The sequence below is a fragment of the Sminthopsis crassicaudata genome, chromosome 3 (assembly GCF_048593235.1).
Source record: "Sminthopsis crassicaudata isolate SCR6 chromosome 3, ASM4859323v1, whole genome shotgun sequence".
Classification (NCBI taxonomy): domain Eukaryota; kingdom Metazoa; phylum Chordata; class Mammalia; order Dasyuromorphia; family Dasyuridae; genus Sminthopsis; species Sminthopsis crassicaudata.
Window position 1 is genome coordinate 14,019,515 of NC_133619.1, and position 72,089 is coordinate 14,091,603.

A 72,089-nucleotide genomic window follows, 5' to 3' on the forward strand; every position below is an offset into this window, starting at 1 on the left:
CATGAAAGAATAGTTAAATGAGTGTGAATGTAAACATACAGCAGCATTTTAGTATTGTCACAAGGGTTGATATTCAGTCTCTGGTAAAATGTAGCCCCCTCCCCACAATAATTACAACAGCTATTGTCATGGCACTTTAAGGTTTTCAAAGCTCTGTCCTCCCTGGGCAGTGGAAAGACTCTCTTAGGAGAGTAGAGTTCAAATTTTGCCTCTTAATTGTGCATCCTTAAATTCATGATTTAACTTTTCAGGGCTCCTGTTTGTTCTTCTGTAAAATTAGGGAACTGGACTAGGTGACCTCTAAGTTCCCATTTTACTGATGAAAAAATCTGGTTAAGCCAATCAAAATAATACATGTAATGAGGTGACGATGGAGGTATTATGACAACATCTTTTACAAAATAATAATAATGACTATTTAAACTTAGTGCAGATTTTCCTGATAGAATCAGAGTTTCATAAAATGCATAGAACCTCAGATTTTTCTCCTTCCTTCCTGTCCCCTAGACAGCAAGTAATGGAAGGGGAGGAGGTATGACTCAAGTCCGACCAAGGGCATTCACCTAGTTAAATGAGAAGCTAAGAGTCCTTCGTGCATCATTGACCTCTTCATATCTTCTGGAGGTGCAGGGGAAAGTGTAGAGGCTGCTTCCCAAACTTAGAGGGAGAGGCCCTCGCCCTGGGATGGTCCGGTCAATTTTAAATTTTCAGCCATTGAAATCACAGTTGAAGGTGGCCCCCCATACAGTGGGGGGAAGCAGTGGGAAGCAGGTGCCTCAATGTTGGGCGATCTAGTCCTGTGCAGGATACAGGACGTGTCCCTTTTCTTTTTTTTTTTTTCTGAGGCTGGGGTTAAGTGACTTGCCCAGGGTCACACAGCCAGAAAGTGCTAAGTGTCTGAGACCAGATTTGAACTCGGGTCCTCCTGATTTCAGGGCTGTGCTCTATCCACTGTGCCACCTGGCTGCCCCCTTAACATCTTTAATATGTGATTTTAAGCTTTGAGTTGGTTTAATTCATAACATGCTTTTGAATAAGCTGCTGAAGAAGGCACAGTATAAATTGCATTAATGGCTTATCAAGTGTGAACCAATCCCTTGTTGGCCCTTCTCAGCCACAGAACTTTGCTCAAATGAATCAAATAGGTATTATAGCGCCTTTTATTCTTTATGCTTTCTTATTAGGCTCTGTTAGTTTCATTTTAATGCTCTTGCAGATCATTAATATCTCTTGATTTATGAGATGCTTCAACGTTTGGCTGTTCCAGTGTTTCTATAATTACAGGGTGTCTGCTTATAACCTCAGCCCAACATTCCAACAGTCTGAATAAAGGATGGCAATCCCTCCCATGGCCATGAAGAAAATCACACAACGAAGAGGATAAAAAAGAGCCAGAGGGAGCAATGTAGTGTTGCAGCAGAAGACAAATGAGGATTTCTAAGATAATTAGGCCAGGTCTATCAACCCCGGGGGCTTAACAGTGTCTTGCATATTTAATAAGAAGGTGCTTAATAAATGTTTATTGAATCATAAGCTCGTATTTTTTGAAATGGTCCTCTAGGCAATTAAGTTCAACTCCCTCATTTTCGAAACGAGGAAACTGAGGTACACAGAAGTTTAAGAGTTGCTCAGGGCAATATAGTATTTGAGAGAGGATTTGGTTTCTTCTGAACTAAGTCTAGTGCCCTATCCATTTGAACTCTATTCTCTAATTATATTGTTATATTTGTTTGGGCCGAAGTTTAGAATTTCACATTGGTTCTTATTCAATTACATCTTGGATTCAATTCATATTTTTCTATTCTGTAGAATTTTTGGGGGGATCATTTATCATCTAATGAGGGACAATTATGAGCTTTGTGTAAGGGGGAGAGTTTTGTACATGTGTATGTGCACATGAGTGTGTGAAGCAAGCTCCTGGACCATTTCACTAAGACTTTTTCCAGCTCCTCATCATGGCTGGAAAGGATTCAAGAACTGACCCAGTGATGGATTGTGTCTGTTGTTTGGGTTGGGAAAGACTCACTGATCAAAAGGTTGGCTGACTTTTAAAAAATATATACTTTTTGTCTTTGATCCACCATCTAGGAAAGTCCAAAGGGCTGTGGTCAGCATCGTGAGGGTGAAATTAAGAATCTTTGAAGTATTGAAGACAAACCTTTTGAATGGTAATCCTGATTTCTTACATAATGTTGTCAGTCTGGGTCCTGTCTTGCTGTGAGTCCAGGGAATCTACCCTTGGTTTAAGGCATGTTTTGGGTCAGTGTGTATTCAAAACCATATATCTCTGGAGCCCCCAGTGGATGGTCCTATTGTTATTATTATTATTATTATTATTATTTTTTGCTGAGGCAATTGGGGTGAAGTGACTTGCCCAGGGTCACACAGCTAGAAGTGTTAAGTGTCTGAGGCCAGATTTGGACTCCTGATTTCAGGGCTGGTGCTCTCTCCATTGTACCACTTAGCTGACTCACATTCCCCTTATTTTTAACCAGAACAAACTGGAAAACATATTAACTCAAACAGAATGGCAAAATAAAATTTCTCTCCCCCCAAATATGCTACCAATGGGAGGGGAAATATGAGGGACCAGGAATCTATCCAAGGAATATAGGCCCTGAGAGCCCTCTCTCTTCAAATGTATTATTTCAGGCTCCCCCACAATGATGCTGATTTTCTCCAGTTGCCGGCTCTCCACTATTGCCATCTGCTGGTTTCTTCACCGAACTGAAGGAGCTCTTCTCTTATGAAGGTTATGATGAATTTCTTCTTCCTTCCCCATTGCCATTTTGTGGTTCCTTCAAGGTTGTTGTTAGCCAATAACACTTAATTTCACTCACATAAAAATGGTGATAATAGTATTGTGTATTTATTGCTTTATATCTGTGGAGGGACAATGAGCTCTCCATGCTTGAAAATCCAGACTGATTGACAAGCATTTAAGTGCCCAGCACTCTGCTAAGCAGTGGAGATGAAAAGAAAAGCAAAAGATGGCCCCCTGTCCTTGAGGAGCTCCCACCCTCTGAAGGAGACAATGTGAAAGAGGGTACTCAGCTCCCATTGATTAAAAATTAGGTGGCTCTGGTTCTATGACCTGTCTTTAAGGAGTTCTATTCCTCTAAAAAAGGGATTCTTAACTTGAGGACTATGAACTTTAAAAAATTCTTATTTGATTCCAATATAATTCATTTCCTTCTAAATTCTATGTATTTTATATGTTCAAAAGCATTGTTCGGAAAAGGGTGTCCATAGGTTTTCTCAGACTGCCAAAGAGGTCCATGATACTCAAAGGTGTAAGAATTCTGTTAAGGGGAAAAGTGGAAGTATAGCCCAGCCAATTGTTTGTAGAATTCAGAGCCTAGAAAGGACTTGCAAGTCTCCCCTAAGTCCAAACTCTGAATTTTATTAATGAGAAACCTGAGACTCAGGACAACTCATATATCTGAAGGGTGAAAGAGGTTCTTTTTTTTTTTTTTTTTGGTTCTGTTCATTTCCCATTGTTTTGGTGTATGAAAACCTTCCCATGTTTTTCTAAATTCCTTATAGTTGTACTTGTTTTTTCTTTTTAAATAGCTTTTTATTTTTTAAAATACATGCGAAGATAGTTTTCAATATTCACCCTTGCCACATCTTGTGTTCCAAATTTTTCTCCCTCCTTCCTGTCCCCTAGAGAGCAAGTAATCTAACAATGTGTGCAGTTTTTCTAAATATGTTTCCATATTTATTATGCTGCACAAGAAAAATCCGATCAAAAAAGGGAAAAATGGGAGAGAGCAAAAAACAAGCAAACAGCAACAAAGATGAAAATGCTCTGTTGCGGTCCACACTCAGTCCCCATATTGCTCTCTCTGGGTGCAGATGGCTCTCTCCATCCCAAGCCTACTGGAACAGGCCTGAATCACCTCAGCATTGAAAAGAAACACTTTATCTCAGTTGATCATTACATAATCTTGTTGTTGCTGTGGACAATGTTCTCCTGCTCATCTCACTAAGCATCAGTTCATGTAAATTTCTCCAAGCCTTTTTGAATCACCCTCCTTATTGTCTCTTACATATCCCATTCACCAACTGTAACTAATTTAGCCATTCCACAACTGATGGGCATCCATATATCTCTAATCTTTTTGCTGAAAATACTGTCCAAGATTCAAATCCTGGGCCACATTGTCTCTTTCCCCAAATTTGCTTGCCACACGTTCTGATGGTTAAACTCTGAACAATAAATATTTGCCCCCAAATAGTGGTTTAGTCTATTTACTGCCATTCCGACAAATAAATTAATTCATCCATGAAGGGTACAAATATCAATGCTTCATGCAGGTTGGCTCTCAGGCCAGATTCTGGCTGTGCAAATGGGAGATGGAGCCAAATGCTTGTTAATTCACTTGGAAGATGTTAGACTGAAAGCCCTGTTAAACTCCATTTAAAACAGAAAAGCAAAGGAGCTGGAAACATCTCTGGACTACAAAAGTGGAATTTAACTTAATATAAATCAAAGGGGGAAATGGTATAGACGTTATTATCAATCTCTCCTGTTTTCTTTGCTTGCAAGAAAGTAGCCAGGCATAAACAAGTAATAATGCTTTATCAGTAGTAGGGATGAAAAAAAAATCATGAACAAAACCCATGTATTTTGCTTAAGAAGAGGCCACAAAATAGCAACAGGAGGGTGGTAGCAGCTTTTTCCTTATTTATTTTTATATTTTATTTTTAATTTTATGAAATAAAATAAGCATTTTTATAACATAGTAGAATAATAAAATGATTGCACATGAAACTATAAATCGATTATGTACAACTTGCTTTTTCTTTTAAATATATAATAGTTATGTAAATTAATTTTTTTCTCCCTTTCACTCCCCTAGAGATGACTCCTATTAGACACAAATGTGTATATATTTATATACATATACACACATTTATGTAAAATACTTCTATACATCCTTCTATTTATTAGCTCTTTCTTTGAATATAGACGGTGTCTTCCTTCACATGACCTGTGTCGTTAATTCTTCTCCATTATTCTATGACTATCTAGTCATCCTGGCTTATAATTTTATTGTTATTTCTATGAGGCAGCCAAATGGCCCAGTCAATAATAAGCTGGAGCGAGAGTCAGAAAAACTTGAATTTAAATCCAATTCCAATATTTACTAGCTGTGTGATGAGGGGCAAGTCATTTAACTTCTCCTTGCCTCAGTTTTCTCATCTATAAAATGGGGAAAACACTAGCATCTACCTTCCAGATTATAAGAATGAAATAAGATATTTTTACAGTTCTCCACAAATACCAATAAGTGCTTGTTATTATTGGAGTTGTTATGGTGGTAACAATGATTGTCCTTGATTCTTCCCTCATACCCTCCTCATATCCAATCCGTTGTTAATTCTTCATAACATCTCTCTCCATACATCCCCCTTCCTTTCCACTCATCCATCTGTAGCCACACTGCTACCTTCCCACTCCCCTCCCTATCCAATGAACTCATCGCCTCCTTCCTGGAGTATTGCAGTCACCCGCTGGGGGTCTGCCTGCCAAATCTCTCCCTGCTCCAGTCTATCCTTCGCTCAGGTGTCAAAGTGACCTTCCTAATTCACACTTCTGATCGTGTTATCATCCCCCTTTCCAGCATACTTTAATGGCTCTCCAGGACCTCCAGAATAAAATACAAAATCCTTTAGCTTTCAAGCCCTTCACAGCACAGCTCTTCCTACTTTGCCAATCTTACATTTTGTACCTGCTTTCCATATCTGAAATGTTTTTCATCCTTCCCCATGTCTCTTGGTTTCAAGTCCCAGCTCCAAATCCACCTTTTGTAAGAAACCTTTCCCGATGGCAGCCTCTGCCCATTCCTAGGGGCTTTCCTCTGAGATGATTTCCCATTTATTCATAAATAGTAGTCTGCATGTTGTCTCCCCCATTAGATTACAGACTCTTTCAGGACATGGGCTGTTTTCTTTCTTTGTCTCCCCAGTGCTTAGCATTTTAATAAATGCTAGTTGACTTACTATTACACTGCGCTGCCTCTTATTAAGAATTTAACCCTTTTTCATCACAAAGAAGGCTAGGGACCATGTCTGATGGTATACATATTTACCGTATGGTTCTTTCCTTTGCCAAGAAGGAAATGTGCTTCATTACTTCTGGGACAAAACCTGATCACCAGAACACCTCAGAGTTCAGTCATGTAGTCATCATGGAGATTTTTGTCCTGGTTTTGCTCAGCCTTTACACTGCATCCGTTTATAGTGATCTTCCCAGGATTCTCTGAATCCTCATATTTGTATCTCTTTTTTTCATTTTGACGCCACCATTTTTTCAGACAGTCTCTAATTTGATGGACCCTCGCTTTGTTCTGAATTTTTGGAAAACTAGACAGAATAGAAAAAATGTTGATCTGAGAATCTGAGTGTAAATTGGACTTTTTCTCCTCAAATCTTTCCAAGGGGTTTACTCCTGGTCCAGTTCATCCCAGGTCTTTGTTTGTTTAATATTGATTATCTCGTGTACAAACCTCATTGGGTTTCCTCCCCACATCTTGCCCCAGCCCTCCTAAAAATGGCTTCAAATAATCAGAGTTCGGAATATATTTGAGAGAAAAGCTCTAAGTAAGGGTGACCTAATGCAACAGTGCCACCCTGTGTTAGTGAAGACCCTTAACAATCCCTACCAGCTGAGCAAAATGAAATAGGGATCTGGAAACCGAGAGGGAGCCACGTCTTGAGAAGTAGGAGAATTATCTTAGAAAAATGAAGATTCAGAAACATACACCGGTAGACCATGGTGACATAGAGCTTTGCTTCTTAGGTAGAATTAAGGCAGTGAATAACAACAATCTAGTGGTAAAAGAAACCACAGACGGATGAAGATTATAATGTATAGAGAATCAGATCACTAGAGTTTTTCAAATAACTAAGGGTTTTTTTTAAGGATATCTGCAAAGAAATCATAAATCTAGAGTTATAAGGGACCTCAAAGACGATTTAACATGTCTCTGTATCTCTCTGTCTCTTTTTTCCTTCTTCCCTTCTTTCCTTTCCTCTCTCTCTCATTGATGAGGAAAATGAACAAGCCCTAAGATCCTGACTTGCCCAAGACTGGAACTTGCCCAAGATCACCCATTTGGTAAATAGTACACCTGGAATTTGTCCTCAGGTTTTCTGATTCCAAATTCAATATCATCCTTGATTTTTCTCCTTTCTTTTTCTTTTTCTTTTTCTTTTTTTTTTTTTTTTTGAGGGTTAGGATTAGAGTCGGATCACCCTTTTATCTTTGTCATTGAAATGTGATCCTTAGTTGTTTTGACTTGAAATTGCTGCCTTTAATATGAACACTGAATCAAATGAGATCATTTAGTAAAGAATCATCATATTAAAATTTAGTAAAAGATCATCTTATTTAAAAAAAAACTTCTCCAAAGAGAATAGTTTCTGAGAGAGAAAACTGGAGCAGAAGGAAAACTACCTGGCACTGAGGGCGTGCTTTTTCTGTTCCATCCCCGTTCCTGAGAAAAATGGGTTCAAACTTCAAGTGGTCACTATAAAGCATTTGCCCACCGAGGGCACTTCCAAATTCATCACAGGCAATGGATGCAGTTACTCCCTTGCTTGCATAAATCACTGCAGGCCTGGGTCAGGCAGGTAACTTGGTGCTTTGTAGCTGCCTGAAAATCAGTGTCGGCTCCAGTTCTTGATCCATCTTAGTCTTGATTTTTCAAAGATCACAAAGTCACAGCCTTTCATCTCCAAAGCTACTTTACTAAAGGGAGGAAAGACTAGATACCATAGAAATATAAGAAATAACAGAAGTAAAAGCCCATGGCCTTGGCCTTGGTGAGAAAGGGCTAGGCCCTCACTCAAGCTGGAAGCCCTTAGTTATCCAAACTTATTTGAATAGTTAGTAAAGACTCTTAACAATCCCTACCAGCTGGGCAAAATGAAATAGGGATCCGAGAGCTACCCAAGTCTTGAGAAGTCTATGTTTTTTCTTCCTCTTCTCTATTAAGTTAGTGCTACATTTTCCCTGCCCAGTTATATTCAATTAATTCTGGAAAATGACCATAAGCTGACATGGGATGTACGATCTCACTTTTTGATAAGATAAAAGATGGCCAGTGTAATGGGGGAGATGGGACATTATCAGGGAGACGGCACTGCCTGATAGAGGGCCGCACTTGGAATCAGTTGCCCTCTCTTGTCTCTCAGTTTCTTCATAGTTAAAACAAAGGGACTTCTCTCTAAAGTTACTTTTCCTTCCAGCTCAAAATCTATGATCCTATGATGCTAAAAAAAACATGTTTAGTTATGAAAATCAAGGAAGAAAAGCCACATGCTACAGGAGAAAGAACAAGGGATTGAGAGTTAGGGGACCAGAATTCCAATCCGTGACCTTGGGCGGGCCATCAAGCCTCTTCCTCATTGGACTTTAAGTTCTACTTGTTCTTGTTTTTCACTCCTCCTACCACAGAGGAGTCTAATCGAAAGGTATTGATTAAGTGCCTGGCACTTGTGGTTGCTTAATAAATGCTTGTTTCATAAGTCAATAACACATGAAATGATGGTTTGGGAATTTTGGTATCAAATGTCCTTTACATACAGGCCTCTATGGATATTTTAATATTTGTTTTTTCGCATAGCAAAGGAAAATCCAAGTGACCTGTAGTTTGGAATACGTCTCATGTCTAGGAAGAGAGCGATTCCTGGTTGGATGCTGGCTTTCAGAGCATGGCAAATATCTGTTAAGAGAAAAGAAATGGTGCCATGGCAGGAGCAGGGACCTGAGGTGCAGCCGTTTCTGTGGAGTGATGAAAGTCTCAATTTGGTTAGGACCATTTTAGTATTTGATGACCTGAAATAAGTGGATATATGTGTAAGGAAAGGGGGGTCTGTAGTGTATGGCAGGAGAAATCTGTGGTTGCATTATTCTGATATTTGAGGTGGTTTTGGGGGATACTATCACAATTTCTTATTTGTGTGGTTGTTCCTTGGTTGAGAAGATAAGGAAAGTTAAGTAACTAAAAAAATCTTGTAGGTATATGAATAGAACAGCTTAAAAACTCACAATGTTATCAGAAAGCTTCCTGAATGGCTGGAAATTAGCCTAGGGTTCTAGAATAAATCAATGAATTCAGTTCTAGAACATTCAGATTGGGGGACTTTAAAATAAATGGGGTTGTTCTGAGATAGAAAGATACTAAGCAAGAGTTAAGAAGTTGTTAAGCTCTTTAGCTTAAAGGACATTGGAATGACCTAGGCTAGACCTGATGAATATTATTTAAGAAGTAGTTTAAGACAGCATTTTAAAAATATTTGCTTCTAATTATCCTATTGTTATTTATGAATTTACATATTTTATATGTCTTTATAAATACCGTAACTCATATCTAAGGCTTTTTCCTGACACAAAGGACCATTTTATGATCATTGACTCTTTTTTTTTTTAATTTTATAATTATAATTTTTTTTGACAGTACATATGCATGGGTAATTTTTTTTGCTACATTATCCCTTGTATTCATTTTTCCAAATTTTCCCTTCCCTTCCTCTCCTCTCTCCCCTAGATGACAGGCAATCCCATACCTATTTAATGTGTTACAGTGTAACCCAGATACAATATATGTGTGTAAATCCAATTTTCTTGTTGCACGATAAGAATTGGATTCCGAGGGTATAAGTAACTTGGGTAGAAAGACAATAGTGCAAACAGTTTACACTCAATTCCCAGTGTTCCGTCTCTGGATGTAGCTGATTCTGTCCATCATTGATCAACTGGAAGTGAGTTGGATCTTCTTTATGTTGAAGATTTCTACTTCCATCAGAATACATCCTCATACAATATTGTTGTTGAAGTGTATAATGTTCTCCTGGTTCAGCTCGTTTCACTCAGCATCAGTTGATGTAAGTCTCTCCAGGCCTCTCTGTATTCCTCCTGTTGGTCATTTCTAACAGAGCAATAATATTCCATAACCTTCATATACCATAATTTACCCAACCATTCTCCAATTGATGGGCATCCATTCATTTTTCACTTTCTAGCCATTACAAAAAGAGCTGCCACAAACATTTTGGCACCTACAGGTCCCTTTCCCTCCTTTAGTATTTCTTTGGGATATAAGCCCAGTAGTAGCACTGCTATGACCATTGACTCTTTATCCCACACTAAATAGAACTTGCAAATACCAGTAGTCAAATGTTCCCAAGGAGTTACCAGCTCTCCTTACAAGCACTGAGTCTCACAAAGCACAAAATACAAGTTCCATTTACAAATGAATGCAGAATGGACTTGCATCTAAGCCCCCAGAACTAATAAGACTTCCAGTGGCTACATTCATCTTCCCCCCACCAAGGACCTGTGTATTTTATGCAAGTCAGTGGGACTCCAGGAAAAGGGGAGAAATCAAGGTTTGCTCTTTCACAAAGGGGGCTACACTCTGAAGCTCCCTTTCTATCATGCAGTTCTTTCCTTCAATTCCTTGGAAACTTATTTTTCTTTGCTTTATGTATTTAGTAGATCAACACAGCACCAACGGCACTTGAAGTTCTATCATTACATTCTCTGGAAGCTCAGGTCTCTAACTGTTGGTTTGTTTGGTGAGATCATTCTGTAGTTTTTGCCTCATCAGATGTTTCTATGGTTCATAAACATAATTCTGGATCAGAATAGCTTTGTTTTTTTATGTATCTGATAGCCATATCTCTGCTCTTCCATTCTAAAGATCTCTCAGAACACAATAAGAATGTTCTTTGCTCTAACTGCCCAAATGTGTTTGTTGTCCTTAACTATTCATGTGATTAAATAGTCAGCTCTCTAAGGGCAAAGGATATTAAAAAAAAAACAAACCTATTGTATCTCTGGTGTCTGATGTCTTTGTCCATGGGGTTTTCTTGGCAGAGAGACTGGAATGATTTGCAATTTCCTTCTCCAATGCGTCTCCATTTTACAAATTAGGAAGTGAAGAAAATAGAAATTAAATGATGTGTCCAGGATCACACAGCTCCTAAGTGTCTAAGGCCAGATTTTAATTCAAATCTTCTTGATTCTAGGCCCAATCCTCTATCTACTGCACCAGCTGCCTGGCAGGCACATAGTAGGTTCTTAAATGCTTACTGACCCACAAATAACTTATATTTGCCTCCTTCTTAGGCTACAAATGTTTGCTTCCTTTTACATTAGTATGTACCATCTAATTGGGAGGGGGGTTGGATTCAAAGTGATACCTTGAATACTTCACGTGTTTTTCCATCTGTTGTCTTCCTCTGGGACAATTGAATTGGACTATTGAAATTTTGCTAAAGACACTACTCAATAGATTTACAAAAATGATGAGAGAGAGGGAGAGAGACAGACAGAGACAGAAATAGGAATGGTGACATGGAGAGACAGAGATAGTGACACACAGAGAGACAAAGGATCAGTGATACAGAGACAGAGAGACAGAGATAGAAAAACAGAGACAGAAAAATTCTGAGAGAGAAAGAGCCATACAAAGACAAAAGAAGGATGAAGAGAGAGAGACAGAGGAATAAAAAAACAGGGAGGAAGAAGAGGAAGAAATAAGAAAGAAAGAAGAAAGAGAAGCAGACAGAGGAGAGAAAAGGAGAGAGAGAGAGAGAAAAACAAGGGGAGAAAAAAGAGGAAAAAGAGAGACAGGAGAGAAAAAAAGTGAGGAAGGAAGAAGAAAGGAGAGAAAAGGAGATAAGAGGAGGATTTTTTTTATTCTTAGCCAAATTTAATATACTTCAAGAATCTGTCAGTGATTTCATCAGAGTGATTAATCTCTTCACTGACACAGATCATCATCCCACCGTACTAAAAAAAGGAGGATCAAAAGAGAGATTCCAGGAGTTTGAGAAAAAGGAAAGAGATGAAAAGAAGACAGAAAGCTGCTCAACTCTTATTTCATTTCTGTTTTTCTATGGTGAAGCGAATGATCTTTGCATTGGAAAGAACCGAATGAAATGACTAATGGGGAGTTGATATCCAAGATAAGTAAGGAGATAGTAAAAGAGCAACTAGATGCCCTTGATGGAATAAAGTCACTTGGTCCTGGTGAACACTAGCCCAAGGTTTAGAAAAAAGTGGTTGATGCGATTGCTGAACCTCACTGGGAGGAAGTCACACTGAGTGGGAGGGCTATTGGAGAAAGGCAAAAGATTCCTTTCTTAGTATAATAATAGCAAAAAATCCTTTTGTTATCATCAACTTTGTCTCAATTTTCAAAATAGGAAAAAGAATGGAGCCTGCCAAGTCAGTGACCTTAACTTGGAGTCCTGGAAAATTCTTGTCTGCATTAATAAAAGATGGGTGTAAACATCTAGAAAAGAAAGCAGCCTTTTGCCCCAATTTTCATTCTTTTGCTCCTCTCACAGAACCAAATCGCATTTTCAGATTGATTCCGTGACCTGTCTTTGTTTCTATACTCAGTACATGTCTTTTAAAAATCCAAGATGATTATAGAAGAATCGTTGCTGTTGTTGAGGTTCAGTTGGTTCAATAACTTCCAGGTTTTTGACCCTGTTGGGTTTTCTCAGCCAAAATACTAGATTTCCTTCTTCAGTTCATTTTATAGACGAGAAAATGAGGGAAATAGTGAAATGAGTTGCCCAGGGTCACATAGCTAGAAAGTGTCTGAGGCCAAATTTGAACTGAGGAAGATGAGTCTTTTTTTACTTCAGGCCTGGTTATCCACAATGTTTCCTAACTTCCCCAAGAGCACAACATTTCAGGACTGGAAGGACCCCCTTCTCCTCCTGCCCAATGTCATTAGTCCTACCCACACCTGAAAAATAATTCTCTCTATAACATCTCTGACAGTCTCTGATTGAAGAAATCCATTGAAGAGGAGCCCACAACCTCCTGAGGTGGCCCATTCCATTTTTGGATAGCTTTAACCATATTAATGCTAAATTTATCTCAGCGATTTCCATTACTCCTGGTTCAACCCTCAGGTGCCAAATAGAACAAATCTAATCTCTCTTCCTTTTCAACTATTTTAAGGCAGTTATCAGGCTCCTCACTGAGTCTTCCCTCCATTCCCATATGGTATGGACTTGAATAATTTAAGGTTGGGTTCTTTGCCCATATGGCAGATCTAGGGGATCCATGTTCTTCATTACCCCCCAGAGGGACCCTGTGTCTCCTCCAGTCCTCTTACCAAAGACTACCCTCCCTTGTACATTCTCCTTTTCCCCTTCCCCAGAAATGCTTCTTGTTTGACTCTTGTTGATTTGATGAGAATTTTCTGGCATGACTTCCCCTGTAGAATTTTAGGTCCACAGGACATATCATCACAAGACAATCAGCAAAATAATAAATCAACCTCTGATTTGTGGTCCATAGGATACATCATCACAAAACAATCAGTAAAGCAATAAATCAATCTCTGATTTGTGGTGTTTCTTGACATCCTCGGTGAAAACAAACTAAAAATTTCACAATTGTCTCTGGTGAGCCTGTTCAAGATGGTTAAGATACAGCCTTGATGATTTTTTCCTTAAAATTTGATATAATTTTATTATACAATTTATTTATAAATTTATCTATAGTATATATAATAATATAATTTCATTATACTATTATATATATATATTTATATTTATATATATATATTCTTAGACTCACAGGAGTCCATGAAGAGAAACAGAGGAATAATAATCCACACTCTCCTAGCTATGGCAGCTTATAAGTGGGAGATCATCTCTGCTCAGTACTTTTCTGTTATCTGTTGGCCCCTAAGTAGTAAATATTTGTAAAGGCAGTATATATACAAAACATTTAATTTTTGTAAACATCAACAAAACACCAACAATCATGTGTCTTTCCTTCCTGATCAGTTCTTGGACACTGTAGAATTGACATGGAAGTGGTCAGTTATAGCTATTTTGAGGTTGTCAGGGTCATTAAAATTGGATTCTGTCTATGCTTTCTTGAGGCAGCTAGATGGCACAGTGAATAGAGTATCAGGAAGGGTCAACTTCCAGCCTTAGACACTTACTGGTTCTGTGACTCTGAGAAGGTCACTTAACCCTGTTTGCCTCAGTTTCTTATCTATAAAATGAACTGAAATAGCAAACCACTCTAGTTATTTTCCTAAATGAGGTCATGAAGAGTTGGACAAACACTGGTAGGTAAACTTCCAATTTTCCCTTTTATGGAAAATTCCCTTCCACTCATAAAAGTATGGACCTCTTTCTCTTCTCTCCGATCCCAATAATCTTGGGCCGTGGCATTTTATCGAAGTGAGAGCTCTCTGAAGTCTGAATCCATCAATGGACATAAACCAATTTCCACTGTTTTTTAAGTTGGTTTTAAGATTTTACTTTGGAGGAGAAGGACCAACACCTGTATCTACTTTTTAAACTTTTCTAAAGCTCATTTCTACTTAATACTCTTTGCCAAAAGCAATGATCCATGAAATTAAACTCTTAAAGTCGGTAGGAGCAGTTTAATAGAAAATGTGATTTCAAAACTCAGTAATAAATTCATAAAGAGGTGAAAGAAAGCTATTTCACCATTGAGCTGGGTCACGGTTGGTGAATGGCTGGTTGAAGCATGAGTAGCTGTATATCAGAGAACGCTACCCAAAGTTTTAGAAAGCTAAATGCAATATGGCGGAAAGTACCCAACACTCAAGGTTCAGAGACCGCATTTGGAGCTCATTTCTGATGTTCAGTGGCAGACAGGGAGCAAAGTCGATAGACAACTGGGCCCGAAGGCGGGAAGAACTTGGAATAGACCTGGCTTCAGACTAGTTGTGCAACCATCATCAAATCACTAACTATCGATGTGCCTCAGTTTTCCTATCTGTAAACTGAGGATGATAATATCAACCATATCCCAGGATCTTGTGAGGAGCAAATAAGATGATGTTTATAAAGTGCTTAGCATAGCATCTGGCATAAAGTAGACATATAATAAATGGAAATCAATGAAAATAGACAAATCACATCACCACTTGAAGTCTCCTTTTCCTCATTTATCAAATCAGGAGAGTACCTACAGTACCTATCCTATCAAAGTGTTGTGAGGGTCAAATTCAACTTTACATTTAAATGCTTTGTAAACCTTAGAGAATGCTAAACTCCATTCTACTATTGTATGGAATTATTTTCTCAGTCAATGATCCATAAAATTTCTGAGTTGGAATCTCTGAGTCTCTGTTTAAAAGGGACTCCATAGAAGACTTACAGAAACTGACTCTGAGTGAAATCAGAAGAAACCAGGAGACCATTGTACACAGTGACAGCAATGGTGGACAGTGATCAACTATGATAGACTTAGCTCTGCTCAGCAATACAGTGATCCAAGACAATTCAATAGCCTTGTGATGGCAACTGCCGTCCACATCCAGAGAAAGATCTGTGGAGACTGCAGATCAAGGCAGACTAATTTCATTTTTTTGTTTGTTTTTTCTTTCTCGTGGTTTCCCCCTTGGAAACATGTTTAATATGATTGTACATGTACAACCTATATCAGATTCCTTGCTGTCTTGGGAAGGGAGAGAAGGGAGAGAGAGAGAGAAAGGAAAAAAAATATGAGATTCAAAATCTTACAAAAATGGATTTTGAAAACTATTTTTAAATGTAATTGTAAAAATATAATATTATTAACTAAATAAAAAACCCAAAATGAAAACAAAAGGGATTCCATGATTTTTTTCAACTTGTCTTAGACGCTCCCTGAATCTTAAGTGACTTGCTCACTAGAGTCCCTTCCTTGAGGTCTGTTGTTATTTTTATTCCCTCAAATACCCCCAAAACAGCTCCTTAAGATGACATGTAGTTCTAATTCTTTGACAATGAACTAAAATGATCTGGAATATAATTCTATACATAAGGATTTGCGCTAAACTGTCACTGGGCCCAATGGCAAGGCTGTCTTCGATGATGAGGGACAATTAAAATCTCATGTAATAAAAAGCTCATAATGGTCTCATGGTTTTTTTGGCTACTTTATGATCTTCTTTTCGGGACCTCTTCCCATCAGCCCTGACAAGAGAAAATACAGATACTTTGCAATCAGTTTTGTGCCTTGATGAATAGTTAACAAAGATCACTCGTGGACTCTGAGTGTGACTGACTGAAGGAATTTTGATGGGATCACAAATTCACCTTAGGGAGGCAGCTGGTATAGTGAAGAGTGTTCCCCTTGGAGTCAGAAGGAACAAAGGACACAAACATTTATTAATTACCTATGAGGTACCAGATACCATGTGAAGCACTTGACAAATATTTCCCCTTTGACCTTCACAACAACTCAGGTGGCCATGTGTTTTTGTGTGTACGTGCAGGTGTGCATGCACATGGATATGTATATTCTCAGAAAAAAATTAGAAAATTGAACTCTCATTTACATGTGATTTCCAACAAAGTCTGGGCCTGGCACCTCCTTTTGAGTAAAAGTGACCCTTTCTGAGTTTTTGAAAGCTTTACCAGAAGAGCACAAACTTGGGCAGATTTTCTCCTGCTGGAAAGAATCAGAAGACTGATAATTGGGGGAATGAATCTAGTCTGGCCCTCTTATATTTACAGAAAAGGAAACTGAAACCCAGAAAATGAATTGTGTAGAATCACACAGAAAATGTGTGATAGAGAGGTTGTACAAGGACCAGCTTGAATAGTTTTTGTTTTTTTTATTTTAATAATTTTTATTATATATATATTTTTATAATATTATCCCTTGTATTCATTTTTCCAACTTATCCCCCCCTCCCTCTATTCCCTCCCCCCGATGACAGGCAATCCCATACATTTTACATGTGTTACAATATAACCTAGATACAATACATGTGTGTAAATACCATTTTCTTGTTGCACAATAAGCATTAGATTCCGAAGGTATATTTAACCTGGGCAGACAGATATTAGTGCTAACAATTTACATTCACTTCCCGGTGTTCCTTCTCTGGGTGTATCTACCTCTGTCCATCATTGATCAACTGGAAGTGAGTTGGCTCTTCTTTGTGTTGAAGATTTCCACTTCCATCAGAATACATCCTCATACAGTATTGTTGTTGAAGTGTACAGTGATCTTCTGGTTCTGCTCGTTTCACTCAGCATCAGTTGATGTAAGTCTCTCCAGGCCTCTCTGTATTCCTCCTGCTGGTCATTTCTTACAGAACATTAATATTCCATAACTTTCATATACCATAATTTACCCAACCATTCTCCAACTGATGGACATCCATTCAACTTCCAGTTAGCTTGAATAGTTTTAATACTATTTGTTATAAGACTAATAATGAAGATTCATCATAATACTAATGGCAAGAATAAGAACTTATACAGTGCTTCAAAGATTGCAAAGTACTTTACATTTTTCCCTTCCTTTGAGCCTCTTGACAACCCTGTGAGGTAGATATTACAGATGTTGGATCCATTTTACAGTTGAGGAAACTGAGGCACCGAGGTGTTAACACAGCTAGTAAAATTCAGGTTCTTCCTGACTTCAGATCCAGGACTTGTTTGTCTCTATTATACTTCCCCTCAACAAAACCAGATCAGTACTAGAAATGTGAATGATACATAATGAAATTCATAGACTATTGAGTAGAAAGATACTTTAGAAAAATAACTTGACATACAGCATCTATTTAGTTCTCACGACAATCTATGTAACTGCTTTGTGGACAAAGAAAGGAGCCTTAGAGACGCAGTTCCTTGACTAAGGTATCACAGATGGTAAATGGTGCAGCTGGGAATAATCCCAGGCCTCCCAATGCCAAGCCCCATGAATTTCCTATTACACCATGCTGACTCTCGGAAAGCTTGACTGGCTCCCCCAACAAAACTAGAAAGCAGATTGTTTTTAGAGCACTGGCGATGTATCTCAATAATCTAAGACCGGGAAGTGCCTGGATTGCTAAAATTCAATGCATTTTCATGCCTCTTTGTTTCTCAGTGCTAAAGATAGAGGAAAAGAATAAAGCTGGAATTAGTAGAATCTTTCAAAAAGCAAATCAGAGGCAACCCAAAGAATTTCTGAGAGCCACAAGTCAGAACTGGTCTCTATTTCATAGGGCCAGAAATTCTATCAAAAACATGTCCTGTGGGGCAATTAGGTAGTACTAGAGCACTAGCCCTGAAGTCAGGAGGACCTGAGTTCAAATTTGACCTCAGACTCTTCACACTTCCTAGCTGTGTGACCCTGGGCAAGTCACTTAACTCCAAATGCTTCAGGAAAAAAAAAGCCCCCCAAAATCGTGTCCCATGGTGTGCTGTATTTACATTAAGGGTCTATTTAAAAGGATGCTTGGGAAAAAAATAAAAGGATGCTCAGTATTACTTAGAAAGCAAAGTGGATTGATAGTTTGTACAGAACATGCAAGTAAGGTGACAGCTGAGGAAATTAAAAGAGAGGCTAAGGGGGCAATGACTGCATGAACAGGGAGCCCAAAGCCGCTAAGCCAGCAGGGAGCTCTTTGGCCATCACGGCAGCCTTCTGATTTGCCAGTCCTGGGCGGCGCTGTCTGTCAGTCTGTGGCTCTTAAGGAGGGCTGGCTTTTCCCAGGAAAATGTTTAGAACCTCTCTGAAAGCATTAGCATCTGTTAGGGTAACACTCCAAGGTTGTTTTGTCCCTCATTAGGAGAAGATGCAGGTGTTCCACCTGCATGGAAGGAGAAGCAAGTCTTGACAAGTTCGTTTGATTGCCTTGCAAGGTAGCATGAGCATTGCCAGCATCCTCAGAGGGAGCCAATAGTAAAACAAAGAAACAGGGATGATTAGTGAAAAGGCAGGCAAGAAAATCCAATTTAGTGGAAGAAAATCCTCTCCCAATAGATGGCAGAATAAATAGATCAATAGCTTCTTTCTCCCTGATTTTAGCCTCCCGCCCCCAATGAGGAGCTCTTATTTTGGTTAAGAAGTAGAAACAGAATCTAGTCAGGGCAAATTCTTGCCCGAAGGAGAAAGCCCCTTTTTTGTACCCCTCCATTGGCATTTGGGGTGACCCAGCTCACAAAGGACAAAACCAGGCAGTCTGGATGGAGGATTCCCCTGTCCAGAGTGCTGGAGGCAGCTGATTCTCATAATCAAACTGCATTCTCAGAAGGAGCAAAGACAGCCTTATTAAATAATCCACCAAGCAAGGTTGATTTTCAGTTGTCAGGGACTTTCCTTTCTTTCTTTTTTTATTTAATAGTTTTTATTTACAGATATATGCATAAGTAATGTTTCAGCATTGACAATTGCCAAACCTTTTGTTCCAATTTTTCCCCTCCTTCCACCCCCCCCCATGGTAGGTTGACCAATACATGTTAACTATGTTAAAGTATAAATTAAATACAATATATGTATACATGAGGGACTTTCCTTTAAAAAAAAAAAAGTTCAAGGCTTCTAGGCTATCCATGTTTTTGTTTTGGTTGCCAAGAGAGACCACACACATTTGAACTCAGATCCACTGATCTATCCAATAAGCCATCTAAACTCCTACTTATCCCAGAGGGCAGAACCAAGGATAATGGACAGAACCTGTAAAGTGAAAAATTTAGGCTTACTGTAAGGAAAAGCTGCTAACAATTAGAGATATGCAAGGAGGAACTGGTTGCCATGAGAAGCAGTGAGTGCCTTGGGTAGAAGTACTTCTGGAAAGGCTGGAGCCTTTTTTTTTTTACTGGGTGTTGCAGCGGGAATTCTTATGTCTGAGCTGGGCTAGATGGCTTCTATGGTCCCTCTCCGCTCTGAGCTTCTGCAACCTGTTCTAACCATGCCTGTTTACATGGGAAGAAATTCCTGGCAGTGGCTGCCCATCACATCAGATTTCCAGCCAAAGGGCACCTTGTCAAGTTTTCTTGGAACAATCAAATTAACTTTTTCTTCCACAATATCTTCAAGTTAGCCCCTGAGCGAGAACAAGGCAGAGGGAAAGAGAGAACATGAGGAAATGCTATTGTAACATAAGAAATGATGAAAGGGGACTTTTCTCTGAAAAGTCCTGGCAAGACTCATCAGAACTAATTCTGAGGGAAAGGAGCAGAGCTCAGAGAACAATTTAGAAATGTGTAAATACAAGTAACTCTGAAAGGATTAAGATCAACAACTTAATCAACTACCATTCTAGAGGAGTGATGTTTTTTTTTTTCTTTTTTATTAATTTTTATAATTATAACATTTTCTTTGACAATATATATGCATAAGTAAAATTTTCTTTTTACAACATTATCCCTTGTACTCCCTTCTGCTCTGAGTTTTTCCCCCTAGAGGAGTGATGTTACAGCTTGCTTAGCCACCAATTGCCAGAGAAGCCCCTTTCATCATTTCTTGTGGTAATTATCTATTTCTGCTTCCCAAAGCTACCAGTTCCTCCTTGGATGGCTCTGATTATCAGCAGGTTTTCCTTACAGTAAGCCTATTTTTTTCACTTTACAAGTTCTGTCCTTTAAACTTAGTTCTGCCCTCTGGAGTCAAAATGAAATAAAACAATAGCAGTTTAGATGGCTTATTGTATAGGTCAGTGGGCCTGAGTTCAAATCTGTTCTCAGACATTTACTATCCACGTACGTGAACTTGGGTCAGTCATTTAATCTCTTTGTGCCTCAATTTCCTCATGAGTAAAATGGGGACGATAGCACTTTCTTCTCAGGTTGTTGTGAAGATAAACTGAGATATTTGTAAAGTGTTGTCCAAACTTTTTTATGTTTTTTAATTTTTTTTGTGCAAACTTTTAAGTGCTATATAAATGCTCACTATTAGGATTAATTTCTGACAGTCTAAATAGGAAAAATATTCTTTCCTTAATATGCAATTACATTTTACATACCCTTCTTCCAGATGAAAATCCTCCAAGGACTTGAAGAAAGTTCCATTTTTCTTTTCTTTTTTTAAAAATAATATTTTATTTTCCCCAATTTCCTGTGAAAACAATTTTAACACCGTTTTTTTTAAGTTCGATTTCTAAATTCTGTCCTTCTCCCCTCCCCCTGCAGTTCTTAATTTTTAAAAATAAATTATGTATGCATATTTTGGATTTAACATATATTTCTTTTTCCTTAGACAATTGGGGTTAAGTGACTTGCCTAGAGTCACACAGCTAGGACCAGATTGGAAGAGCAGGGACTGAATCTATTTAACTCACTTATTTATTTTTTTAATTAAAAACATTTTTATAATTGTTCTTTATTGTCAAAATACATGCAAAGATGATTTTCAACATTTACCCTTGCAAAATCTTGTGTTCCAAATTTCCCTTCCCTTTTAAAAAAAGTATTTGACTTTGTATCCCAGAGAAGAGATCTCAGGTTACCAGTGAAACATGCTTGATCCTAGCAAGTTGGGAAGGAGACAAACACTGCTACTTGTTTAGGGGAGCAGCTGGTTCTGTATCCTTTGGGAATTGAACTTTTCAAAATATGTATGTAATTCATTGTCAACATCCATCTTCACAGTGACATGTGCATGACCGGTGGGGAGAAGGACGTGGGCCAGTTCATTAGGTCAGCTCTACAGTTTCCCACTCATGAAATAATATTCACGCTCTAGAACCAGCCACTATTTTTTTTTTTTGAGGATTGTTGTTGAAAAACTATTCAACTGGGGAGAATGATGGGAGGGAGACATAATAAATGCTTGTAAAAATAGAACCTATTATTTTTTAAAATGCCCTTTTCCCTCCTTCCAGTAAGATGTGGTTGTAGAAATGGAGACTGGACTGGGTCTGGGGGGCTTTGCTCCAGGTCCTGACATCTGTGAGTTATACTTGCAGCCCAGCTGGGCATGAGACCTTTGTAGTGGCTCTTGTCCCCATGTTTTGTGGTCCTTTGAAGGCCCATGCCCTTGTGGGTTGGGGGAACTGAGATCCCAGGAAAGGAAGAGGGAGCAGGGGCACTAGTGGTTGTGGTCAGGGGCAGGAAGAGCAAACTCCTCTTCCTCTACATTAGCCTCGGTTGTCAGATGCCCTCTCTCTCTGCTTTCCCTTCCATCCCCTGTGTGGGTACCGACCAGGCTCTGGTCTCCCCACTGCCACTTGCTGCCTCTCCCCACCCCATTTACCCAGGGTGTGATGATGTCTAGTTATGGGTCTATCTGCTGAGGCCCACTAGGCCTTTTAGTAAATGACATAACCATTTATCGCCATCATGGATGTGTGATTGTATGTTTGAGGACTGAGAGTGGATCCCAGAAAAGGTCTAAAATACTAACATGGAGGTCCTGAGGATGTTAAGCTTAAGAAAGGATGATGCTGTCCCAGGGCCAGGTTGCTCCTATACTGGTCCTGGAAATACGGATCGCGAATCCCTGCATGGTTGGTCCCAGAACTGTCACTTACATTCTGTTTGACCATCAACAAATCATTTTCCATCTCAGAAGCTGGACTTCATCAGCTGTAAAAAGGGGGTTGCCCTAATTAACCTCTAAGGTCCCTTCCGGCTCTAAATGAGCTATGTTGCCTTGGAGAAGGGGGACTCAGGTGGCCCCATGGTACCCGAGGGTGGAGTTCTGAAGAGCTTGAGGGCTTTGTAGAAAATCAGAGCTGGAGGAATTGTAGGCAAAGAGACACTGGGATACTGAGAATTCAAGACAAATTGATCTGGCCTAGAAGGACTGGGGAAAATCTGTAAGCAGGGCTCAGGGACTGGGGAAACCCAGAATTCCTATGGACTACATCCATGGGAAATGGGTCAGCAGGAAGTGTGTGTGTGTGTGGGGGGGGAAGAAGGTATTAAGGCTACAGCTTCAGCTAACAGCCCCAAAGATTTGAAGTGTCCAAATGAGAAAGGGATTTACTTCAGAAGCCAAAGCAGGGTCTCATAAGAAGATCTGGAACCTCCAGGGATGCACATTCTAAGGAAGGGCTCAGGGGACAGAGGACGTCTCTTCTAGGTCTTCTTAGTCCCCCACTAAAAGGGGATGACAAAAAAGTAGTTAGCAGGGGAAGCTCAGTGCTTTACGCCTGGGCTAAGTAGCTTGAATAATATGAAGAAACATAATTCATATTCTAAAATGACCTTATTCTGTTACCAAATTGACTTGAGCCCATGAGCTGACTGTGTATTGGACTATGGTGGACAAGAGAAAAGTGGAAATGTTCATTAGAGCTGGCATTTATCTGGGGCAAATTTCAGGCTTTCATAGCACCTTGATGCTACATGATCTCATTGGATCCTCACAGTGACCCTGTGAAGGTTCCTATTTTACAGTTTAGGAAACTGAGGCATACAGAAGTTGAATGACTTGCTTCTGGTTACACACCTAGTAAGTGTTTGAATTGGAAATTAAACACAAGTCTTCTGGACTTTTTTTTAAAATTAATTTTATAATTATAATTTTTTTGGACAGTATATATGCATGGGTAAATTTTTTTTTACAACATTATTCCTTGTATTCACTTCTTTTTCAAATTTTCCCCTTCCTCCCTCCCCTAGGTGGCAGGCAGTCTTATACATGTTAGATAAGTTATAGTTTATCCTAGATACAAGATATGTGTGCAGAACAATTTCTTGATGCATGCTAAGAATTGGATTCCGAAGGTAAAAGTAACCTGGGTAGAAAGACAATAGTGCAAACAGTTTACACTCAATTCCCAGTGTTCTTCTGGACTTCTAAACCCAGTCCTGTTTACAAGCTTATGTGTCTCACACGTGAAATGTGAATGTGTAACAAAGATGTAATATCCCATGAAGGAGTCTTCCTTTCTTTTAATCCCTCTCTGCTGTTCTCTGTGTGATCTTGGGCAAATTGTTTAATCTCTCTCAGTCTCAGTTTTCCCATCTGTAAAATGAATAGTTGAATGATGGGATTTCTTACATCCCATTTCTATTCTGCATCTGTGATTCTATGATTCTACTCAGTCAGCAATGGCTGAATCTTTGAGCCAGCCAGCAAAAGGAAAATGGAAACAAATGGGGGTGCTGCCCCTATTTCCTTGACAGCTGTATCATAGGGTACAAAATAGTGACATCAGGCCAGTGTCACTCCTGTGTAAGACAGAAAGCTCCCTAGGAAATGAACCCAATAACTCACAAAATAAGAAATCTCCGGGAAGGAGAGAGGAGGGCCTTGCATCTCCAGGATGGATGAATGTTTCTCTTTTTTCTCTTTCACACTCTCTAAAGTGTAGTCAAATCAGCTTTCTAGCAAGCCCCTGAAGGGGGCATTTTATTTCTCATTCCAAGTCTTTGTCAAGCTCTCCTCCCGGACTGGAAAAGATTCCCTTCTTATGTCTGACTCTTAGAAGCCCTGCCTTCCGCCAAGGCTCTGCCAGCTGCCATTTGGAGCTTCACTTGCTAGCCTCCTTCCCCAGACTCCTTTTTCTTTATTGAATTTTACCTGTGTGCCTCTCCCAATAGGATGGAAACTTATCAAGCAAGCAAGCAGCCTTTGATTAAACATTTCCTTTGCCCAGGCATTGTGCTGAATGCCAGGAATCAAAGGAAAAAACAGTCCCTGTGTCCCAGGACCTTCCATTCTGATGGATGCAGAAAACACACGTATATGTGTGTGTGTGTGTGTGTGTGTGTGTGTGTGTGTGTGTGTGTGTGTGTGTGTATATATATATATATATATACATATATATATATATATATATATATATATATATATATATCAGCAATTTCTGTCTATATTCTCAGCATGGTAGGTGCTAAAGAACTGCCTGTGGAATGAAAGGTTTTGCTCTTTTTCAGAGAAAGTCCTGTGAATAATTCTCATCTCATTTCGTTATTGTGGACCAAGACTTGGGATCTGTTTTACCAGGTGCTTTTCTCAGGGATAATGAATGTTCTTAATCCTCCAGCTCCACCTGCTACAGGTGAGCTCCAGGTTTGCTGATTGATTGAGGCTTGACAATTAGGTAGTGAGTAGCAAAAGCAGCAGCAATTCAACCCCTGGGGAAAATCTCAAATACATGAGTGCATACACACACATATTTCCATTGGCTGATGAAGATGATTTGCTATCAAAGGGCATCGTAAGAACTCATCCATATTTCAGGCTGGTTTTTCTTCCACTGGATCTTTATAAAAATGGCCCCCACCAAAAAGTCTGTGGTTCCCCTTTTGCTGGTCTTTCTGCTGGTCTTCTTCCCCATCACCTTGATGACTGAGGGCGATACAGAACCAACCTGTAGACTGCTGGGAAAGTTTGATTTACATGGATATGTGGAATCCACAAACCACACACTTATTATAGGAGGAATGTTTCCTATTCATTCCCGGACCATTCCAGAAAATGAATCTATTTTGGAGCCGGTATCACCCAGATGTGAAGGGTAAGTCTTGGTCAATTTGGGGGGAAAGGTGGAGGGTGTGGTGGAATAGAGAATCAGGAGAATTGGGTTCTATCCCTGGCTTTGTCAATGTTGAGGAATCCTTGGAAATTCTGTAGGCATTTTCTTTTCTGTACAAAGGAATTAAACTTTAATATTTAAGAATTCTTCCATTCCAGGGCTCTAAAATCAGTCTGAAAAATTAAAAAAAATCCAATTTAGGATATTATTATTATTACAGTGAAATCTATCAGAAATCCAAGTTTATGGCAAATCATCTTTTGGCCAAACTTCCCTAATCAGGTTTTCAGAAGCATTTTATGGAGGCTCTGGTCTATGTTAGAGCTTATATTAATGGTTCCCCTGAGGATTCCACTGAATAATGAATGTGTCACATCTAGAATTGGCTTGTAGGATTAAAGATCTGCAATTTTGTGTCGCTTCTATTATAAGAAAGCAAAACATGGGCCAGATTTCCATAAATGTCAATTTCATGAATCTTTGCCTCTAGAATTCAATATGATTTTCAGGTTTTACTTTTTTCTTTACTTTACTTTACTTTTTTCTTCTATAGTGGTTTTATAATACACTCAAAACATTTAAAAAGGGATAAATAGGATGTAAATAATTTTAATTTGTGGAAAGAAAGAAGGAAAGAAGGAAAGAAAGGAAAGAAAGGAAAGAAAGGAAGGAAAGGAAAGAAAAGAGCATCTCTTCTAGGATCCACCCAAGAAAAATTCATTCAGCCTTTGCTTGAAGACCTATAATGAAAGTCTTCATAAAGAAAAACATTCTACTTTTTAAAAGTTCTAATTGTTAGGATGGGTTTTTTTTCCTTAAAAGGAAGAGTATAGTGGCCCCACTCACTTGCCTGCACTATACTTTATTTTAACAATGAGATTTCAGGTTTTGGTTCCATTTGCTTTGAGAATCTAAAGAAATTAAAACTTACACTATGGTAAGAAATGGTGATCAAACTCTGGGTACATTAGACAGGTAATGCTCAATTTTTGGGTTTTTATACTTTTATACTCAAAACTCCTTCAAGGAGCTTTTGTTTTTTTGTGTTATATCTACTGATATTTACCATATTCAAAATTAAAACATCTTAGAATTATCATGAAAACAATTTTATGTTGAAGACTCCCTGAAAGGGTTTCAGAGAGACTCCCTCCAGAGGTCTTGAGACCACAACATTGAGAATCACTGTGTTAAACAAAGCTTTGGCTATCTTTTATTTCTCTTGTCATCTCTTTTCTCTTGCTTGAATGTGGGAAGTGGGGAGAAAAGTGAGGAATAAGTAAGACAAATTATAATTAGAGATATCCTTTTGATCCACAAAGTAAAATAATTCACATTCTTTCTTTCCTTTCCCCTTTCCTTTCCCCTTTCCTTCTCAACAATTCATTCACGTATTTATTTGTTTTATTATTCATTCATTCATTTATTAATTCATCTATTTATTTATAAATTTTTGGTTTGATTGGATGGCCACTGAAATTCCTCCCCCAACTCCAAAATTCTGGGATACATACCCTATCACCCAGCAGAGCAAAGAATTCTGATACCCAGGTCAAATGGTCAAAGGAGTGCTAACCCAGGAGACATTCATACCCCTTTTCTCCACATTGACTTTAGTTCTGCTAAAACTCTCTGGGGGGAGGCAAAATAGGATGAAGCAGCAGGTGGCGAATGTACTAATGTTCTGGGAGAGGGTGACACCCTTGTGGTCACTATGGGGTAGGTGGGGCTAAGGATGGCAGACTTGGTGGACTACCCTAGGGAGGGCATGAGCTCCCACTCCAAATATGGGCACTTTGGGGCAAAACTTAGGTAGACCTAACCTTGTTGAAGCTTCACCATCTCTTCCCATTTTCCTCCTAACTTCTCTCAGTAAGGAAATTTTGAAGTATTTCTTTTATTAGTAAAGTTAGAGGACAGTCAATTGTAGATTTTGCTTTTTGAGAAAAAAATTTGCTGCCCCCAGTTAAAAATGATCTAATGTTTTCTGAGTCAAAAAATGTGGACAAGCATAGAAATGCTGTTCGGGAGGGCAGTTATGCAGCAATAATTTTTCATCTTCAATGCCTATAAGACTATTACTATCAGGATATGAAAGCTTTGACTTATGCCAGTGGTTCTCAAGCTTTTAAAATACCACCTTGCTTCTCCCTTATATCATATTCCATTCTGCTCCTTCCCAAACCACCTTTGCTCATTAAAAAAGCAAGAAAACTTGAATAGAACATCTACACTATTGAGGAAGAGAGAACTAAGATGAAGAAATGATGCTAAAAGGAGAAAGCCAACATTCCCTCTATTTTTAAAAGTTGAGAGTGGCTAGCTCCCCAGTATACCCTAAACTCCAGAAGAGAAAGAGCCTGTGTTTTATTAAAGCTTGTATTTCCCTCAGAGCCTAGCGTGGTTATGCTGACATCCAGGTTTCTCCTACCCATCTCAGGTCCCTCAGTGTCTGTGGGGGCTTCTCCAGGAGGAAGCTGACATGGATTTTCTAGGGCTGTGTCCTAAAGGAGGATTGAATTCCCATCAAACCTGTTGACATTAGGCAGGAAGGCAGAAAGGGAATCAAAAAATTCTTTTATCACTTTCCCATACCTGGAGCCAATCACCTTCAAGGTAAACATGTGTACAAATGTGGCACGATTAAAGGTGTACAGGAAGGGCCCCCACATTGACCTCCCAGGAAGAGAGAGTAAAATCTGGTGGACCTTGTCTCTCTAACATTCTACCCCAAGATGCCTTTTCTAGGATTGCTGAAGAAGAGAGGGATAAGTTATAAAGAGCCCAAAGGAAGCTGTCAAGGGGATGCTAAAATTTTGAAGGGGTATTTTTGCTCATGTGGGACTCACCAGGGCAAAATTTAAGGGAAAGAAGGATGAAATTATGTTAGTAAGAGGATTCCCATTATCTTGATGGGAATCAATTAAAAAAGAGCAATGCTAAAAACTGGGGATAGAAATAGGAAAAAATGAGCCAGTCCTTATTCTCAACGAGTCTTATTCTAATCTCTTGGATGAGACAATATATAAAGTTCACTAGTAGGATATATGAAAAGGTACGGATATCCTAAGAATGGGATGCTCCAGGTACACCATATGCCTGAGATAGAACCTCACTTCATTTTTTCCTTATTGAGTCCCTAGTCTTATTTCCAGGACCCACTGCCTGGGTCACATGTCATATAAAGACTATCCTTCTTCTCTCTCCTTTTCTGCTCCCACAGTCATTTTCATCATAGAAATTGTTTTTATTTGATTTGTTCCTTATCTCAGTTTGAATTGTTTGTCTTTCCTTCCTCTTGTTTAGAGAATGTGATAATTAGATCTATAGAATGTGAGCTCCTTGAGGGCAAGGACATTTCAATGTTGCTGGGTTTTGCCTTAGTATTTCCTAAGGAAAAATCCTAAGTGCCTAGGACTGAGCGCTCGCTGAATGATTTAATGAGATTATCCAGGGATATGAATTTTTGTATCATCTATATTTATAAAATTATGGTACAGATCATTCATTTATTCCTTCATCATTTATTTATTCCTTCATCTGTTTATTTTTTTCATTTTTTTTTTTTTATTCAAGAAGTTTATTAAATACCCACAGGGTGCAAAGAAATCTGAGATACAAAGTTTAATTATGATTCATAATTAAGAAATAATGGAAGAAATAATGGAAATGAGCTCCTTGAGAGCAGGAAGCTTATGATGTGTGTGTGTGTGTGTGTGTGTGTGTGTGTGTGTGTGTGCGCGTGTGTGTGTATTATCTTTCTTTGTGTCATTAGCACTTAGCACAATGCCTGACACATAGTCTTTGCTTAATAGATACCTGTGATTGCTTCTGCATGCAAAAATAAAGTGCTCTGTTAATGTGAGTGATTGCCATGGCTATCATTAATATTATGTTTTACCATTAGAGCCGCCCTCCTGTTTTCCTCACCAGTGTCAGAAATTATGCGGCTTTGTTCCTGCCGCTGCTCTCTAGGGGATCCCATCTTCTAGTCTGAAAAAGTAGCGAGAGGCTGGAAAGGAACAAAGTAGAAAATGATTCTATTGTGCTCCCACTGTGGGTCCAGATTCAATCCAATTCTAGTATTTTTGGACTTGGCTTTGAATTAGCTCGAGTGAGCACAATGTTCTACTTTTCTCGGAAGGAAAATCAGTCCTAGCTTATCATTAGGTTATTCTGATTCTAGGGGCTGCCTGAATCTGAAAGGGTTCATTTTGATCATGTCAGTATTATGAAGGAAAACAAATCCTATGGCCATCAGACACGTAACGATATCATATCTGCCCAGAAAACTTTGTGCTGGTCAATGCCAAAATTTGGGGATGCAAATAGAAAAAAATGAACTCAATTGTAGGATGCACGGAAAGGCGTGGATATCTGAAGGATGGAATGTCCCAGAGGTACACCATGCCTTGAATGAGTCTCACTTCATCTCTTCAGATGAAGAGAGTCCCTAATGACTCTTGACTCTTAGTCCCTATTCTTATTTCCAGGACCCACTTAAGGATCATGTCCCATATAAAGACCATCCTGCTTTCCTCTCCTGCTCCCACACTTGTTTCCATCATAGAAATTATCCATCTTTGTTTTGTTTTCTCATTTTTCTATCTCAGTTTGAATCTTTCCCTCATAAAATGTGGATACTTTCAAAAATATTTCCCCCATGTCTTTGACTGTGGATGTGACTGTTCTCTTGATATTTCCCCCAGTGCAGCAGGATTCTGTTTTATTAAGATTCATTTGGGCAGAATTAGGCCCATTCATGCAGTTTGTCATCTAACACTCTGGATAGATTCCCCCCTGCCCACTGTCACTGCTGATGACCCCTAGGTATCAGTCAGTATATGTCCTCCTTAACCTCAGGGTAGATACTAAGTGATATTAAAAAGATGGGGGTTCTCCTGTTATAATTTCCTCCTTTCCAGTGCTTCTCTTGCTTCTTACTCCCAAAGAAAGTATGTTTCCATATTGGATAGACTATTTGATACATGATGGACTCTGAATAAAAGATGTAACTAACTTTTTCTGGCTAAGGATCACTGTTAATCTTGTGTCTCAGGGACAGAAAGATAGCTCTCTCCTTCCTCCACTCTGTCTCTCTTTCTCTCTCTGTCTGTCTCTGTCTGTCTCTGTCTCTGTTTTTGTCTGTCTCTCTGTCTCTCTCTCCATCTGTCTCTCCATCTTCCCCCGTCTCCCCCCGTCTCCCCCATCTCTGTCTCTCTCTGTCTGTCTCTGTCTCTCTGTTTATGTCTCTGTCTCTGTCTCTCTCTGTCTCTCTCTCTCTCTCTCTCTCTCTCTCTCTCTCTCTCTCTCTCTCTCTCTCCTCTCTGTGTCTCTGTCTCTCTCTGTGTCTCTGTCTCTCTGTTTATGTCTCTGTCTCTGTCTCTCTCTCTCTCTCTCTCTCTCTCTCTCTCTCTCTCTCTCTCTCTCTCTCTCTCTCTCTCTCTTTCTGACTTGCTCCAAAAGATCTAGAGAAGAGTCAATGCCATTTAAATGAAAACAGAATTGCCCATTCATGTGAACTTGATGGTAACTGATTTTATAGCCCCTCCTGATTGGTTTTTATTTGATAACTTAGTTCCTTGGTAAAAGGTTATTTTTTAAATCTATTGTATCTCAGTCAGATTATGGGAAGAAAAGTTTTCATTACTTGAATTGTCCAGGAGAGCCAGGGGAAAACTAGATATTCTAAGGTTCAAGAAGGAACTGGTTGTAGTGAAGAGAAATGAATCACCATCCCTGATGTGGGTCGGTTTGGCAGGAAGGGAGTCTTCCGAGGGAATGCTCAACTTGGAGTGCTGTTCATCTCCCTACGTAGCAGCCTATGGCATCACCTCAATAATAGAAGGAGGGACATATGTTTGAGGAACATGGTTTTCATTGGAACGATTCGTTCAGATCACTTTAATAAATGTGCATTAAATACTTACTCCATTGCAGGCACTTTGTGAGGCTTGAGATCAGTGTTTACCCTCAAGAAACTTATACTTGGTAACCTAAGTGGGAAGATAAGTAAATAACAAAATGCATATATAATGATTTTTGGAAGGGTGACCTTTGCAGCTGGAAGGTCCAGGAAAGGTCTGGCATTGGAAGTGCCCTCTGAGGTGATTCTTGACGTGAGATAGGTACCTCCAGAGTCAGAGTTAAAGAAGGAATCATTCCAAACCCAAAGGATGACTTGTGCAAAGTCACAGAGGTGGGAAATGTAAGCAAGGAGGTCAGTTTGGTGGGAATGTAGAGTGTGGGAAGAAGTATAATGTGAAATCAGGCTAGACAGATAAACTGGAGTCCTACTATGAGATTCTTTAAATCCTAAACAGAGCAATTTGTATGTTAGCCTTTCAACAGTGGGAATCAAAATGGTATGTGGAGCCTGTATCTAGCCCTATTCAAATGTGGAATATTAATCAGACTCAGTGGCTTTTTGTATGACTTGCATCTTAGGTAGACTTTGGGGTATTTTTAAAGTTTCCAGTCCATTCGATCATAAACTGCTGAGAGCTGAGAAAGGAGATGGGGTGTCTTTCCAACATCGAGCACAAGGTCCAGCACACAGTAAATGCTTAATAAATGTTTGTTGACTTGCCTGATTTCTGGTTTTAAAAAAGAAATAGATAACCCCATAGGGTTGTTTTTTTTTTTTTTTTGCCCACATTTAGAGTGCTTAGATTTAGGATGTCATTGATTCTGGAAGTTGCAGAGACACATTTAGACTCAAAGCTTTCTTTGCCATAGAATTATTGCAGAATGGCATGGCCTTCCTGAGGTTTGGGTAAGTTCTTCCATGAAGTGAAAGCTGAATGACTCATCAGGTCTGCTTTAGCGGGTGCGCCCATTCCTATAGATGTTTGACCAGTGCCCTCTAAGATCTCTCTTAAAGCTGAAATTCTGGGGACATGGGTTCCCACAATTGGTCCTAGTACATGATATGGGCGTGGGATAATGCAAGGGCTTCTGGGAAAAATTACTTCAACCAATGAACTTGCTCCTCCTAAGCATGCAAGCTCTTCCCCAAAAATTCACAAGTAAAACTCCCAGTCATGGCAGGAACTAGAGAATTGTCAAGTACCGACTTAGCACTTAGTAAGAACCTAATATCTCATTATCTCATTAGCACTTAGTAAGAACCTAACATCTCCCCCTTTCTTTTGATTTAGAACATAGGGTAGTATGACCTTGAAACATAAATCTATCAATATGGGAGGCATTACACATAATTACATAGATTACATAAACACAGAGTAACATAGTAACATAACACATGCTAGAAGTATGTAACAAATAACATGATCAAATAATCATAAATTGAGAATTTATAAATATCCACAAGTTCATTGTCCATTAGTCTCATCTTGTGTTAGGAAATCCAATGATTGATTCCTGCTGGTTTTAAAGTTTTTTAACAGTCTTCTTATTAGCCATGCTCTTTCAGTGTCAGATGTTTCTTAGATTTTCTCCTTTGTTTTGAGGTCTTTCTCTTTTTCTGTCTCTCTCTGATGGACAAGGCGAATACGACTTGTTGGCACCCATCTGATTCCTTCTCCATCTGAAGAAATACAAGCAAACCCTCTCTCCCAGGCAGTTAACCTATCTGGTCCCTTCTATTCACCACTTTCTAAATCTCTTCTCATCATCTGGCAATTACATTGGAGTTGTTTGTACTGGACACAGCCCTGTTGGTTTAAAAGGCCTGTATTCTCCCCAAGTGTAATCCATTTTTGCAATCTGATTGCCTTTTGGCTGACTTATCAGGTAATTCCTTTCAGCCATGTGATTGTTTTTCAGCTGATAGATCACATCAGAGTCCTGATCTTCTAAAGGCTCTTTGGGTATAACATCAGCTGCCATCATGCCCCAAGTCTTTTTTGGCTGGGGCCCTGGACCTGGGCCCCTTATCCCATTTCCCTGAATTATTCTACACTCTGATGCCCAATGGAGTCCTCTGTTGCATTTTGGACACCCTGTTTTCTCACATGTTGAGGATCATACAGTGACATTGTCTGAGGAAGTTTCCTTTAGTGGGCCATTCTGAAGAGAAGCACAGGGAACAGTTATTGAGTTTCTAATCATTTGCAGGTCAAAGTAGCAATATGATCCTGATAATAGTAATATTAGAGAGGCAGCAGGGTGTAATGGGTAGAAGGCCAGGGCAACCTGGGTTCACATCTTCTCCCAATGCCTCCTGGCTGTGTGGTCCTGCATAAGTCATTGAAGTCCTCACGGTTGTGAGTAATACTCTAAGACTGTACATTGCAGAGAAGTTGCCAACCTGCATTAGCAGATGGACTTTTCTCACCTAGAAATTTCCTATACCAATGAAATTATGGGCTGAAACCCTGGCCTTTTCTTTTAAAAGTAACTGTGAGAAATAATTCATTTGGACCCCTTCTCTATTCCAATCAGTATTAATCAGTTCTTACCTTAATTTAAAACTAATTAATTAAAAAGATTATTCTCATCTTTATAGATAGGTTCTTATATGTTGCATCTTTAACGCAATATTCACTACTTGTTTACCAGCTTATGAAGCTCACTTATGCAACCATAAGACATCTGACAAAGACATTTCCATCCTGTTTTACTCAAATTGCATATCCAAACCCAGCAGGGGTGGGATGCCTTAATGCTTTGAAAATTCCCCAAATTATCTATTTATTTATTTTTATCTCTGGATCTCTCTTTTTTGTCCAACTTTTTTTTTTTTTTTATTTTTTATTATATATATATATATATATATATATATATATTTTATAATATTATCCCTTGTATTCATTTTTCCAATTTACCCCCCCTCCCTCTATTCCCTCCCCCCGACGACAGGCAATACCATACATTTTACATGTGTTACAATATAGTCTAGGTACAATACATGTGTGCGAATATCACTTTCTTGTTGCACAATAAACATTAGATTCCGAAGGTACATGCAACCTGGGCAGACAGATATTAGTGCTAACAATTTTCATTCCCCTCCCAGTGTTTCTTCTCTGGGTGCAGCTACCTCTGTCCATCATTGATCAACTGGAAGTGAGTTGGATCTTCTTTATGTTGAAGATTTCCACTTCCATCAGAATACATCCTCATACAGCATTGTTGTTGAAGTGTACAGTGATCTTCTGGTTCTGCTCATTTCACTCAGCATCAGTTGATTTAAGTCTCTCCAGGCCTCTCTGTATTCCTCCTGCTGGTCATTTCTTACCGAGCAATAATATTCCATAACCTTCATATACCACAATTTACCCAACCATTCTCCAACTGATGGACATCCATTCATCCTCCAGTTTCTAGCTACAACAAAAAGAGCTGCCACAAACATTTTGGCACATATATGTCTCTTTCCGCTCTTTAGTATTTCTTTGGGATATAATCCCAGTAGTAGCGCTGCTGGGTCAAAGGGTATGCACAGTTTGATAACTTTTTGGGCATAATTCCAGATTGCTCTCCAGAATGGCTGGATTCTTTCACAACTCCACCAGCAATGTATTAGTGTCCCAATTTCCCTACATCCCCTCCAACATTTGTCATTATTTGTTCCTGTCATCTTAGCCAATCTGACAGGTGTGTAGTGGTATCTCAGAGTGGTCTTAATTTGCATTTCTCTGATCAGTAGTGATTTGGAACACTCTTTCATGTGAGTGGATATAGTTTCAATTTCTTCCTTCTGAACTTAGGAACCATTTAGTCAGAGATGCCCTTGTTTCATCCAACCTGAGCCCCTTCTGCTAATAAGTCATTTTTGACCCTCAAGAGCAAGATCCATCAACCAGTGAGGTTCTCTATTTTACCCTACTTCTTTTGTATATTTGAACTTGCCTTTAAATTCAAAACTCTTCCTCCTGTACCCTGTATTCACTGTTTCTCCAATGGTCTCTCCTTTCTTCTTCTTGCTGTGGTCTGATGACCAGTGTGCTCAAGATTCCTAGTGGCATCCCTGGCCATATCTCTTCCCTAATTTGGAGGGATCATTCCTGAGCTCATCATGAGGAGATCAACCAGCTGCTCTGAGCTCTTGTTGTCATTGACCTTCCCCGGATATCTGGAGGAAAGCCATAGACCTCTTCTTAAAAAAGCCAAAGAAAAGAATCTATTTCTTTCAGCAGTAAGTGGCTACCTTCAGCCTTCTGTAGAACCCATTCAGTCCAAGCAAGAGCATTTAAGGACTTGGACAAAGATGTGTATTTCCCAAAAAGAAGGCAGCTGTAGGCCAGAAAGGGAGCAAGGAGTGGGTATGGGCAGCCATGCTGGAAGGCTCGGGGCTAGCAGAGAACTTCAGGCATGGGGAAAGTGGGCCAGTGATCAGCTTGGACAAGAAGGGTGACCCCGGGATGCTCCTATCACTCTACTCTGACTCAGAGTTCTGTCTCTGAAGCTATATGATCTTGGACCTTATGAGGAAAGCTATGGGAGAGTCACTGTGATACGGCCATCATGAGCAACAATAATCTTCTCAAATCTGACATCTATAATGAAGGAGCCAACATATGTGTGAGACAGTGCTTAGCTTTTGTCAAGGACTTTCTAAGTGTAAGACCCTGCGTGACATTTATCTTAAGACAAGACTGCTAGGGTGATTTTTCCAAAGCACAGGTCTAGTCACATGATTCCTTTTTAATAAACTCCAATGGCTCCCTGAAGCTTCCAGGATTACATATAAATTGTTCTCTTTGACATTTAGATCTCTGTATAACTTAGCCCCCAAATCTTATCTTTCCCACACTTAACAATTAAGCCAAACTGGTCTTCTTTCTGTTCTTCCCTAGTCAGAACCTTTGTTCTGACTGCCCTATTCTTGGAAAGCTCTCCCTTCTACCTCAGCCTTTAAAAATTACAGGTCTCCTTTAAGACTCTGCTAAATGAACACCTTCTCCATAGAGGCTGACTTTCCTGCTCTCCCCATGAGAATCAGCTTGGATCCCATTCATGCGTATCTACAAATGTTCATGTTGTCTCCTCCAATAGAATAATAGCTCTTGAGAGCAAGGATTGGTTCACTTCTATCTTTGTATTTAGCTTTGCATGTCTGTGCAACTCTATGTCACTTAAGAGAATATTTGCACCACAGTAGGCTTTTAACAAATCTTAATTGATTTTTTTTTTTTTTGTGGGGAGGGGAGAAGAGAGGACTTGATTGTTGATTCATTGGAATAGGGAACTACCAATAAGATAATTTCCTTTACCAGTACAGAGCATCACCATTTTTTCCCCTATTTATAGTCTTACTGAAAAATTAAGTGATTTGCCCAGGATTGTACAGTCAGTGATCATGATAGACAGGACTTGAATCCAGAGCTTCCTGATTGAGAATAGTTCTCTGGCTGTCTTGGGTTGGTTGGTGATAAATGTTGGAAGTTGGAAGATAAACTAGTTTTTATTCTCAGAGGCTTATATTTCATGTCAACAAGCTCCTATTAAATAGGGTTCATGCCCTTACACTGTTACTAGAAGCAAGAAGCAAAAAGTTTGCAATTTCCCACCATCTAACTTTTGGCCTCTGGTTTCCTTTCCAGGTTTTACTTCCGAGGTTTCCGTTGGACCAAAACCATGATCCATACGATCAAGGAGATCAACGAAAGGAAAGATATCCTGCCTAATATTACCTTGGGCTACCAGATTTTTGATACCTGCTACGCCGTTTCCAAGTCGATGGAAAGCACATTGTCATTCTTGACAGGGCAGGATGAACACAAGCCCAACTTTCGATGCAGTTCCGGTGCCCCGCTTGCTGGGGTCGTGGGAGCAGGGGCATCTGCCCTATCGGTGGCTACTTCCAGGCTCCTGGGCCTCTATTACTTTCCTCAGGTAACTCAAGAGTTTGATCTAGATTAACAGTGCAAGAAAAAAGAGCAAGTCATGTTTGAGGGAGATAATGGCAAAAACGAAAATGCAGTTTATGTTCTTTTTGGAAGGGTATTTTTTGGAAAGGTTGGCTTGTGTTTTTTTCCTCAGGTGTGCCTTCCCCTTGAGAAGTTAATCCTGAGGCAGGTAATTGTTGCAATGGATGGAATACTTGGCTTCCATTATTGAAGCCCTGATTTAAATCTGGCCTCAGAATGGGCAAAAAAAAAATACAACTGGATGCAAAAAGTCATTTTTACAAGTACAAGATGACAGTGCTGCTGCTAGACAGAATTTCATCTGAAATCTGAGTTTTTTAGTGGGCTACAAGCTGAATTTGGCAATCAAGAAAATGTGATGTTAAACTATATAAACGAGAGCCCCAAGATTAGGGAAGTGACAGTCATAGTCTGCTCTATTTTGGCTAGACTAATCTTGTTCCAATCTGAATAGTTGGATAGCTTGAACAAAAGTCTCAAATACATAATATGAGTATTACTAGAAGAAATTGATAATGGTTAGCTCAATGAACAGAAGATTAAGAGGGGAAGTCTTGGGTTTCTCTGGGTATTTGAAGGGATATCATATGGATATGTGGCATGTGCCCCCCGAGGACAGAACTAGAAGGAATGGGTACAAGTTTCTTTCAAACTGTTGAATTTTTACTTGTCCTAAGGAAATACTATCTCCCAGTGAGATCTTCCCTCCCTCCCCCAAATGGAATACACTACTTAGATAGGTAATAGTGAATTCCTCTCCCTCCTCCTGGAGAGATTCAAGCCAAGTCTGGATGACCTACTTCTCAGTGTTTGTGGGGATCATAATTGTCCAATCAACTTTAAAAATACTCTGAAGTCCACCTAAGATGCAAATCATACAAAAAGCCACTGCGTTTGATTAATACTCCAAATTTGAATAGGGCTAGATGTGGGCTCCACATATCATTTTAGTTCCCACTGTTGGAAAGCTAACATACAAATTACTCTGGAATTTAAAGTTTCCTCCAGAAAAATCACTATGACAAAGCTCTGAGGCGTTAATAAAGTGCCCATGATTCCCTCTATTGAGGTGGATCTTAACTCTTTCTTACAATCTGACATGCCTTCTTCCTTCAGGGCCTTATTTTTATAAGGTTTGATAACAGATTTAACATTCTAGAGAAGTGTCACAAAATACAGAACCCCATTGGTTGATGGGCCTTGCTTCAAATGTCAAAAATGATGTACTAATTATAAAGGAGTATATCAGTGAAGGGTGGGTCTTAGGCTGGGAGAAGCATGGGATGTCTTCCAGTGACTAAGTGGTCATAAGATAGTCACCTGCTTATGTTGGACAAGACTGAGTGGTTTAGAGGTATAAAAATAAGTTGGAAGACTTTCCAAGTAATTGAGTCATCTTTGCCACACTGGGCTTGGTCACCATGACATGAAAAACAAGGGTGGAGGGCCTCTAATTTGCTTTCTATGATTAAGCAAGTGAACTTAACAACAGCAATTCACAGCTCTGGGGCATAATATATGGAACTTTTAATGACTACCAGTGTGCAATCACATCAAAATGATTAATCTTGATTGAATAGATTTGGGATCCAAAGGAGTCATTTCTCACACGTTGTCATCAAGGGAATTCCCATCATTACCCTATTCTTATAGGGTAAGGATGCAATAGTCTTGCTAGTCTCTGAACTTGCTAGAATTCTGACGCGCCATGGTTCTGCAATCTGTGCAGAAGGAGCAAAAAGTTGATCAGAATCAGTCAATACTCCAGTAGAGACAATTCGGGGGGTTGGTCATGTGCTTACTCAGTACGCCTGACTGTAGTAGCCATTGTGCTTCAGGAGAATCAGAGGGTCATGAATTTAGAGTTGGAAGCATTTAGTCCAAATCCATCATCTCATAAATGGGGAGATTGAGGCAGACAGAGGTTAAGTGAATTGCCAAGAGTCACACATTGAGTGAGTGCTTGAGACCAGGTCTTCATGACGTCAGACTTAGAGCTCTATCCATTATATCATATGGCCACTCAAGAAAGATTCCTATCCAAATTTTGGCCTATGATGAAAAAAGAAGAAATATGAATGAGAAAGTACAAAGCACACTCACAAAGATTTTGATAAATGTTTTCCCTTTCACTGATTGAATTCCTTCCTGGCCTTTAAAGCCCAACTCAGATCCATAACCTCCAAGGAACCTTCCCTCATCCTTTGGTCAGAAATGGCCTTCTCCTTGGACTTAAGATCACAGAATTTTAGAATTCAAAGAGCCGTTAGTGAATATTTCATCTGCTCTATCCTCCTTCCTTTTTTATTTTTATTTTTTTTAAGAATAAGAAAGAAAAGAAAAACAGAAAAAGATACAAAACAAAATAAAGCAAAACAAAAGAGAACATTATGATGTGCCCAGTAGAATGTCAGAGAGGATTCAAAACACATAACAACAAATTATCAGATTAAGAAAGTATATATATTATTATTAGAAGAAATTATATTCACAAATGTCCTCTTTACTTTCTTGTAAATTGTTCTTTTGTGCTCTGTTGCACTTTATTCTTTCCCTTCTTTTCATTCCCCCTCCACCATCCCCAAGAAAACTCTAGTTAAGAAAAAATATATTTATGTATTCATATATAGATATATACACACCCTCCTTCACACATATCTTTCCTATTCCTGCTGACTCTTTGCTTTAATTCTGCTCCTTAACTTGCCTTGCTATTACTATTATAATGTTTTTACCTCAACTCTGTCAATCTTTCTTTTGAGGTATGCTGTCATTGATGTGAATCTTGAACATATAGTACACATTTAAAATATGAAAAACATGAAAAAGCACAAACAATTTGTTCATGTTTAAACAATTCATTCATGTTTAGTTAATTGAAATTCATCTTTGATATTGCCTCATATGTTAAATTTTCTGTTAAGTTTGGGTTTAAATGATAAAACGCCCTGAAAATCTGCAAGTTTGTTCAGAATGTTCATTTTGTTCTCATTTGGTATTATTGATAATTTTGCCTAGTTCTTTGGATGGATGGTAGATATGATTCCAGGACCTGTGGTCTTTTATTGTAGCTGTTGATAAGTCTTGTGCAATTCTAATTATAGATCCAGCATATTTGAATTGTTGGTTTTGTTTTGTTTGTTTGTTTGTTGTTTGTTTGTTTGTTTGTTTGGTTTTTGCTTATGAAACTTTCTCTTTGATCTGGGGTTTTGAAATTTGTCAATAATATTCCTGTGTGTTTTCCATAAAAGATCTTTTTGAGATGATGATTAGTAGATCTTTTTCTATTTCTATTTTCCCCTCATGGTCTATCACTTCAGGACAATTTTCTTGGATTATTTCCTGCATTATTTGTGGTCACAACTCTCAGACAGTCCAATTGTTCTTATATTTTTCTCTTCTTAATGTGCTCTCTAGATTGTCGGTTTTCTTATTTTCTCATTATTTATAATCCATTTTGTTATTTCTTGGTCTCTCATAGTTTCACTGGTTTCTCCTTGCCCAATTCTAATTTTCAAAGGATTGTTTTCACTTTTGAGAGACTCTATCTCCTTTTTAAATTGGTTGACCTTTTTTTCCCCCCATAATCTTGTTTTTCTTTGATGGTTTTTAGTTGTTTTTTTTTTTTTTAATTTTTTCCTCAATGTCTTTCATTTGATTGCTAAATTCTTTTTTGAGTTCTCCTATAAATTCTCTTTGGGCAGGGAGACATTTTACATTATTACTCTTTGGGGCAGGGGTTTTTCTTACTTTAATGTAAGATGAATCCTGGTCTTCCCTGTTACCATGGTATGTTTCTATGGTAGGGTGCTTTCTTCTTTGCCAAGTCATTTTTTTTAATAAGAGGTATTAGTGTAAGCACTAATCACAGGGTAGTCTGGCTTTACCTTAGCTCTCCCCACTGACCTGGCACCCCAAACCAAGAGCTCCCCCTCTTGCAAATACCCACAGCCAGCAGTGTCCCTGTCACACTACCTCTGCACTCCTGATATGTTGGTTCTTTCCCACCCAGGGTCATGGCTCTGCAGCACAGCTTGAAATTCCCAATCAGCTGAGGGTCCCTCAATCTTCTGGGACTCAACCCTGCTCCACATACAGTCCAGGAGGTGAAAGTTTCTGAGGTTCCTGGTTGAAGCTGCAGCCCTACCCCACTCACCCCAGAACTCCCCACTTGGTGTTTGTATAGAACTAGCCCAGCCTCATAGCTTTCTTCAGATCTTACTGGGTTATACTAAGAAGACCCCTATTCTGCCCCAAGATTTTTTTTATCAGTCTATGTTCTCCCTGAGGCATAAATTTCTATTTGTAAGGAAATCTAGAGAGCTTGAAAATTTATTTACTAACTTATTCTGCCATCTTCCCAGAATCCCCCTCTATCCTCCTTTTCCTCCAATTCCCAAGATACTACAGACAACATAACTTTTGCTTGAAGACCTCATTATTTCCTGAAGGGATCTAAGCCTTTCATGGGCTGCTCCGATTGGTAGAATGTGAAGCCCACATTCATTGCTCCTGGTTCCACCCACTGAATCCAAATAGGATAAGTCCAATTCTTCTTTCACCTGACAGACTTTCAGATATCTGAAGACCATTATTCTACTCCTCCAAACTAAATACCTTAAATACTTTGGTTTTGTATATACATCTATTATGTAATATTAAATAATTTAGTTTTCCATGTGGGTGTTTTATTTTTCAGATAGATGACTTACAAGCTTTATGAGATACCTTATATAATGCTTGGTGCATAGTAGGGGCTTAATAAATGTTGCTTCATTGTTGAGGGTTGGGGCTAAGTTTTATTTAACTTTGTATTCCCTAGTGACTGGAATAGTTTTGTATATAATAGATGATTAAACATTTACTGTTTCAGTCAGTAAGAGATATAATGCAAATCATTTTTCAGGCTTTATGTAACTTTATAGTATTAATCATTATTATTGTTGTTTTTGAGAATTAATAATAGCTTACATAGAATTATAATGAGTATTGTACTTATAGAAGAAGTGTATTAGTAGAATGTAAGCTTGTCAAGGGCAGAGATTTATTTTGGTTTTGTCTTTGTTTCCGGTGACTAGCACATAGTAACTGCTTAATACAATACTTGTCAGGTTGAATTGAAGAAAATGTGTATTTTTTTTTCTCTTCTGAATAGAGATGGGAGAGAGCCAGAGCGTCTAATATACGGCATTTGTATTCTTTTGTTCAGTACTAATGAGGGGGATGTATTCTTTTCTAGGTGGGCTATGCTTCCTCCTGCTCAGTTCTTAGTGATAAATACCAGTTCCCATCTTATGTTCGAGTAATGGCAAGTGATCAGAGCCAATCTAAAGCAATAGTGCTACTTATCCAACATTTTGGGTGGATCTGGATAGGTGCCATAGCAGCTGATGATGACTATGGGAAGTACGGCGTTAAAATTTTCAAAGAGGAAATTGAGAAGGTTAATCTCTGCGTGGCATTCTCTGAAACCATCCCCAAGATTTACTCCAAGGAAAAAATGCAAAATGCCATCTGGGCCATCAAAAACTCCACAGCCACGGTCATCGTGCTTTACTCATCAGATATTGACCTCAGTCCTTTTCTGTTGGAAATTGAATACCATGACATAAGAGGTCGAACGTGGATAGCCAGCGAGGCTTGGATAACATCCTCCCTCATTGCCAAGCCCGAATACTTCCCCTATCTTGGGGGAACCATTGGGTTTGCCGTGCCAAGAGCTGATATACAAGGCTTAAAGGAGTTTCTTTATGATATTCATCCCAACAAGGATCCCAACGATAACATTACAATTGAGTTCTGGCAGACTGCTTTCAACTGTACCTGGCCCAACAGCAGTGTGCCCTATAATTCTGATCACAGGGTCAACATGACTGGACAAGAAAACCAAACTTATTTTATGTCTGATAAATTCTGCACTGGAGAGGAGAAGTTAGAGGACCTGGAAAATACCTACTTGGATGTGTCCCAGCTCCGGATAACAAATAACGTGAAGAATGCAGTCTATGCTTTGGCTTATGCGCTGGATGAAATGAGTAGATGTGAAGAGGGACGGGGACCTTATTTACCAGGATACTCATGTGCCTATTTGGAAGACTTTGAGCCATGGCAGGTATGACGGTTTTTTTAGTCTTTATTTAACAGAACACCAATCCCATTGTCGACTTAGCTGCAAGTTTCTAACTTTATACATATATGTAATACACAAACATATACATATATGTATATATATATATATACACACATATATATATACACTCATATACACACATAGTAAGTACTTTTTAAAATACTTCTCAGGTTGAATTGAAGAAAATGTATATATTTTTTCTCTTTTGAATAAAGATGGAAGAGAGCTAGAAATCCGAATATATAGTGCCTGGGATATTTGATTTCTTTTCAATTTCATTTAAGTGAGATGAACCTATTATAGGATTTTTAGAGGAAGGCCAAGGAGGGAAAGGGGGCTAGTAGCTAGATGTGAAAGTTCCTTTGGATGGAAAGGCTCTATGTTCATAATCAATTTCCAGGTTCGGTTAATTAGAATGGTTTTTTTTCCAATCATTGGCATTACTCTTCTGTAGCATACCTGAAGGAAAGATCTATGTCTCATGTTCACCAGTGAAAATTCAAATGGGAGGATGGATAAGCTCTCATATGAGACATTATGTCTTGAGGTGGCAGAATTCAAATATGGAGATTCCATTAAAATGTTGCCTCATTTATTCAGCTTATCATCTATTAGGGGCTTAGGGGCAGCTAGGTGGTACAGTGGATAGAGCAGTGAGGAAGTGAGGAAGATCTGAGTTCAAATCTGATCTCTGATACTTAGCACTTTCTAACTGTGTGACTCTGGGCAAGTCACTTAACCTCAATTGCCTCAGCAAAAAAAAAAAAAAAAAAAAAAAAAAGAAAGAAAGAAAGAAAGAAAGAAAAGAAATGATGGGGCTTAGTTGAGACTCATGTCTAAATAGAAAATAAATAAATTTTATTAATTTATAAAATTTTAAAATAAAAATAAGTAAATAAATTTCTGCTATTTTATGTCATTGCTGCTCATAATCTCTCTTGATTTGTTTTACAAGTCTAAATGAGAAAAAAAATCTTGGCTGCCATATCCCTCTGATTTTTCAAGAAGACTAAGTGCTTTATGGAAAAGTGTGCTAGATTTGGAATCAGAGGGTCTGTGTGGGCTCTGCCACTTACTAGCTGGATGACCTTGATTAATTGACTTAACTTCCTTCTGGGCACTTTCCTTTTCTATAAATAAGAAGGCTGGTTTATATCATATCAAAGATCTCTTCCAGTTTGGAATCTCTGCTTGGGCTCCAAGAATCAACTTCCCAAAGATAGGATGGGATAAATTGTGGTCAGAAAACAATTTCTCTGAGAAAAGAACAAAGAGATTGAATCACACACACATACACACACACACACAGAGGCAAATAGATGTTCATAGTCTTTTAAAAACACTGCCCAAGCATAATAATTTGATAGGAGAAAATAAAAGGGGACAACTCAGATAAATGACTACTTCAGATCAATTTTAATTTGAGTTTTGTTTGGGATTTGAGGGCATAAATTAATGATGGGTAACAGCATGAAGATGGTGAGATGGGATTGGAGTGAGGGAAAGCTGGATAACATACCAAAGAGTTCTTCCCACAGAGTTTTGAACCCATTGGTAGACTTGGCTTTAGAGCACATTGTTAAAGAAGCAGTCAGGTAAGTTGTCTGCCAAGAGACATGGGGTGAAAGATTTCTATGACCTCAGTTGCTTTTTTCTTCATCAGAAGCATATGCAAAAGGCAGCAGCTATGTGAAATAATTGTCAATCCTAGAGGGATAGCATTGAAATCAATATAGTATGTTTGGGAGATCTTAAGCCTTCTTGTATCTTATATTATTCCATCTTGGCCACCTTTTCAGATATTTACTTCTCTCAACTTATCTCCCTTTCTTCATCCCATCACAACTGGGTTTCAAGAAAGGACCAACATTCAGTAATTTCTACCATAGTGTGACTTTAATGTAATGTCTTAAATCTCCCATGATATTTTTATCGATGAGATAGCGAGATACGGACATAGATAATGAAATGGAAACCGATCAAATTACTGGACCGAGAAGGGCCAATGTCTGCTTTTAGGCAGAATTCTGCTGGGATTTCTTAGAAATCTGTCCTTGGATCTATCTATGTTGGTTATGATTTTAATCAGTGGTATGCATGATGACATAGAGAGCACACATACTCACCTGCCCCACAGACAGTCCAAAGATGGGAAAGATAGCTGATAGGCTGGATGACAAGAGTCAGCATCCAAACAGTGCTAGGATGATGGTATGAGAGGAGTAACATAAGATGTATTAGAGAAAGGTGTGTGTTTCCATACTTGGGATCCACAAAGACAGGAAGGGATAAGTTGTGGCCAGAAAATAGCTTTTCTGAGAAAAGAACAAAGAATTAAAACACACACACACACACACACACACACACACACACACACACACACACACACACACAAGAAATCTTCAGGCAACCCTTAGAGGAGTTAGCCAGAAGTTCCAATACCTCAAAGGGATGGGGATTACAAGTAGAGAGGTCATAGTTCTGATACATTCAGCTCTCAAATAGGAGCTCAGGAGGATAGGGCTCACTTCTAAGGATCAGATTTTAGGAAGGGATTTGCTGAGTTAGGGTCCAGAATAGGATGACTAGGCTTTGAGACAATGGGGACAACAGATACATTGAGAAAATAGAGAATGTTTAGCCCACATTTAAAAAAAAGACTTAAGGAGGGGAGGAAAAAAAGGCCTATTTTCAAGTATTTAAAGAGTTACCACATTGAATAAGATTAAACTTATTCTGCTCACTTTCAAAGGGATTAGATATGTCAATTGTGCCGAATTATGCAAGATTTTAAAAGAAAGTAAATAACTATATATATAACTATAATTTTTCCTATCTTTGTATGTGTACTTGAACAGAAATAATTACAAGGGCATTTGATATTGGTTGCTTTAAAATAAAATTTGTTCATCCTATTATACTTACTTTAAACAAAAGCATTCCAAGGAGTGTTGAATCTGAGGATTCTCAAGCTTCAGTGAAAAGTGAAACAATTGGATGGGAGTGATTAGGGGCTCTCCATAGCCTTCTCTTCTGCTAACAGAGAAGACCATACTTATCCAGCTGTTGTGTATCCCCCATATTCTACAAAAAGAATCTCACTGTAACATACAGCACTACATGCTGCCTGAAATTGGGAAGTGATACAGTTCCCTTTTTTTCTCCTGCTCAAAAGTCCATACAACAATTTTGTCATCCATCTGTGGAATCCATTTTGATTTTGTGCTTTCTCCTTCATCCCAACGCATATAGATCCTAAATGATTTGAATGTGTAGGGGGGATCTAAGTCTATGAATGGCCACATAAGTTTGAAGTAGGGTTTTTTAATCATAAATGTGTGTTTCCTAAACTATAAGGATTTTGATAAGCTTCTTTTTCTGTTTCCTGATTTCTAGTTAATGTATTACATGAAGATACTTAAATTTAAAACCCACAATAATGAAACATTGCAACTTGATGAAAATGGAGATATATCTGGATATTATGACCTCTTGAACTGGCAACTAAATGATGATGGGAAAATTGACTTTGTGAAGTTTGGAAAATTCAGTTTCTCTGCATCCAAATTTGAGTTGGTGGTAGATAATGCGTCCATATATTGGAACACTGAAACATCGAAGGTTAGTCATCTTGAACTCTTTTTTTATAGATCTATACAAAAAGATTTCATTTCAAACACCATTATAGTTACTTCCCTTCTTATGACTGCTATTGTTCAATTTATTGAATAAAATCTAATTCTTCATGACCCACCGGAGGCTTTCTTGGACAAGATAGACGATAGAGCTGTTGGTTATTTCCTCTTCCAGCTTATTTTACAGATGAGGAAGCTAAAGCTAACAGGAACAAGGGACTTGGCTCAGGGTCACACAGTTAGTGGATGAAGCTGGATTTGAATTAAGGAAGATGAGTGTTTCTGACACCAGCTCTGGTGCTCTATCCACTGCACCACTTAGCTGCTCAAGGTTTTTGCGGGTCTTATTGCATGGTTACCTTTTGCTGGGAATATACCTTTTTTTCCTTAAGATCTAGTCCCTAAACTAATGGATTCTCTTCTCATTGAGAGGGAATTGGGTGGGTGGGAAGAGACTACCAAAGTTGGAGCTTGGTGCAAAGCTCCAGTACAGTACCCGATACATAATAAGTCTGTATAAATGATTATTCCTTTCCCCTACAGTGAAATGAAGACCAAGGGTTCAAATTTTACTTTGATTCTACTTACTCAGACAACCTTCTAAATAGATAGTAACTGCTGAATAGATACCAACCTGCATTGGTAGGTGGAGTTTTCTTTTTGAGAATGCAGGATGCGTCCACTATTAATGCTCTCAGCCACAGTATGATTTGGGGGAGAGGGATCACTCTCACAGAAATCTAGAAGAGGTACTGGTTGAGATGATATGGCAGGGGGTGAAGCAGTTGGTAGAAGGAGATAATGAGTAATAGAAACATAAATTCAGGAATTATTTTGGCTGTTATAAAGCCTGAAGAAATTCTCAGAAAAAACAAACAAACAAACAAAAAACAAAAAACAAAATGCCTACCACTTCCCAGAAAGCCGAGCTTTTTAACCTGATCAGTTCCCTTGATGAAATGTCAGCCCCATCCAAGAATATAGAATTTCAAAGTCCCTCAAAAAGTCAGCATCATGTTTGTCCCATTGTACTGGAGTTGTAAAATAATAGGGGAGAGGGAGGGAAGAGAGTGGTCACCTAATCTGCTGCTTGAACTAGAAGAATCCTGGAGAGAGCTAGAGAGGAGAGGCAGCTCTAAGTTTTTGCAGTCCTTCAGCTGATTGGTAGTTCTGTTTCTGCTTTTCTACATTCCATTTCTTTCCACTTATTTTTACTCCACTTCCCTTTGTTACCATTTACACTAACTTACCTCCATTCTGGGCTTATTTCCAGATTAGGTATGCGACCATTGGATCTGTCCCTTGTTGGTCAACTGCTTTCCAATTCAAATCACACTTATCCTCACTTTCCAATTCTTCCATCTTCCCAGCTCACGTCCATATAGTACAAACTATAAATATTAGTTGTTCAGAGCGACAGATTTTAAACATAGATGAAAGGTCAAATTTGGAAAATAATGTATTCTCTGAATAAGAGATTATAGGGAGAAGAAAGTATGTCAAAAGACCAACTCTGGAAGTAAAGGTCCAGTTGTGTGTGTGTGTGTGTGTGTGTGTGTGTGTGTGTGTGTGTGTGTGTGAAAGGTAGGGAGAGAAAGTTAGAGTTAGTTGAGTTGGTTGCAGCAGAAATACAAGATATATATTGAAAAGTAGGACAGCCAGGGTAGTGTTATGCTGGAGAAGTCAATGGAGGAGAGAACTTAAAGGACAAAGACTTGATCCACAAGATCAAATTTGAAGAGATAAGAAGAATAATTATTATTTAAAAAGGCAATTGAATTTGGCAAGCAAAAAGGTGCCACTGAAAGAGCAGCATTGGAGCAATGAAAGATGTAGACTAGATGAAATTGGTGAAACTGATTCTGTCATATAGGAAGTTGAAAAGGGAACCAGTCATGAGGAAACAGGCAGAAGGTTATTCATTTAAGAAGTTTGATGGTGGAAAAAAGAGAGAAACTGAAAACTGGATGAAGAGCTGGATCATGGGAAAGACTTTGATCAGACTTAGGATGATCCACATATGCCTGGGAGCAGAAGGAAAGGACCAGTGGGAAGGGTGCTGTAGAAGATCCTAGACAGGGAAGAGATAAGCAGGAGAGCAAATGTAAATGTAAAATGTAAAATGGCCTGAATTTGATCATTACACCTTGAATATTCCCACAAATCAACTTTTTTCCTTGTTCCATCAATTCCTATTCTGTCAGCCTATTCTGTCATATGGCTTTCCAATACATTTAAAGGATAAACCTATCAAATTTTAGTTATTTTTCAGAGATATTTGTTTCTGCATTTAGGGAGACCTGAGTTCAAATCTGACTTCAGATACCTACTGGCTGTGTGATCCTAGACCTCACTTTGCTTCAGTTTCCTCTTCTGTAAAATGAGCGTAATAATAACCCCTATCTTCCAGGATTGTTGTGAGGATGAAATTTTATAAAATACTCAGTACAGAGCCTAATATATAATAAACACTATATAAATGTTAACTATTATTATTATTATTTGTTAAGATCTTGGAAATGCAAAGCAGATATGGCTTTTTATATAAACTGATGAATTCTTAAATCCTTAGTGGAGATGATCAGCTATTATACTACATATATATATATATATATATATATATATATATATATATATATATATATATATATATATATATACATACACACACACATATATATATATACATAGCATATATACATATATATGTGATTATATATTATATTTAATAGCATAGAAAAGCCAGCTGGAAAGTTTTTAGCACCTTTGTAGGAAGATAGTTTCTGTACTAATAGTCATGATTAAAGAGGAGGTACTTGATAATAATCTACTTTTAGAGTTCATTGCCTGAGATAAAGAAATTCTTTCATAGCTCTTTCACTCAGAGGTTGCTGTTTACATTCTCATTATTTTGATATTAAAGTAGACATTTTAGCTACTATGTAAACACTTTCAATTTACAATTTCCTCCCATTTGCAACATCCTTCCTTGATTTTCAGTGAAACATCAAGGCAGTACTTAATGACATATAATAACTTAGTAACTCCCCCAGCCTGGGTCATAGGAGCTTAAGTCCCAGAGGGAAGATTTCAAAAGTAGATTTAGTAGAGCCTAAGAGAAACAACTGTAACTGGTTGATTATTTTTCTCTTTCTCTTAGTTAATATGTTGCCATTAACCAAACATTCTGACTGCTAGGTAGTTAGAGGGCTGAGTTAGGAAGACCGGAGTTCAAATGTGATCTCAGACACTTCCTAGCTGGCCAAGCAAATCCTTTTACTCCTGTTTGCTTCAGTTTCATCCGTAAAATAGGGATGCTAATAGTACCGATCTCCAAAGGTTCTTGTAGGAATAGAATGAGATGATATTAGTAAAGCAATCTGTAAAGCTCAAAGCACAATTTTAAAGATAATTATAATGATGATGATGATGATTGTGATGGTGATACTAATGTTAATCAGTGACAATATATCTAGGGTCCACTCTTACTCATGGTTTTTGTTTTTCCAAAAGACATGAAGGAAAAAAAAGACTTAAGTAACTAGTTCTCAAACAACTTTTTCAGGCTATGGGAGGGGAGGCAAATAATGAGATGGAACAAGATCTGCTTTGTTTCCACTTTCATGGGATCCTTTTACATGTTGTTGAAAGGTTAACAGACACATAAATAGTCCATGTTAATAAGTAGGGTTTGGGCCTGTTTTTCTTTTCTGTCTCAGAAGGAGGCACCAGGCAGAGTTGTGAATCTCCATGTTTGGTTTTCCACTTCTGGTCCTTTCCAAACTAAACCCTTGGTTTAGGGTGGGAAGGTGAGGAAGAGGAAGGTGGGTAAAGAGGTCCATAGTATTCTCTAGCTGGATTTTTTTTTTCATCCCAGTTTTAGTCTTATTAACATTGTAGAATAAAAACCTGTGTTTTGTTCTTTTTAGCTCCCGAAATCAGTGTGCACTGATCTGTGTAGACCTGGAACCAGGAAGGGGATTCGCCAAGGGGAGCCCATATGCTGTTTTGATTGTATCCCATGTGCCGATGGTCATGTGTCCCGTAAGCCAGGTAGAGTGAGATTGCCTTTTACCTTTTGTGAAACACATGGTTGGATGCATTTTTGCTTTATAGTAGTGAGGTTTTTTTTTTAAATATGCTAATACTAGGTAAATGAGCTTTTTCCTATTGTCTTTCTTTTCAATACATTCTAAGATTTATCCGCACCCCACCCCGTGTCTGTGATGTTAGCTGGCATTTTAGAACAAAGTCATTGCTTTATTTCCATAATTAAAACCTCTTAAGGGATACCTAAAATGAATTTACCTCACTCTAAATTCCTCTATGGCAAAAATAGACATTCCTGACCAAATGTTACCACTTGGTCCCATGCAAAGAGAGTGAACGTTAAGTGGAACGATGCTATACAAGGTCATTGCTACCTCAAGAGCAATGGAATATTATAAATGGAAGAGAAAGTAATTCCAGAGTCCTGCTGATAAATCAGTGTCTGATAGAATAATCATGTTCTCACGGTGCAGATTGAGACAACCATTTTTGATTATGTCATATATGTAGGTTTACTTTGCTTGTCTATTTGTTACAAAGATTATGATTATGATTATTATTTTTTTAATTTGGAAGAGGAAGATCAAAAGGAGATTTGAGATCTAGCAGAGGTGTTACACAAAGCTCATAAAAACCAATCAACATATATTAAGAGCCTGCTATGTTCTAGAGAGTCTGCTAGGCTTTGGGGCAGGGGACACAAATGCAAAGAACTCTACTATTTACTCCTGTGTGACCTCAGACAAGCCAAGCAACCTCTCTGTGTCTAGATTTTTTTCCTTTGTGATTTCCTAGTGCATCCAGGATCAAATATAAACTCTCTTAAGTAAAAAAAATTCCTTCATAATTTGACTCCCATTTAAGTCTTTCTAGCCTTAGTACTTATCATATCCTTTCCTGCCCTTTGTGGTTTATTAAATTGGTTTTTATTTTATCCCTCTTAAACATGTCTTTCATCTACATACTTTTTCATCATCTGAAAATTGTTCATATCCTTTGACCATTTATCAATTGGAGAATGGTTTGATTTCTTATAAATTAGGGTCACTTCTCTATATTTTGGAAATGAGGCCTTTATCACAACCTTTAACTGTAAAAATATTTTCCCAATTTGTTACTTCCCTTCTAATCCTGTTTGCATTAGTTTTGTTTTACATACTTTTTCTTAGACTCTTCCCAATGCCTGGAATGCACTTGCTTTCCCCTTTATTTTAGAATTCCATCCTCTTTCAAAGTTCAATTAGAATCCCACCTTCTGCCCTAGGTGCCTTCCTACTGAAATGAGTTTGTATTTTATAAATGAAAATAAATAAATGAATAAAAATATATATGTTTGTTTGTGTGTGTGCATACTATATATATATATATATATATATATATATATATATATATATATATATATATATATATAAATAATGTATGGTATGGATATATTTTATATATATACACATATATACTCACATATCCAAATAGATTAATACATATATATAGTATACATATACACACATATGTATACATAGACTATACATATGCTATATAGTCTACATATGTATATACTATATAGTGTGTGTATATATATGTGTGTGTGTGTGTATACATACATATTCTCATGTATGCATAGTATATATGGTCATATGGTATATATATAGAATGTTCATATATATATGTATTCATGTATATGGTATATACACATATATACATATACACACATATATGTATATATATACATACATATATACATACACATATATGTATATATATACACATGCACACACACACACACACACACACATATATATAGTGCTGCTTTCCTGGTAAAATATAATCTCATTGAGGCCCAAAATTGTTTTGTCTTGACATTTGTATACCCAGTACTTGACATAGTTCTTAGGTTCATAGTAAGTGCTTAATAAATGCCTGCTGACTGACTTACCCCAAGCCAGAAGGAGCCTTAAAAGTTATCTAGCTCCATTGTTTTATTTTACACCTGAGAAAACTGAGATCACACAAGATTTAGTGGCTTTCCTAAGGTCACTTGGGTAGTAAGTGCCAAGGTTATGACTGGAACTCAGGACTCCAAATCTGGCCCTACTACTTCTCTTACACCCTTGGGGCATGGGCAAGCCATTAACCTATGTGAGTTTCACTTTCCTCATCTGTAAAATGAAGGGATTGGTTTAGGTGACTTCTAAGATTTCTCACTCTTTCATTGTGGTCCAAAGAAAACAGGATTCCCCGCCCGTTCCAGAATTTTCATTTTTCTTCCATTTGTTTTCCAGGTTCGAGGGAATGCGACAAATGTGGTGAGGATTACTGGTCCAATGATGACAACAGTGACTGTGTCCTGAAAGAGGTGGAATTCCTGGCTTACAATGAAGCCTTAGGCATTACCCTCGTGACCCTGTCCATCTTTAGCGCGCTGGTGGTCCTGGCTGTGACAATTGTGTATGTGGTTTATAGGAAAACTCCCCTGGCCAAAGCCAATGACCGGGAGTTGAGTTTTCTTCTCCAGCTTTCTATCATCATCATCCTTCTTACTTCTCTCCTCTTCATTGGCAAGCCCTATGACTGGTCTTGCAAGTCCCGTCAGGTGACGCTCGCTTTGGGCTTTTCTCTTTGTCTCTCCTGCATTTTGGGTAAAAGCATTACATTATATTCATCCCATAGAGCATCCAAATCAAAAGTCAGATTTATATCTGTCTGGCCCATTTGTCAAAAGATTATCGTGCTCGTTTCGGTTCTCATCCAGACGGGTCTTTGCACTGCCTATTTGATAATAATGCCCCCTAAGCTGTACAAAAACATGGAGTCCCAAACCATTAAGATCATCCTGGAATGTAATGAAGGCTCCATTGAGCTGTTGTGCTCGGTATTTGGATTCGACGTCTTTCTGGCCCTTCTCTGCTTCCTAACCGCCTTTGTTGCCCGCAAGCTGCCCGATAATTACAACGAGGCAAAATGCGTCACATTCGGGATGCTGGTATTCTTTATTGTCTGGATCTCTTTCGTCCCCGCTTACTTAAGCACCAAGGGCAAGTTCAAAGTGGCTGTGGAAATCTTCGCCATCCTGGCATCGAGCTTCGGTCTGCTCGGTTGTATATTTGCCCCCAAGTGCTACATCATCCTGATTCGGCCCAAGAGAAACACAGATGAGATTGTCAGTGGGAAGGTCCCTACCACTGATGGAGGAATCCAGTTGACGTCGGCCTCTGTCAGCAGTGAGATGAACGTCACGGTTTCTACAGTTGTACTTGATGACTGAGTCAGGCTGGAATCTTACTTCCAAATTTCAATGCTGATATGTTTTCCTCTTCTGTTCTTACTACTGGGAATTGGGCATTTCCACTTCACTGCTTTTTGACTACTTTAGGGAAGATATTGATTTAGGCTCTGGTGGGTTAATTTTTCACCTAGAAAATGGGCCAGAATGTTCACCAAGGCAGGGAAAGTAGCACATGCAGATCTTCCAAATATTCATGTTTGGATGTTTTGGGGCTTGGTGTCCCCATGGCGAATAAAGGAGTTGATAGGGGGAGGGAATATATACTTGGATCCACATAGCATGAAACTGAAAAGGCAAAATTGTAGTCAGAACAAATCTGAGCATAGAGGATCCAAAATTCTGGCTAATAACAAATTATTTGCATTTGGCAGAATTTAATTTTGCCCATTAGTTGCAAGGCCCAAAGTGTTTAAAATCAGCTCTGTATCCCACAATCACTTGCAGATACCCCTTGGTGAATTCTTGTACATGGTCTATTTGTTGTAATTGGCTAATCTCTGGCAACCGTCATTAATGATGAGGCCATTGGAGGGAACCTTTATTTTATTTCCTAGAATTTTTTCTCAATCTTATTGAAATATTAGAAAGAAACATGTGCTCCTGGTCTTTCCCTTGGATGAACATGACACTTTGAAATAAACCAAATGGAGAAAATTCTGTGTGAATTTTATCTGTCTACATTATGTTGTAAGAGAAACTTGAAGTCTAGGGTGCTATTGAGGGTCTTAGGCCAAGGGAATCTCCATGGCTTCTCCCAACTCAGATATTCGTTGGTCTGAGTTCTTGGTCTGAATGAAAAGTTGGTTGAGACTAAATATGGAGACAGAAGAAGGAGCTCTCAGCCATCTCTGGTTATGGAAACAACAGCAGTGTTGGCTCAGGTAATAAGAGCTACTCAGGTGGACAGCTTGATAGAAGAGAAGTGTTTAAGTGAGGCAGGCCCTTCTGGCTGATGGTGTGATACAAGGGCCAAGAGAACTTCTTTCCTTCTGGCCTGGATAGTACCCAGAATCCCACCAATGAATGGATTCATTCCCTCTGGGCTAAGACATTGACGGTACCTGCTATCCCTTTTTTCTTAATGGATGTTTCAGCAATACTTTAAAGTTCCTAAAGTACTTTTACCTACATTTTATTATTTGAACCTTATCATCAGAAGGAGGGATTATAGTGCTTTCTTCCCTTTACAGGTGAGGAAACTGAGGCGAGTGACTTGTCCAAGTTCACATAGCCAGTATTAGAAGCAGAATTTTAATCCAGGTCTTTATGATACTGAGGCAACTTTAAATAGGGTAGGTTTCTTCATCTGCAAAATGGGGGAATTGGGTAAGATCATCTCTAATACCCTTCTAAGCTCTTGTGATAACATGAGAAAAATAGATGAGTCAGTGGAGAAAGCCCTGGATCTGGATTTGCGAAGACCTGCATTTAAATTTATCTTCAAAGACTTTCTAGCTGCATGACCAGAGGGGAGTCAGCCACTTTTGTTTGCCTTAGTTTCCTTATCTGTAAAATGAACCTAAATCCCAGGGTTATTATGAGACCGAAGCAAATTTGAGAACATCACTCCATCACTCCATTTTCACACACTAACAAGTAGGCACTTACATAAGTAACTAGTCAGTCACCTGGCAGGACTCTGAGGAAAGTGATCATATGGAGTCTTCCCAGATCGTGAACTGGGAAGGAGTTTGGAGGATGTCTAATCCATGTTCAATTTTTTTTTGTTATTTAGTTGACTAGCTGTGTCTGACTCTTCATGACTCCATTTGGGATTTTCTTGTCAAAGAAACTGCCAGGGGTTTATCATTTCCTTCTCCAGCTCATTTTATAAATGAGGAAATTGAGGCAGACGGGGTGAAGGGACGATCCCAGAGAAACACAGCTAGTAAATGTCTGAGGCTAGATTTGAACTTAAGAACTTTTGATTCTGGGGCTGCTGCTCTATGCACTGAACCACCCTACTTGCTTCTTATGTTCCTTATTTTACAGATGAGGAAACTGAGGCTCAATGAATTTAAGTGAATTGCCCATGGTCACATAAGTAGTAAGCTTTAGGATAGCATTTGAACCCAGGACCTCTGACTCCAGAGTAAGTGCTGTTTCCACTGGACCATATTCCCTTCTAGATGGGGGACAAATGGGTTTTCCTAAGCAGAGGTAGGTAGGGGAAGATCTAGGCAGTGGGCCAAGGAAGGTGGACACTGTAGAGCTGAGCCCTGATCTCCAGGGGAGGATGGAGGAGGTAGCTCTTAAAGTAACTAGGTAGCCTGAGCACATAGGGTTTTAGGATCTTGGATTTGGAGTGGGTGCTGAACTGATATGTACTAGGAAGACACTGAATTTGAAGTCAGCCTAAATTTGACTCGGTTCCATTCCTTAGATGTCTATCCAACATCCCCCACCCACCCCACAGTTGGGCCCTCTATTCCTCAGTTTCCTCATCTGTAAAATGAGTACGTTGGACTAGATGGCCTCTATTGCCCCTTCTAGCTCTAGATATTCTTGTCTTAGAAGGCTGCTCTCCTCAAGAACATCTGGGAAGGCTTCGTCGCAGTGATACCAGTAATCTTGGGTTTGGTTTATTGTCACTTTCTTGGTCAAACTGGAGTGATGTTCTCCCATTTGCATTCTCTAGAGCCTTGTTGTTTACTGCTTGTGAGCTCCGTCCCACTGGGTCTTTCATTAAGGTGTGTGTATCCAGTAGTTGGCATGGAGGGTACAGCTGGCCCGACTTCTCTTGGGATTTAGAGCTAGAAGGGATGCAGAGGCCATTTAGTCCACAGCTTCTTAAACTGGGGCTCACAATCCCAATAAGGAGATTGCTAATTGAATTGGGTGTGGCTAAATTATGATGTATTAAAAGTGAATTTTTGATTGTGTGTCTATTTTATATACTGATATATCTGGGGTTATATAAACAATTTCAGGCAAAAATTTAAAAAGCCCTAGTCTAGCCCAAACATCTCATTTTATAGATGAATAAACTGAGGAATAGAGGACCCAACTGAATCCTCCAAAAAGGTTTCTCTGAAATATGAATAAGCATTTACTATACATGAGATCCAGGATGTTTTCCCCTTTCTATTCCTCATTCTCTAAGTTAAATTAGACCCTGAAGAATAGGGCTGATAATGAGATTGTATTTAACCTTCTCCTCAATCTCATTCAGATCCTACCTAAGTAGAGAAATCCAATGTGTTCTTCTCAAATTTTAGTAGTTTGAGGCTAGATCTTTTGTTTAGATTGCCTTGGGCCTGGATGGTTTAGGAGTAAAAGTGACATAATCAAAGTCCAATCACCAGATCCTCATTAGAATAGGCCCACCTTTCATTATAATATTCATGCTTCGAATTAATTGTTAACCAATCAGAGTTGATTGCTACTCTTCCTAGGGCATATAAGCATCAACAGGTTGCCATGATCCATCTTTGATACATGAAAGAGAGCCAAATGACCATCTTTTTAGCAATCACTCACTAGTCGTAATTAATAAAATGGCTAATTATCCAGAAATTATGTCTCCTGAACTTTTTTTAGATCATATAACTCTGGCACATTCAAATTAGTCTTTCTGTTCATAATAAATAGCTCCTAAAGATTCTTTCTATATTCCTCCTCCTCTACCTGAGACTTCCTTTCTTAGGCTTTCATTCAATTGGTTCAACTGAGACAGGACTGTCTGGCAAATATATCTTATATCGACTTTCTGAGTGACTGAGTGTGGCCTGTGGGCTCCAGGATTATTATTCATGCTATCAATATAACCTTCAGAGTGGACACGATTTTGTATGGGATAGATTTCTTTCTTTTCTTTTCTCTTTCTTTCTTTCCTTTCTTTCCTTTCTTTCTTTCTTCCTTTCCTTTCTTTCTTTCCTTTCTTTCTTTCCCTTATTATGTGGATGATCTTTGAACCACAAACATTATTATAACCTTTGCTCATGAACATGCTTACTTACTTATGCATGGAATGGAAAAACCAATTTTTTGCTCATTACTGTCTCTCTACATTCTTTTTTTCCCCCCCTTTTCTTTTTCTGAGGCTGGGGTTAAGTGACTTGCCCAGGATCACACAGCTAGGAAGTGTTAAGTGTCTGAGAAGAGATTTGAACTCAGGTCCTCCTGAGTTCAAGGCTGGTGCTCTATCCACTGCACCACCTACTGTTCCAATGGGATAGATTTCTATACTGACTGAATTCCTATTCTTCTGGGCTGCTTTCAATTCTCTCTCTGAAATGATTTAAAGAGATTTGTAGAGGAGACTAAAAGTGGAGGAATGGGAAGGAAGTAAAGACATAAATGATGGGTAGATGTCTTCTTTTGTGCAAGTCTCTAAAATTCTAAGATAATTTTTCCCCTGTGTTCTATATAGGTGAAAATAAAATCTTAGGAAAAAAAATAAACCTACTTTAAAACCAAGTTCTGTTTGACATATGTCCAGGCTTGTTTTGAGCATGAACCATAGTAGTTTTAGATATTTAATATTACTAGTTGATATTTAAATGGATTGCTTTAAGGTTTATAAAACTCTAGTGATTGACTTTACATTCATTATCTCCTTTGTTCTATACAACAATCTTATGAGATTTTATTATCCCAATTTTACTGTGATTATATGTACCAGGCACTATGTGGAGCACTTTACAAATAATATTCTTGTTTGGTTATTACAACAACTGTAGGAGGCTATCACACTATTATTATTGTCCCCATTTTACAAATGAGGAAATTGTGGCCTGCAGAAATTGTGTCACATAGGCTGAATTTGCACTCAGGTCTAGCCTCTGTACCACCTAGTTGTCCTTAGATGAATAAACTGAGACTTAGCGAAGTTAATTGCTTGTCAGAGCCAAAATTTAACTCCAGCTTTCTGATTTCAAATCAGAATTTGGAGTTCAACTACTTTGTTGAACATCTCTGAAGGAATAGACTGGCAATAGAAGTCAAGGTAGTTCAGTGGATCAAGCACTGGTCTGAAATCACAAAAACTCTTCTTCCTGAATGCAACCTCAGACACTTAAATGTGTGACCCTGAACAAGTCACTTCATTCTGTTTCCTCATCTGGAAAATGGCCTGGAGAAGGAAATGGCCAACCACTTTGGTATCTTGGCCAAGAAAGCCCCAAATGAGGTCATGAAGAGTCAGATAAAACTATAAGAACTGAAGGAAGTTGAGACCTAGATCATGTTCTTGGCTCTGGCTAAGCTGTGTGCCTTTGGATGATATTTACTGCTCCCTAGAGATGTTTCCTCTTTTGTAATAAGATGGAGTTAGGTCCATATAATTCTAAAGTCTATAACTTGATTACAATTAGGTCCTGATTAGTGTGAACAGTGAATGATGAATCCCTAAAAGTGGTTGTTATTTGAATTCAACTTTATATTTGCATTGGACTGCAACCAATGACATTTTACATAATTATCACTTTAAATAATGTGAATTTAATGCATCTGACCCCTTCACAGAATTCATTATTTACCCTAATAGAGATCTAGCTTTCCATTTAATTGGAGACCAGTGACCTTTGAAATTCTGATTAGTTGGGACACTAATCATGCTATGAGTTTAACAAGGAATATTATGATCAGAGATCATGTCAAAGATATGATAATTCTACTTTTATTTTAGTGATTAAACAGCTACAAAGGGAGTGTGTGTATAGGGGAAGATGTTTAGAAGGGTAATGATTCTAGTGAATAAAAACCTTTCCTCCTTTTTAACTCCTTTTTTTGTTTGTTTGTTTTGAGGATGATGGGTAAAGTTTTCATTAATACAGCTAGAGGACACTCCCTTCCTTAAGGGTTTATCCTGAGATTTGCAGGTACTTTTGAATCCAACTACTTTCTTTTTTTGTTAAAAAAAAAAAAAAAAAAAAAAAAAAAAAAAAAAAGTGATACACACTGGACCATTGCTGTGAATGAGAATTAGGAGGGGGAAAAAGAAAAAAAAAAAAAAAAAAAGTCTTTTAAAAGGCACTACTTGCAGGCCAGCTAGGTGGCGCAGTGGATAGAGCACCAGCTCTGAAGTCAGGAGGGCCTGAGTTTAAATTTGATCTCAGACACTTGACATGTCCTAGCTATATGACCCTGGGCAAGTCACTTAACCCCAATTGCCTCAGCAAATAAACAAACAAATAAATCAAAGAATCAATAAAGGAATGAATGAATGAATAAAAAAATATCAAGGCACTCCTTGCAGATCTGTGAACATAGAAGAGAAGGAGCACTGAAAGTCTGCATATGTGCTGCTGGAAAAGATCTCTCCTTTTTCCATTTCTTTTTTCAATCCCCCTCTAAGGAAGCCAGATTGATCTTGGAGTGGCAGACATCACTTCATTTGGAGAAGAAAAAATTGTAAGGCATGGAACTCTTAGGCTTATCAGTGTCTTTCTTTTGTAGGATTCAGCTAAAAAAGAACTTTTGCCATCCCTCTCATCATTTTGAGATGATTTGATTGGCAGAGGATGGTTCAGCATGTCTGTTTTGGGGGCCATGTCCATACTCAGATACTCTTGTGTTCCCTGATATTTAGATATTCCCATTCCTGGTAGATAGTCTTAATCTTAGGGGTCAAGGGCTGTCCAAACTACTTCTAGCTGAGCCCTGTTCAGAACTCCTTACCCATTTGAATTACTCTTGAACCTTTCCTTCCTCACCAACTCTTATCCTGCTCACATCCATGTTTTAAAATTATCTCTTTGTAGCTGCACTCTTATCACAGAATTACATATATCATATCACAGACCTAGGAATCTAGATATCTATATAGATATGTATCATATATGTCTAATATATATATAGAGCTCTCTTTCTATATACATACATATAGGTGTACACACATATATCTGTAAGAAGAACAACAAATTGAATGTAGCTATAGACATTCAGAAAACCAGTTACCCGCCCAGTGTTGCTGAGTGTTTCCTTGCAATACATTGTATGTTGGAGCTCCAGGGAAATTGCCGTGATTTTGTAGCTCACTCCCAAAAGGCCATGGTGAGATTTGAAAGAAATTTATTTCCCCCAAACATGAAATGGACCTGGAGGGATTTCTAAAGGGTTTCAGAGATCATTACTTATTTTAAGAGCTCTCTTCTTTCTTGGCTGGGTAGAGCTGGGGGCCTGACTCACAAAAGAGCTAAAAGACCATAAGGGATAGGATAATTTGAAACAGGATGGTGGTGGGGAGTCCAACAGTAGGTAGTAGTGGCTCAATAAAGAATATTCCTAGCCATAGGTGGCAGCAACAGCCCAGTGGACGCATACCTAGCATCAGCTCTGTGGGGAAGCAATATTTACAGTTTATGGGGCAGCAGGGAACAGCTGCTCTAAGAAACAGTGGAGTAGCAATAAGACAGCACCTGAAGATCAGAAGTAGACTGGGCAGGAACATTCCCTCTCCCAGGGATGTCATAAAAATCTGAGGGAGAGTTAATTTCTTTATTTCTTTAGGGAAGGGATAATTTCTGGTATTACTTTGGTTTTCTTTGGATTACTTTAAATATTTAATTCTCTTCAAATTCATGGTGTGTGTGTGTGTGTGTGTGTGTGTGTGTGTGTGTGTGTGTGTGTGTGTGTGTGTTCAGATCTGGTGCAAAGATTTATTGAGATTTGGAACTAAGGGATTTGAAAATTATGGACACAAAAATATAAGCAGTGAAGGGACCCTGAACTCTGTGGGAACCTATGGGGGATTTTTCCTATGTAAACTAACCTAAAATTTCCAATACTATTTTAGGATTCTTCAAGATCTGGCCCTCTTACTCTCCCCCTCCTCCCTCCTGCTCCCCTTACCTTTCTGGTTTTTGACAAAATGGCAGATGACCCTGAGGTATTCATCAGCTAGAGCATCCTCCAGCTGTGACATTATGGTCCTTTCCGTACCTTAAGACTCTGCCTCATTCCATGTCCTCTTCTCTCTTGGCAATCCTATCAGTTCCCCAGGTTCAGCAATGATCACTATGAAGATAAATCCAAATCTACATATAACCCCCTTCTCTCTCCTGAATGATGGTGAATAAACATTTATACCTTGACATGCATTTATTAACCATCTTCTGTATGTCTCAAGCACTATGGTAGGTGCTGGGGATGTGAAGACAAGAACAAAAAGTCTGAACCAGGAGAACTGATAATACTTAGTGGCTCCCTAGAGCTGATGGTTAAAATATAAAATTCTCAATGTGGAATTTAAAGTCACCTATAAATGATCTCGCTACTTTTCCAGTCTCATTTACTGCCCTTCTTCCACCTTTCAATCAAACTGACTTTCTTGCTTCCGTGTCTCACCTCCACATTTTTGCACGGGTGGTCCACCATATCTGGAACACACTGCCTTCTGACCTCCACATCTTTAGAAATCCTAGCTTTCTTCAAAAGACACTATTCAGATGCTATTCTTTATACCCTTTCTCCTCTCTTTGTCTCTCTGTCCCTGTCTTTTTGTCTCTCTTCCTTTCTGTCTGTCTGTCTGTCTCTCTTTCCCCCTCCCTTTCTGTCTGTCTCTCTTTGTCTCTCTGCCTGTCTCTGTCTCTGTTTCTCTGTCTATCTCTGTCTCTGTCTATCTCTGTTTCTCTCTGTCTGTTTCTGTCTGTCTTTTTTTGTCTCTCTCTCTGTCTCTTCTCTGTTTCTGTCTCTCTCTGTCTTTCTCTTCCACTCTGTCTCTTTGTCTCTGTCTTGTCTCTCTTCCTTTCTGTCTTTCTCTCAGTCTCTTTTTGTCTCTATATTTCCCCCTCTCTTTCTGTCTGTCTGTCTCTCTTTGTCTCTCTGTCTCTCTGTCTGTCTGTCTCTCTGTTTCTCTTTATGTCTCTGTCTGTCTCTGTCTGTCTGACTGTGTTTCTCTCTGTTTCTCTGTATGTCTGTCTGCCTTTGACTATTTCTCTCCATCTCTGTCTCTGTCTATCTCTCTGTCTCTGTCTCTTACTCTACATACACACACACACACACACACACACACACACACACACACACACACACACACACGGTCTCTCTGTCTCTCTCTCTCACACACACATGCAGACCAATTACTTTATATATGTCTCCATTGACCCTTAGGGCCCACGTGGCATCCCACTACTAAGTGAAGCTCTGTAAGATCCAGAGCAGCCACATAATAATGTATGAATTGAACATGAACACATGTATGTTCTTGTATGTATATCTTGTCTCCTCTGAGTCCCAGTTTTTTTTTTTTTATCTGTAAAATGAAGGTGTTGAACTCTGAGTAGTCTTCCTTCCCTAAATCTATGACCTTGACATTCTATAAACTTGATTGTGAATTCACTAAGCGCAGTGGCTATGGATGGAGATTGTTTTTTGGTCTCTTCCCACAGTTCCTTGCACACTGGCAGATCCAAAGCAGACACTCAAGAAATAGTTATTGATTGAATGAACTAATGAAAATAGGAAGAAATCCAATCTTGCTTATGAAAACAAACAAACAAACAAAACAAGGCACAATCCCATGAGGCTTTTCATGGCTGTGTTTCCTCATTTTATTTTCTGCTTCATTTCCTTAAGGAAAAGTCAAGGAAATAGCCCTGAGAACAAGCCAACTCAATTTGGAGGCTGAGTTCTAGCCTCTGCCAACACTTTGTGCTGACAGCAAGACAGCAGTAATGGATATGAGGTTTTGACCTGGACATATCAGTGATACATTTTTAAAGTCAGATGATTGGGGCTCACATGCTACCTCTCAACTGCAGGGTCTCCTCGACCCCTATCACTGTACAGTATCAGGTACCTTGTTGACCCAGGAGACCAGCAGTTTAGCTCACTGTGGCCAAGAGAGTTGGTAACACTGTGGAGCTTTGATGCAAATTCAGCTTTGTAAGTGGAGCTCAACCTAGAGCCTAGACCTGTGATTTCATTGATATAGAGAACTCCCAGATGGAGAGCTGTTTGCTAGCCCAATGCGGATGGGCATCTTGGTGATTTATAGCCTTAGAACACTAAAAGGTTAGTCATAAAGGTCACATGCCCAATATATGCTCAATATATTATATTAATTATATATTACATTACATTACATTATATTATATTATATTATATTATATTATATTATATTATATTATATTATATTATATTATATTATATTATATTATATTATATTAATTATATTATATTTATTATATTCTATTATAATCATATCACCCTTGAAACCAAATCCCCTAAAGCAGCTCTATGGTACAAATGGATAGAATGTTACACTTGGAATCAGGAAGACCTGAGTTAAAATCTTATCTGTGAAAATAGTTGTGTGACCTGGAGCGAGTCCCTTAAACTCTGTCTCAATGTCCACATCTGTAAAATGGGGACGATAATAGTACTTATCTCAAGGGGTTGCTATAAAGATAAAAGGAAATATTTGTAAGGCATTTTGAAAACCTTAAAGTGCTCTATAAATGCTATTATTGCCGTGACTGTTATTATCACTATTAATTATCCATTATACCATACTGCCTTGGAGCCTTGTAAGCTCTGTAAATGTACCACCTGGCAGCTTTACCATCCCAGGAGTTCTTAAATGAACAGCAGTTCTCACCACCTTTAGCTCTCACTGCTGAAATGGATTTCTAAAAATGATCTCCTTGGTACCTCCTTGTGTCTCGCCTCCATCCCGATCTGCATTGCATGCTTCTTGATTCTGGGGACCAAATCTTATTCATTTTTACCGCCCTTATGGTACAGCACAAAAGCCTTACATGGGGCAAGCAATCAATGGCTATTGTATAGAAATCAGTTATAGAATCATAGAATTGGAGGCTGGAGGCTGTTCCAACCCAACTTTGATCAGGAATCTTCTCAATTATATAAACAGTTGATCATTTCAGTGTGCTTGCAGACCTCCAAAAACAGGAGGACCCCTCATTTTTAGGGCATTTTCCCTTATATTAAGCCAAAGATAATGCCTTTTCACAACTTCCACCCAGTGCTCCTAGACTGTAATGGTCTTCATCTACTTTTTCCCCATTGAGTTGTAACTAGGATGGGGCTAGCAGGGCTTTGTTCAAGGGCAAAAAAATTGACAACTTAAAAAGTAACTTAATCAAAACCCCATCTAGGGGTGTACTTTGCCCTATCACTGTAGTCTTACTCAGGGGGGCAAAACCTCTCCCTTCTATCATCTGCAAACTTGTAGTATTTGGAGAATGTGCTGTTTCTTTCATAACAGCTAAATGACCCTTATTCCCCAGAAGCAGTTTCAGTAGCATCAACAAAGATGCCATGATGTAGTGGATGGATCTGCAGAGCTTCCCTCAGTCAAAGGAGCTCATGATTAATGGCCTACCTTAATGGGTGATGGATCTCTCCAAGTGGAACTCAGTGCTTCCTCAGGAAACAGATGAGAGTCCAGAACTAGACCCAGGTGGAATACTTTTTTGGGTTAATGGAACATGCCAAGATTTGCATTCTATTGGCATAGTATTAAAAAAAGGCATAAAACCTCCTTGATGAGATGTCAGCAAAGGAACTTTAGGAGAAATATAGACAGAGATATTATGATTAAGTTAGAGCAATATTAGAATTGTTTATGACAGTCCAGATGCCATGATGATGAGCCATAGAAATAGAGCATTATGGGAAATGGAGCTTGGTTCCATATAAGAAATGATATGATAATATGGTGTCTTTCCATATGATAGGTATGCCATTCATTTATTCAATAAGTATTTATTAAATATCTTCTACATGTCTGGCACTGGTATAAGAACATGGGCATAAAAAGTGAATAATGAAGTAGTCTCTGTCCTCTAGAAATCTAGATAGATAGATATAGATGGAAACATATCTAGGAAAGCAAATATAATATATTTACAAAGTAAATTCTAGCGTGCGAGTAGAGTATCAGTAGAGTCCTTTCAAGGGCATTTCATTTAAGTTGAAATTGAAAGAGAGGGGTTTTATAAAGGCTAGAGGAGAAAGGATAGAGGGCAAAGCATGGAGACAGAAGATGGAAAGTTATGGTGGGGGATATAAGCAGGCCCACAAATCTCTTTTAATTTGATTGGACATTCTTTTTGATGATCCCAACTACGGTGGCTAATTCAGTATCATCAGCATCTTGCCCAAAACCTTGCCGATTTATTTTTGGAGGCTGGACTGTGATTTCACTAATTCCAAGCCCCCAATGTGAATCACACCTGCAAAAGCCAGCATGAGAAGGAAGTATGAAAATTGAATCCACATCTTTGTCCTTCCAACACTGGTTCTCTATCCATCGATACCAAGGAAAAAAAAAAGGCTTTTTGAATTGAACCAAAGCAAGAAAATCCATTTTTCATCCATCAAGAAATTGCATTTAGTACACAGCCTATGAAGTCAAGAGAGTGTGTAATATATTTGAGAAAGAAGATTTCTATCAAAATAATGGAATGAAATTTTTAAACAAAAGTTTTGGAATTTAAAAGAACAATAATTAAGTAATTGAAAAATTTATTTCCTGTGAGCATCCCTATCTCTGATGACAGCAAATAAGTGTCTATTATTGGTAGAACATTGTTTAGAGTGTCTGAAATTGACATTTTAATGGATGGAATCAAACATAATTAATCAATACAAACAATTGGGGCTGCAAGCTTGTCTCATGAATTTTCTTCAGTCCTCCAGAGCCCTGATGAACACATTTCTGTATTTATCTCTTTTAAGTAACCATAGTGAAATAGGAGGTTAAAGCCACTGATTGAAAGGAAGGCTTGATATTGATAGACATTTTTACTTTTGCATATAATTTTGACTGATTATCAAGAATCAGGAATGTAAATTTTTATTTAATAGGCAATGGGGAGCCATGGAAGGTTTTTTTTAGTATAGGAGTGACATTCTAACATTTCATAAGATTACTCAGGTAGTAGTTTAGAGGATTAATTGGAGAGATTAGAGCCTAGGGGCATGAAAGAGAGTTATTAAATAGTCAAGGAGACATCTGTGCATAACTTCACCTCCAGAGAAAGAAAATGATTCAAGCTTATGTGAGGCAACAGAGGAACTTTTTGCTATAAATGTCTCTATTGTTATACCTTAAAATATACTTTCCATATTTGCAATGGGTTTTCCAAAAATATTTATAGAAAAAATATGAGATGTTTGTATTTTTACCTTGGGTTGTTTAGCTTGAAACCAAAATGATTTCCCTGAGGCCTGGATTGTTTGTGAAAACTTTTCCCCTTTTACAATGAAAATGAAGTGAGGGAATATATATATTTTTTTCCACTGTGAGGAGCTGGAGTTTATCATTTCCACAGCTGGGCTGCTAAGCTTCTGCAGAAGGAGGGCTACTATCAGCCTACCAAGCTATTTAGTGTGTTATGAAGCAGGTTTATATGGGATTTTTATTAGTTTTCTCCCTTGGGTAGGAAAGGCATGAAGCTATTGGAGAAAAACAGAATGCTTCACAAAGACAAATTGATGCATTTAAAGTATTTTATGAAATCTCAGCTCATTTGCTTTCCATTGGCTGAGAAATAAATCTCAGAGATCTCTACAAATTTGTTCCAATTGCACGCTGCCTCCCACCCCCATCCCCTTACCCAGCATCCCAATCATGAGATATGCCATGACTGAGGGCACCTATAACCTTCATAAAAGGTCAAAACTTCAGAGAGATGGATTGCATCCCACAAGACTATCGTGGGTCATGGGAGCCAACACCTGCTGGTGATAAGGAACTCTCACTGTACCTGTGAGGGTATCCCTCACCTGGGGCTGGAGAGATATGGTCCAAACTGGGATGCAAGAGAGTGTAACCAGAGAACATGAAGGCTGTTCCAGGACCCAGAGAGTTGGGGGATTGCCAAGGACCAAGTAGCTAAGGTAGATTTAGGAAACTGAGTCCAGAACAGAGCTTTCAAACCAGGGAAGTCCATACTTTATAGGAGATCAGATTTCTATGGAGGCCCATCTTCATAAAACTCCAGCAGTCTCACAAGGGTTAGACTACACTGCTGGGCAACATGGAAACCTGAACTTTATCTTTTTCTCACCTCAACTGGTTTGTTCCTTTTTAAGAAGTCTGGTGGACTCCATATCCCATTAGGAATGGACTTATTGAGGCTACCAGCAGCTCAGAATCCCGCAACTCAAAGAATCTACCAGCTTTGATCTTCTTAGCAGCAAGAAGTACAGGGTCATAGCCCACTTTTATGGGCTTTGTCTTGACCAGCACTTTTACTACACAAATTAACCAGTAAGTAAAACCAGATTACACAATTCATCCACATGTAACCCTGCAGTCAAAAGGACCGAGAGCTGGCTGTGGGGTCCTGAAGATCTTGCTTTGAAGTCATCTCTAGTCCTGATCTGGCCACTGGACCCTGATGGCTCTGGAGGGGAAAGTGAGTGAGGCAGGTGACCTTGCCCAGCCCTCCTTCCCTGAAATCCAGTTCACCTGCCAGGGAGGCATCCCCAACATGATGTCATGGTCCTATTTGAGAATAAAGGATGGACAACAACAAGTTTAAAGTATGCTCTCTGGTAAAGTCTACCTCGTGACCCTGGGCAAGTGCACAGTGCTGCTGGCAACTCTGATCCTAGTTACTGTCCAGCTGTGGACCTGAATTATTTTCTTCTTTATCTTTTTTTAAAATCTGAATTCTTTTTTCTCTTTTTCTTTTGTTCTGAATTCTATTTTTTCTTTTTCATTTTTTCCTTTTTGATCTGAATTCTTTTTTTTATTAAAGCTTTTTATTTTTAAAAACATATTCGTGAACAGTTCTTCAACATTAGCCTTTGCAAAACATTGTATTCCATTTTCCCCCTTCTTCCACACCCTCCCCTAGTTGGCAAGTAGTCCAATATATGTTAAACATGTTAGAAATAGATGTTAAATTCAATATAAGAATATATATTTATACAATTATCTTGTCACACAAGAAAACTGATCTGAATTCTTGAAGAGAGTTTCTACAGTGGTTGTTCCTGCACCACTTAAACACTAGATCTAGACTAAAAACGCAGGAAAATGACCAACCACCCTCCATGTCTGAGATGCTCTCAGGACCCCAAGTAATGTGGGGGAAGAGGGAAAGGGGGGATGGCTGGTAATCCTCTGAGAGAAAGACAACCTGTAGCTAAAAATTCAGAATGTAAAGAACCTCCATGCTCTCCTTTCTCTCTGCTTTTTGTTTGCTGGTCAAGATGAAGAAATGGGATAGTAAGAATTGCTGGCCATAGGAAGATCACGTGACTTAGCCTAAACCACATGCTGGTGTTGTTTTTGGTGAAGGGAGAATAAATAACCATGTCCTCCACGGCCATCTGTGTCCCCAGCGGCTTCGTGTTATTAAATACAACAGCTTGAACAGAGAGCACACTTCCCTCCCGGGAAGCTCAGCTCTGTCCTACCATTCTCATGTCAGAAAATGGCCCCAGAGTCAATTAGGTAAATCTCGGGCTTCTGAAGCTGCTCTTCTTCTACCTTTCTCCAATGACCTGGATCTGCTTCTCTTCCATGTAGGATACAAATCAGCCAGTGGGGACACATCTGGAGCACGGGACCAGCCAAGGTCAGCAAGCCTTGGACCCTGGCCATAGTCCTCAGGGAAGGCAGATGAAAGCCTTCAGGAGGGAGCAGCTCCCCCCTAGTCCCCCACTCTGGGCTGCTTCTCTTCCTGATACTTGGCCAAACAAAAGTATCCTCTCCTCATACTGGGCCTCTGGGGCCGATGCTGCTCCCTGTTTTGGACTCTCTGATCTCTTAGTCTCTTGTGGGAAATAAAAGTCATGGGAGCGTAGACGAGGTCAGGAGGGGCCGGAGAATTCCAGAGTGGGGACATGGCTCGGTCCAGTTCATATGCAGAAGAAGAAGCAGACTGGCTTCCATCGTACTTCAACATCTCCTTATAAGAGCAGGCATTTATTTAGTGCTTTACTGTTCACAAATATATTAATATTTAAATATGAAATAATTAGTAAATTAATTATTATTGATTATCAAATATCAGATATGTTAATATTTAGATATATTATCTCTCCAGGGAGGAGGGAGGAAGGATATATTCCCAAATGAAATTAATGTCTAGTAAGTATTTGAGGCAGGATTTAAAACTGGCTCTTCTTGCCTCCATGTCTAGATGGCACAATGGATAGAACACTAGGTGTGGCGTTAGTAAGAGCTGAGTTCAAATCCTGATTCAGACACTTACTAGCTATTGACGTTTTCCTGGTCGCCATGCCAGGAAACTGAATCACTTCTATTAGAATTGTCTTAGGGAGTTTCTGAAGATCCCCTGGCAGGATAAGGTACCAGACACCGAGTTCCTTTCTGGAACTAAACTGCCAAACCTCCCAACTCTACTGCCAACAATTCCATTGGGCTGGCCACATTGTTCCAATGCCGAACGTACACTTGCCAAAAGACTATTTTTTAATGGAGAACTTGCCCAGGGCAAGTGCTCACATGATGGCCAGGAAAAGTGATATAAGGACATTCTCAGGGTCTCTTTTAAGAACTTCAGATTGATCGTAAGACATGGAAGACACTGGCACAGGATGGCCGAGCATGGCGTGCCCTCATCAGAGAAGGCACTGGGCTCTGGGAGCAAAACAGAATTGAATTGGCTCAGAAGAAATGTGAGATGCACAAAGTTATAGAAGCCCCCAGACAGGGACTGTCTGCGTCCAACCTGCAGCTGAGCATTCTGAGCTCCGATTGGTCTGAGCAACCCCAGTCGGACATACTGGAACTTGACATAATGATGCCATTTTAGTCCTCTTCAGGAAGAACAATGACCAACCAACCACCTAGTATATCACACTGCCACTACCCTGTTGGACATCTTAAAAGTTCAGGAGGCCTTCCTGGTCCCCCAGACACTGGAGCCTTCCCTTCCAAGATTTATTGTTGTTCAGTTGTTTCAGTCATGTCTGACTGCCCCTTTTGGGATATATGCACCTATTTATTTATATGGGCTTCTTGATCATAGAGGACCTTTTAATTTTGGTGGGAGGGCCAGTTGTCATTCTTTCTATCCTTAGCACTTAGCACAATGGCTAACAGGTACTAAGTGCTCAATAAATTCTAATTGATCAGTAGATTGACTGAGGATCAACACAATAAATGATATCTCTATCTCCAAAAAGAGTGGACATTTATATACCTTTTTTAATGGTGGAAGAGTGATTTAGTTACATTAACTCATTTGACTAAGGCAGAGGTATTGCAGTATTATCATCCTCATTTTACAGGTGAGGAAACTGAGTCTCAGAAATGATCATCTGCCCCTTTAAAAGCATTTCTCTCTCCTGATCTGATTCCTTTGATAATTCTATGAACAGCACCTACCATTCTCCTAGTCACTCAGGCTCAAAACCTTGGAATCATGTTTGGAACATCCTTCGCCATGACTCCATGTTTCCTTCTAATCACACTTCCAATGACGCCTTTGAGAGTGCAAAGGCCCAAATGCATATTCCAGTTTCTTGTCACTTTGGATAAGCCTGTGCCTTAACCCAGCATTCACAGCTCTCTGTACTGTGACCTCAGTCTCTTCAAACTTTTCTCTGATTATTCCTCTTCCTACACTTTAAACTCTAGCCAACCTGTATTACTCAAATGAACTCTGCCTTGTCGCATCCCTAATTTTATTCCATCTAAATGAGTTGAAGGCTCTGTTAAAATGCTATTTCTTTCATGAAGTCTTCTGATTTTTGTTCCAGATTTTAAAAAAGCTTTTTTATATTCTGTGTCCCTATAGAATAAGCATTTTTCCTATTGTGTTGGTCTTAGAGCTGAATTATTGGGCCACAGGATTCATTTCTCCACTGTTAGATTATCAGTTCTTTGGAGGTAGCAACTGTGTCATGTTCAGAAAATTAATCAGGAAACTTATACAATATATGTATATATATATATATATATATATATACATAATATATAAACAATATGTGTGTATATGTATATATACATAATATATTATATGTACGTATACTAAT

General features: G+C 38.8%; 1 protein-coding gene across 2 annotated transcripts; it reads left to right on the forward strand.

Annotated features, from left to right (window-relative positions):
- The first annotated feature begins 2,100 nt into the window (after window positions 1-2,100).
- On the forward strand, window positions 2,101-54,803 carry LOC141560209 (vomeronasal type-2 receptor 1-like). Of its 2 annotated transcripts, XM_074298060.1 has the most exons (7): window positions 2,101-2,168; window positions 2,653-2,752; window positions 36,734-37,025; window positions 42,300-43,172; window positions 46,587-46,811; window positions 50,755-50,878; window positions 53,155-54,803. In XM_074298060.1, the coding sequence occupies exons 3-7, from the start codon at window positions 36,768-36,770 to the stop codon at window positions 54,135-54,137; spliced, it is 2,463 nt and encodes an 820-aa protein (XP_074154161.1). In that variant the 5' UTR covers window positions 2,101-2,168; window positions 2,653-2,752; window positions 36,734-36,767; the 3' UTR covers window positions 54,138-54,803. The 2 variants fall into 2 exon arrangements, with proteins under 2 accessions (XP_074154161.1, XP_074154160.1); XM_074298059.1 differs by lacking the exons at window positions 2,101-2,168; window positions 2,653-2,752 and adding an exon at window positions 25,093-25,205.
- The last annotated feature ends 17,286 nt before the right edge of the window (window positions 54,804-72,089 follow it).

Coding starts and splice junctions, on each gene's coding strand:
- LOC141560209 (XM_074298059.1), top strand. CDS start 25,132: ATGTTTCCTATTCATTCCCGGACCATTCCAGAAAATGAATCTATTTTG. Junction 37,026..42,299: donor GCCTCTATTACTTTCCTCAG/GTAACTCAAGAG, acceptor ATTCTTTTCTAG/GTGGGCTATGCTTCCTCCTG. Junction 46,812..50,754: donor GGAACACTGAAACATCGAAG/GTTAGTCATCTT, acceptor TGTTCTTTTTAG/CTCCCGAAATCAGTGTGCAC.